The sequence below is a fragment of the Lepus europaeus genome, chromosome 10 (genome assembly GCF_033115175.1).
Source record: "Lepus europaeus isolate LE1 chromosome 10, mLepTim1.pri, whole genome shotgun sequence".
NCBI lineage: Eukaryota > Metazoa > Chordata > Mammalia > Lagomorpha > Leporidae > Lepus > Lepus europaeus.
Window position 1 is genome coordinate 65,648,021 of NC_084836.1, and position 72,089 is coordinate 65,720,109.

The 72,089-nt window shown below is 41.4% G+C and overlaps 3 protein-coding genes and 1 pseudogene across 3 annotated transcripts; 3 read left to right on the top strand and 1 right to left on the bottom strand.

The window, feature by feature from the left end:
• The first annotated feature begins 8,395 nt into the window (after positions 1-8,395).
• LOC133768062 (olfactory receptor 10C1-like) lies at positions 8,396-9,376 on the top strand. Its single transcript, XM_062202475.1, has one exon. It carries the CDS (start codon positions 8,396-8,398, stop codon positions 9,374-9,376), a length of 981 nt encoding a protein of 326 aa, XP_062058459.1.
• A 25,499-nt stretch (positions 9,377-34,875) lies between these two features.
• On the bottom strand, positions 34,876-35,802 carry LOC133768063 (olfactory receptor 9S13-like). Its single transcript, XM_062202476.1, has one exon. It carries the CDS (start codon positions 35,800-35,802, stop codon positions 34,876-34,878), a length of 927 nt encoding a protein of 308 aa, XP_062058460.1.
• Positions 35,803-52,964: 17,162 nt separating this feature from the next.
• Positions 52,965-53,906, top strand: LOC133767710 (olfactory receptor 9K2-like). Its single transcript, XM_062202146.1, has one exon. It carries the CDS (start codon positions 52,965-52,967, stop codon positions 53,904-53,906), a length of 942 nt encoding a protein of 313 aa, XP_062058130.1.
• Positions 53,907-65,444: 11,538 nt separating this feature from the next.
• Positions 65,445-66,920, top strand: LOC133768064 (cytoplasmic dynein 1 light intermediate chain 2-like; annotated as a pseudogene).
• The last annotated feature ends 5,169 nt before the right edge of the window (positions 66,921-72,089 follow it).

A 72,089-nucleotide genomic window follows, 5' to 3' on the forward strand; every position in this document is an offset into this window, starting at 1 on the left:
CATGTTTCATGTGCTAACAGAACTGTGGAAGTGACTTCCTTTATGGCCACTATATTTGTTGCAGAACCATGCAGTGGGTATCATTGTAATCATCCTGGTTGACCATGTTTCATGTTGTAATGTTAGACTTGCCCAGAAAAATAGGCAACTGCTCTTTTCCTCTCGATATTTTGAGTAGACACAATGGCAGGGAGTAAATTTGAAGAGTAAAACAGACATGGACCTCCATCTCAAAAAGATTACATTTTTAATCATTCTTATTTGATGAAAGTTTTCTTGAGAAAATAAAGAATGAAGAAATATCAGCAGGAAAAAATACAATCCTATAGCTCATGAAAGAAAAATCACAGTATGATTTGTTGATCTAGGATTTGGTCTGTAACCAAATTTTTTTTAATTAAACTTTTATTTAATGAATATAAATTTCCAAAGTACAGCTTATGGGTTACAATGGCTTCCCCCTCCCAAAACTTCCCTCCCACCCGCAACCCTCCAAATTTCAGTTTGAGAACTTAAGTGTGGGAATTCATCCAGACCATATTAGCTGCCGAGGTTTGGTCATCAGTTTGGAGGCTGAATGTCCCTCAATGCCTGGTGTATTAAAGGTTTGTTTGCCAAAGTCGTACATCAATGATACTTAGAGGGTGAATATTTGATGTAAAGATGGTGTTTGAAGTTGGGGTCTTTGGGAGGTGATTGGATTGTGTTTGACATTAGTGTGGAGCCCCCACATTGAAGAGACCCCTGTGACCCTCCTCCCCACATGACACTCTGCTCCCCTTCGGGCTCTGCAAGCCAACACCATCTCCAGAAGTCAAATCAACTTCTCTACTAACCTGGAAGTTACTTTATAGAAGTCACAGAGCTTGGTAATTTAAATAGCACTGGAAATGTTTCCTTAAAAACAAAATAAAGATCTGAATGTATCTTTCTTTTTTCAAAAAAAATATTTATTTATTTATTTGAGAGGTAGAGTTAACAGACAGTGAGAGGGAGAGACAGAGAGAAAGGTCTTCCATCTACTGGTTCACTCCCCAAATGGTCGCAACAGCTGAAGCTGGGCCAATCCAAAGCCAGGATCCAGGTGCTTCTTCCGGGTCTCCCACATGGGTGCAGGGGTCCAAGCACTTGGGCCATCTTCCACAGCTTTCCCAGGCCACAGCAGAGAGCTTGATGGGAAGTAGAGCAACCAAGACTCAAACCAGCGCCCATATGGGATGCTGGCACTGTAGGCAAAAGCTTTACCCACTACACCACAGTGCCGGCCCCTCCAGTAAACTTTTGCAGCCGTCTAACAATGATCCCCTTCCTCACGCTCCAGCAACACTCCTTTCATTTCCACCGTACCAGCTGGGCCTTTAACATCTATATTTCTACTACCAATCTGTTCATGGCATTTCAGCACTCTCTCAAGCAAAAACACAATTGTTATCCATTGTACTGAAATTTATTTAGAAGCAGGAATAGAGGAAAATACAAAGGAAAAAAAAAAAAAACCATGATACATGTGAGACAGCATAATGTAGACCACAGCCTTATTCCTTTGTACCTATAATACACTGAAAATTACTTAGCTTTATATCTGAGTTTTGGTCTCTCTATGAGGATAACCATAATAACTCTTCTAGGGAGTTGTCAGAAAAATTAAATAAGGTAATAGTCTTCTATATATGAATTGTCAAACATTCTAAAAAAAAGTAAAAATATTAGCTGTTAATCATATTATCACTATTATAAAATGATCTTAATACTATACTACACACTACTATTACAAATTTACATATTTATTTAATTTTTATTTATTTGGGAGACTGAGAGAGGAAAAGACACAGACAGAGTGACAGACAGGGATCTCCTATCTGCTGGTTCACTCCCCGAATGTCCACCACAGCTGACAATGAACCAAGCTGAAGCTGGGAGCCAGGAACTCAGTATAAGTCATTTTTTAAATTTATTTTTATTTTTTGACAGGCAGAGTGGACAGTGAGAGAGAGAGACAGAGAGAAAGGTGTTCCTTTACTGTTGGTTCACCATCTAATGGCCGCTGTGGCCAGTGCACCACGCTGATCCAAAGCCAGGAGCCAGGTACTTCCTCCTGGTCTCCCATGTGGGTGCAGGGCCCAAGGACTTGGGCCGTTCTCCACTGCCTTCCCGGGTCACAGCTGAGAGCTAGACTGGAAGAGGAGCAACTGGGACAGAATCCGGCACCCTGACTGGGGCTAGAACCCGGTGTGCTGGCACTGCAGGCAGAGGATTAGCCTATTGAGCCATGGTGCCGGCCCAGTATAAGTCTTACACTTGTATTGGATGTCAGACACCCAGCACTCGAGCGCATGGATAGCTGAAACTGAAGTATCATAAGAAAAGTGTTTTGAATGACGTTACACTGGGCCCTTATCTCTAATCAAATACCGTAAGCAAGAGGACTCGATATGATACCTGCGTTTATTTATAATTGCTCTATAATACAACATGATAATTTTGAATTAATATTTTAAATCAAGAATTGAAATTCAACATAGACTCTTCTATATCCAAGATGTGGGAAAGAAACACAGGAGTGGAGACCCTCACATCAAGTGTTAAAGCGCACGGTGCTGTGGCCTGAACATCACAGTGAATAGTAACAATACAAAATCTGGTCCTGGCCTTGCCTTTTCTCTACTTAGCACCCGTTCTCTTGCCAGTTAGGAACAAATGTCTCCAACCTTCTGCCCCTACTGGTTTTTGTTATTTTGATAATTCTAATTTGCTTTCAAAAGAACTTCAATGTGCTTTATCTTCTTACCTCTTTTTCACCAAGTTATTGATTTCTAAAGTTACCAATGGCCAAGGTGGAGCTAAAAATGAACAGATATTGAAAGTGACTTGTTCACAACTTCTCAGAAAAGTTTGGCACAGTTAGGCATTCTCTCTTTGAACACTCTTCTCATCCCTTCAAAAATGCCATATCGCTGGGTCAGGGTTGTGGTGCAGCAGGGTAAGCCACAGGCTGTCTCCTGCAATATTACCAGCCCCTATGGGCTATTGGCAGGATCCCAACTGCTCCGTTCCAATCCAGCTCCCTGCTAATACACCTGGGAAAGTGGCAGAAGATGATCCAAGTACCTGAGTCCCTGCACCCATGTGGGAGACCCAGACGCAGCTTCTGCCTTCAGTGTGGCCCAGATGTGGCTGTTGCAGCCATTTGGGAAGTGGATAGAAGCATGGAAGAGCTCTCTCTCTCTTTCTCTCTCTCTCTCTTCCTCTCTCTCTCTCTCTGTCTGTCTTTTCCTCTCCATTCCTCCCCCCTTACCATTCAAAGAAATAAAAATAATTTTTTAAAATTTGTTTATCAAATGGGATTACCTCAAATTGAGAAGTTTCTTTACAGCAAAAGAAACAGTCAGGAAAGTGAAGAGGCAACCAACAGAATGGGAGACATTATTTGCAAACTACACAACTGATAAAGGATTAACAACTAGAATCTATAAAATGATCAAGAAACTCCACAGCAACAAAACAAACAACCCAATAAAAAGATGGGCCAAGGACCTTAACAGACATTTTTCAAAAGGGGAAATCCAAATGGCCAACAGACACATGAAAAAATGCTCAGGATCCCTAGCCATCAGGGAAATGTAAATCAAAACCACAATGAGGTTTCACCTCACCCCGGTTAGAATGGCTTAAATACAGAAATCTACCAACAACAGATGCTGGCGAGGATGTGGGGAAAAAGGGACACTAATTAACTGTTGGTGGGAATGCAAACTGGTAAAGCCACTAGGGAAGACAGTTTGGAGATTGCTCAGAAACCTGAATATAGCCCTACCACATGACCCAGCCATCCCACTCCTTGGAATCTACCCAAAGGGAAATAAACTGGGAAAAAAAAGAGCTGTCTGCACCTTAATGTTTATTGCAGCTCAATTCACAATAGCTAAGACATGGATCAACCTAAATGTCTATTAACAGATGACTGGATAAAAATGAAATCCATTCATTTGCAACAAAATGAGGGAATCTGGAAAACATCATGCTGAGTGAAATAAGCCAGTCCCAAAGGGACAAATATCATATGTTCTCCCTGAATGATGACAACTGAGCACCTAAAAGGAAACCCATTGAAGTGAAATGGACACTATGAGAAACAATGACCAGATCAGCCCTGTCTTGATGGTTGAGGAACAACTTACTATTTATTCCTTTTAGTATTTTTTTGTTCTACTTAATACCATTGGTTGAACTCTGTAATTAATACACAATTATTCTTAGGCATTTAAAATTAACTGAAAAGTGATCTTTGGTAAATATAAGAGTGGGAATAAGAGAGGGAGGAGATGTACAGTTCAGCACATGCTCACTCGGACTTACCTCCTGTGGTAGAGCTAGAAATGTGCCAGGGGATTCCAATTCAATCTTATCAAGGAGGCAATTACCAGTGCCATCTCACTTGTTAAAGTGATCAGTTTAAGTACATAATTGTTCAAAAAGCTAGGTTAAGTGTCAGAGATTTCACAAATAAGACCAGTTTCTGCAAATAATGAAGGATAGAATTAAAAGGAAGAGACTGATCCTGAGGGGAAGCAGGACACACAGCAGACTCATAGAACGGCAAATGCCCTAAACAGCACTCCTGCCTCAGAATCCACCCTTGGGGCATTCGGATCTGGCTAAAAGGCCCATGAGAGTCTCACAGGCATGGAAAACCAAGACACTGTGACAAAAACGACCTGAATGAAAGATCTCGGTGAATGAGATCCCAGCAGAAAGAACGGGCCATCAAAGAAGGAGGCACCTTTCTCTGAAGGGAGGAGGGAACCTCCACTGTGATATGGCCTTGACTAAATAAGATCAGAGTTGGTGAACCCAGAAGGCTTCCATAGCCTTGACAGCTCATGGCAAGAGCCTCGGGTGATTACTGAAGTCATAAATAAGAGTGCCAATTGTTAAATCAACAACAGGAGTCATTGTGCACTTATTCCACATGTAGGATCTCTGTTCTTAATGTGTTGTTCTATGGGAATTAACGGTCAAACTACTAGTCGAATGGTACCCTATATCTTGTGTGGTTGTGTGGGTGCAGTCTGTCGAAATCTTTACTTAGTATATACTAAGTTGATCATCTGTCTATAAAGATAATTGAAAATGAATCTTGATGAAGAGTGGGATGGGAGGAGTGGGAGATGGGATGGTTGTGGGTGGGAGGGAGTTTATGGGGGAAAAAGCCACAACAATGCAAAAGTTGTACTTTGTAAATATATATTTATTAAATTAAAAAAATTAAATAAAATTTGTTTGTTTATTTGAAAGGCAGAGACAGAGAGAGAGAGGGAGAGAGAGAGAGAGATTGAGAGAGATCTTCCATCCGCTGGTTCACTCCTTAAATGGCCGAAAAGGCTGGAGCTGTGCCAATCTGAAGCCAGGAGCCTCCTCCAGGTCTCTCACCTGAGTGCAGAGACCCAAGGACGTGCACCATCTTCTGAAGCTTTCCCAGACGCAACAACAGGGATGTGAATTGGAAGTGGAGCAGCCAGGACCTGAACCACACCCACATGGGATGCCAGCACTGCATGCATTGGCTTCACCCACTATGCCACAGCGCCAATCCCATAAAAACAATTTTTAAAGAAATACCCAAAACACACAAGGCTTCACTTCTTCTCGGAGGCTACAGGAGAAGCACCAAGAACGTATACACTGTCTAGGGTGAGACACTACCTAAAACTCCACTCTGGGAAACTTCCTCTCAGCTTGACTGGGCCAAGGAACAGCAGGCAGCCTGGTAAGCTGGGATGCGTCTGTAGGTGTCTTCAGAGATCAGTGTGTGAAGCCGAGGGGACTCTGGGGAAGACCTACCCTCCCTGGGAGTGGGCACCATCGCATCTGCAGCAGCCTGGGGACAACGAGATCCAGGAAGGGGACCGCGTCTGCCACCCTCCCGCTCTTCCTCTCCTGGGAACTCCAGGCTCCATGAACTCGGGATGCTAGGGGCCCCTGGGTGCACAGGAGTTTGGCCTCAGATGGAGGCTTACATTATCAGCTTCCCTCCTTCTGAGGCCTGCGGATTTGGACATGAGCTAGGTTGCCTGCATCCCAGCATCTCCAGCTGGAAGATGGCCCATCCTGAGACTGAGCCTCCACATCAAATGAGCCCATATTCCAAGTGGTCTCTCTCTCTCTCTCTCTCTCTCTCTCTATATATATATATATATATATATATATATAGTCTGTCTATCTATCTATCTATCTATCTATCTATCTATCTATCTATCATGTGTCTATCTATCTTACCCTATCCTATTGCCTCTTTCAGAGAACCCTAACACAAATTGTCATCCTTTGGTTAAGATGGGACTTGTGAGAGGAAACTCACATCTATGTTACACAATAGCTTCACATGTGACTTCTCAGGGGCCGTATTTGCTCCTCTTCTCTTGAACTCCGTCAGTTTATTATTTTATCTGGCAGAGAAAAGAAACTGTTCTGGTGGAAGACATGAGTGTCACTGAGAATGAGAAAGTTTTTCACTTGTTGAAGAGAGTACTCTTATTTAATGCTATAACTAGTACTCCAACAGTGTTTTTTTTTTTTTCACTATGTGTTGCTATATGGCGGCAAACTGTTGAAATCGTTACCTAATATATACTAAACTGATCTTCTGTATATAAAGAGAATTGAAAATGAATCATGATGTGATTGGAAGGGGAGAGGGAGCGGGAAACGGGAGGGTTGCGGGTGGGAGGGAAGTTTTGGGAGGGGGAAGACATTGTAACCCATAAGCTGTACTTTGGAAATTTATATTCATTAAATAAAAGTTTAATTAAAAAAAAACTTCTGATAAATTGTTTGCCTTAGTTCCAGCAGAAATTTTGAATATTCCTCACCATGCTCATTTGTGTGCTGCTGACAACTGAATCACCAATAAGGAATAAAATGAATATCACACGTGGCTGTTAGGGAGGAATTGTGTGCCCTTTGCTGTACCTGCTCGCATTACAAATACCTGGGTCGTCATGTTCATTGGAGGAGCAGCGCGGTGCGCTGGCCGCAGTGCGCCAGCCGCGGCGGCCATTGGAGGGTGAACCAATGGCAAAAAGGAAGACCTTTCTCTCTGTCTCTCTCTCACTGTCCACTCTGCCTGTCAAGAAAATAAAAAATATAAAAAAGAAAAAAAGAAAAAAAGAAAAAAAGAAGAAGATAACTATGACAAACATCCATAAAATTCTGTATTTATTTCACAGGCATGAAAGGTGCATTTTAAAAAACTTATATTTTATGCATTGAAGCTTAATAATGTAATTGGCACAATAGGTTATCTCTGGAAATACATTAAAATACTGAAAACCAAATAGCACATGTAACATCCATCCTTGTTGTTTCCAAACATAATCCTCTAGAGGCACATATAATTATGCCACACAGTGGGTGCAATCCCTGTGGTAGCTATTAAGAATAAAAATACTGCCAATCCCTTAAAACCATGTTCTCTTTCAAAATTGTAGGAAGCTCTACAAAAGGAAAACAACATTTACCTTCTGGTTCTAGTTATGTTCTCCTACTCATGATTTCCTTGAAAATTCTATTATTATGAAAAGAAGATTCTATTAGTTTTTATTTCCTTGGATCTCACTGTCTACATTGGTGTAGCCTGTTTAAGCTGAACTGCAAAAATGTGTATATAAATGTAAGTGTAACTTGAAGAAAAGTTGGAGAAATTTAAAGACAGGAACATGTTATCTTTGCCTTATACCCAAGTTTTATATGACCCTTTGCAAATTTACCTAAAAGCATTCTATTTGAAAGGCAGAGAGATAGACAGAGGTCTTCTATCTGATGGTTCATCTCCCAAATGCCTGAGAGCCGGAGCCCAGAACTCCATGCAGGCCTCAATGTAAGTGTGGGAAACCAAGAACTTGAGCCATCTCCTTTTGTCTTCCAGGGTGTGCAGTAGCAGGAAGCTGGAATCAGAAGACTTGCTGGGACTTGAAATCCGGCACTCTGGAACAGGACACGGACATCGCAAGTGGCCATCTTCATTGCTGTGCCAAATACCAGGCCCGTAGGTGATGCATTCACAATTCTTATGTCTTCATATACTACTTACAAAACACTGTTTATATACAAAGACAGCATTGATAAGGTAAAATCAAACCGTCAGATGATATCACTTAAAAGAACTGTTTCTTTAAATTCTTTGTAAAATAACAAAGGATCCACCCACTGCTCAAAATCAGGAGGAATGCAAGCATTCTAACTGAGTAGTAATCTAGAAAGGTGGGACAAAAGGAGTCTGGGTGTCGGGCGTCCACCTCCGATCACGGACTCTGGGGGAGTCTCTTGCTGTAGCTGGACAGAGAGCTGTGTTAGACGGTTGGTTCCTTGGTATTGTCTGCCTCCTATTGTCTCACGGATGTCTGGCTCCGAGTCCACGATGATTGGAAACCAGACCCTCTGTACCCATTTCACGTTTGTGGCTTTTTCCTCTCTAGCAGAGTTACAGCTGGTCCTCTTTGGTGTGTTCTTAGTCATCTACTTATTTACGCTGGGAGGCAACTCCATCATTATCTACCTGATCAGCGTCACCCCCTCCCTGCACACCCCCATGTATTTCTTCCTGGTGAACCTCTCTTTCCTGGAGATGTGCTACATCACCAGTGTGGTGCCTCAGATGCTGGTGCACCTGCTGGTGCAGAACAAGACCATCAGTGTGGCAGGCTGTGCAGCCCAGATGTACACATTTACCATCCTGGGACTGACAGAATGCTGCCTGCTGGCGGCCATGGCTTATGACCGCTTTGTGGCTATTTGCTACCCACTGCATTACTCCCTCCTGATGGGTCCTGGTGTGTGCCTGAAGCTGGCTGCAGCATCTTGGCTCACCGGGGTGGTGGTGGAGTCAGCCCAGACCACGTGGATCTTCAGTCTGCCCTTCTGTGGAGCAGGGAGGATTCAGCACTTCTTCTGTGATATCATGCCCGTGGTGAAGCTGGCCTGCGTCGATACCTCCCACAATGAGCTGGTGCTGTTCTGTGTCTCTGTCCTCTTCATCATGAGCCACTGCCTCCTCATTCTCTGCTCCTACGTGCGCATACTTGGGGCCATCGTAGGAATGCCCTCAGCAGCCGGCCGCCGCAAAGCTTTCTCCACCTGTTCCTCTCACATCCTGGTCGTTTCGCTCTTCTACGGCACTGCTTTGTTCACGTACCTCCAACCCAAGACGGCACACACCCCGCGAACAGACAAAGCGACAGCACTCATGTACACGGTGGTCACACCTGCTCTGAATCCTGTTATCTATACCTTGAGGAACAAAGAAGTGAAGGAAGCCTTTCAAAGGGTAACGCAAAAGAACGCTCTTAGGCAAATGGCCCAAACTAGCCGTGGTAGCTGAAACTTAAACTCCAGAGAGCGTACCCCGATGTGGTGATTCCTCTATCAGTATGTACTATGATTTAATGGCTAATAGCTTAGCATCCAGGAAACCATTTGATTTATTCTACCTTTTCCAGTGAGTATAAGCAAAAGGGACCTACGAAGCAGAATCAGTCAATGTTTCAGTCATTTGTTCACCAATAGGAAAGACCCTAAAAAGTTCACGGAGAATGCATATGATGAAAAGTTTTCGAGAATTTCAATTTTGCACCAAAGGAAACATCTATCACTATCATTTTTTCCACAAATATTTATATCATTTTCCTATTTCTCTAGGAGTTATGGGCTGATGGTCAGGGTGTTTCCCTTCATTGTACTGAAGAAAAAGAAATAGTGTTCTTCTTGAGAAAAATGCTAAAGAAAATAAGATGTAATAATTTTGGTAGCATATATAGGATAATAGAATTTGACTTACTTAGAGTCTGCTCCCTGAATTGCAACCTACACATGTTAATAATCACACACGTTAAATAATCAATTGTTAATAAACACTAGTGAATGACATGCACTGTGACACCATTTCAAATATTTACCCTTCAGGTCGGGCGAGGGGCTTTGATTCTTTGGTCAAAAGTAAATTCTTGCTTTGCTCTTATCTATGTGTTGTTCATCTTTCGTGTGAATAAAGTGTTAGGAAGCTTCTCCCTATGTGACTTTCTCTTCTCTTGCAATTACGGTGATTCCATCTAAATGTCATTTTCCTTTAGCACTGCCCATGCAGTCCATCTAATTAACCCTATTAGCTTAGAAACCTTGAATAGAGAACAAGGCTTCTGTTAGTCTAAAATAACTTTTAAAGAAACATTGACTTCTTATGGCAACCTGTTCATTAGCATTTCATGAACATGAATGTTACCTATGGTGTTATCTTGGTTTTGATACATTAGAGTAAAATCCAAATACAAACGCAATTAATTTATTTGGAAGAACTCAGAATGAAAGTTACTCATGCAAGGGGAGCCTGCCCATATGTGATCCATTACTATGTTGGGTACCATCAATGAGCACTAAATTAGAATCTTGTGGGGGAAAAAATCCGCTATCAAGCAAGGTTCAGCCAAGGCTGCTGAACTGGCTGGCCAGGCCTTCTGCCCAGGATAGCTGAAGCTTTCTCCGGTGCGTTGGCCCTGGCTGCAGCAGGCAGTGCTTACAAACCTCAGCTCCTTGGTGCTCACTGCCTACTGGTCCACGTCAGCATGTCCATCAACAAATGCGTCAGGTTGAAGTCTCCAACTACCAGTGTATCGGAGAGTACATCTCCCTTTACACAAAACAATGCTTGCTTATCTTAATGAATTCATTGTTGTTTGCAACTATGTCTTCATTTACTTTTTTTAAGATTTATTTTTTATTTATTTGAAAGACAGAGTTACAGAGAGAGGTAGAGACAGAGAGGTCTTCCACCCACTGGTTCACACCCCAGAAGGCCACAATGGCCGGAGCTGTGCCGATCTGAAGCCAGGAGCCAGGAGCTTCTTCCAGGTCTCCCACATGCGTGCAGGGGCCCAAGGACTTGGGCCATTTTCTGCTGCTTTCCCAGGCCATAGCAGAGAGCTGGATCAGAAGAGGAACAGCCGGGACTCAAACTGGCACCCATATGGGATGCCGGTGCTTCAGGTCAGGGCTTTAACCCACTGCGCCACAACGCTGGCCCCTATGTCTTCATTTATTAAAATGTATTTTTTAGGCCAGTGTTATGGCTCAACAGGCTAATCCTCTGCCTAGCGGCGCCGGCACACCGGGTTCTAGTCCCGGTCGGGGCACCGGATTCTGTCCTGGTTGCCCCTCTTCCAGGCCAGCTCTCTGCTATGGCCCGGGAGTGCAGTGGAGGATGGCCCAAGTGCTTAGGCCCTGCACCCCATGGGAGACCAGGATAAGCACCTGGCTCCTGGCTTTGGATCAGCGCAGTGCGCTGGCCGCAGCACTGCGGCCATGGCGGCCATTGGAGGGTGAACCAACGGCAAAGGAAGACCTTTCTCTATGTCTCTCTCTCTCTCACTGTCCACTCTGCCTGTCAAAAATAAAAAAAATAAATAAATAAAAATAAAATGTATCTTCTATTTATTTGAAAGGCAGATTGATATATATGTGTACATATATATCAATCTGCCTTTCAAATAAATAAAAATAAATATATATTTATATTTATATATAAATACATATATATATAAATACATATATATATATATAGAGAGAGAGAGAGAGAGAGAGAGAGAATCTTCCGTGTCCTGGCATTCCATGTAGTTTCCGACAAGCACTCCAATGTGGGATGCCAGTATCAGAATCAGCAGCCTAACCGGCTGCTGACAATGCCGGCCCCTTTCTGATGTTCTGATCATCAGGGTCCAGTACAAGCAAGAATAAAATACTCCAAGTGAGCAGAAACTGAAACAACTACATTCGATAAGCAAGAATGGAGCCCACAATCATAACGTGTTGAATTCATACTCATATAATTATTCATCGGATTTCTCTCTTACCTTATACTTAGCATTTTCAGGAAAAATTTGCATATCATCCTAAACAAATAGATGAACACACACACATATCTATTTGCTAGTTCTATGATAAAACACAGCACTTTTTGTACAGTCTTTTCCTGCTTATCTGATTTTAAAGTGTGATTTTTTTCTTTTCTTCTTTTTTAAAGATTTTTTTTTTATTTGAAAAGCAGAGCTACTGAGAGAGAAGGAGAGACAGAGAAACATCTTCCATGTGCTGGTAAAGAAATCTCTTATTTCTTTTCCTGGGAAGCCAGCACCTTGACCCAATCACAACAGGGAGGAGTTTGAGAATATCCGGAAGGATTGCTTCCGGTCCTAACAAGAACTTCTCAATCGTTTAGCGAGCAAATAACAACAAAAAACTTTAAGTGATTTTGCAGAACAACAAAAATTTTCTTAGGTGTTTAAGAATGAGAACAAAATAATATAAGATCAAATCCTCTGAGGCAACTGGCGGCCATTGAAATGGAGTGTGTGTGTGTGTATGTGTATGTGGGGAGGGTCTGTGTGGGTGTATATGTGAGTATGTGGGGGTGTGGAGAGGTTTGGGTGTGTGGGGGAGTGTTGATCTGAGGGGTGTATGTGTATGTGTGTGTGTGTGTGTATGTGTATGTGGGGGGCTCTGTGTGGGTGTATATGTGAGTATGTGGGGGTGTGGAGAGGTTTGGGTGTGTGGGGGAGTGTTGATGTGAGGGGTGTATGTGTGTGTGTGTAGATGTGTGTATGTGGGGGGGTCTGTGTGGGTGTATATGTGAGTATGTGGGGGGTGTGGAGAGGTTTGGGTGTGTGGGGGAGTGTTGATGTGAGGGGTGTATGTGTGTGTGTGTGTGTAGATGTGTGTATGTGGGGGGGGTCTGTGTGGGTGTATATGTGAGTATGTGGGGGGTGTGGAGAGGTTTGGGTGTGTGGGGGAGTGTTGATGTGAGGGGTGTATGTGTGTGTGTGTGTGTAGATGTGTGTATGTGGGGGGGTCTGTGTGGGTGTATATGTGAGTATGTGGGGGGTGTGGAGAGGTTTGAGTGTGTGGGGGAGTGTTGATCTGAGGGGTGTATGTATGCGTGTGTGTGTAGATGTGTGTATGTGGGGGGGTCTGTGTGGGTGTATATGTGAGTATGTGGGGGGTGTGGAGAGGTTTGGGTGTGTGGGGGAGTGTTGATGTGAGGGGTGTGTGTGTGTGTAGATGTGTGTATGTGGGGGGGTCTGTGTGGGTGTATATGTGAGTATGTGGGGGATGTGGAGAGGTTTGAGTGTGTGGGGGAGTGTTGATGTGAGGGGTGTATGTGTGTGTGTGTGTAGATGTGTGTATGTGGGGGGGTCTGTGTGGGTGTTTATGTGGGTATGTGAGGGTGTGGGGAGGTGTGGGTGTGTGGGGGAGTGTTGATGTGGGGGGTTTATTTGTGTGTATGTGTAGATGTGTGTGTGTGGTATGTGTGGGTATGGGTCTGTGTGGGTATGTATGGGGGTATGTGGGGGGGTGGATGTCTGTGTGGGTGTGGGGGTGTGTATGTGTGGGGGGAGGGTGTGGGTGTGTTTGGGGAGGGGTGTGAGGGTGTGTGTGGGTGTTTGTGGGTGAGAGATATTTATTAAGAGTACCAAGGACAAATGAGGGTGCTTTTGGCAGAGGTGAGATTGGACTCCTATACAGGAAGTCCCCAGGGAGCTTTCAGTCTTTCCAGGCTTTTGAAGTTTTCCTCCATCAAGCACAGCACGATCCCAAGACTCTGAACTTAAAATCTCCAGATAAATCCTTTCTAATAATAATTTTACCCATAAACACCAAAGAAGCTGATTAAGAAAAATATAAGACAGAATTTTAATTCCGTCACATGATATCATTGTACCTAACCTCACCTCAACTCCAAAGTCCACCAATCAGTATTTTGAGTTTAAGAAATTTAATAGGAAATTATAAATACATAAAATACCCAAGTTGTACATTTACTTGATACTCCACCTACTGTAGGGAAGAATATTCTATTTATATATCACTACACTTTTTAAAAGATCTATTTATTTATTTGAAAGGCAAAAGCTATGCTAAATTATTCTGAAGCTCTAGAGATTTAGGCAGTTATTTTTTTTACTCCATCTTTCTACACTTGTAGCAAAGATTGGTTACTATACATTCTCTCTCTAGTCTGCTGTATCTTTATATGATTATACCATTCAATGATTTTCCCTACAAATCTCAAGAATTAAATTTCACAATTGAACTATCTAATCAAACAAACCTAATCAGAATGCATCCTTTGAGACTAATAAGGATATAAATTTATTTCACAAAGAAATTTCTTATAGTATAAACAATGCAGAGTTATAAATTTATTTGGTAGACTTCCTAAGAATTTTAACTTTATTTTAGATTTTTGTATTTTCCTCGGAGAAAAGGACTGAACAAATTATATAATGCAAGAATAATCTTTGTGACAGATTTCATGAATTTAGGAAAATCTCCCTCAGGTACAAACCCAAGTGTATGATGAGTGTCTGGACTGTTTTTCGGGTGGAGATGTCATTTTTTAAATTGTTGAAATGATGCTTAAATAGCATTAAATAATGTCTCTTCAGTTTCCACACATGGTTACCGCGCCGTAAAAGTAGGTGGCCCGTGTGCTAGTAATTATTGGTTGCTCTGACAACATTGCTTACTCCAATAGTAACGCTAATAACCCAGAATAGGATTTGGACACTTAGCAAATTGCATATGTTTTCAGTTTAAACAATGCAATCATTTCAAGTTCCTAACTGCCAAGTGAATGCCATATGAGGAAGGAAATGACCGTATGACTACATTCCTATTTTACTAGTTAAAGAAATGCCGCGTGGGTTTATTTCACCGCAGAGGAGCCAAGGCGTTTACATGGCCATGAAGAGCGCGCTGCTAGCGCCATCTGGCGGACAGGATTTAAAGTGATTGTCTCTCCATAGATGTCAGGTCTGAATCTTTCTACAATTACAAAAGAAATGACATTTTAGCTCTCGAGATAATGAGATAAATGTACGTTAATCAAAATAATTACATAGTTTAAATGGTTTAGATTGCACAGAGACACAGGATCGTCCTCTCCTTTGTTGCTTCGCTGTTTTATGTGTCTACTGAATGAAAACATGTCATAAATGACTCATTTTTTCCATCTATTTTTGTCTATAGAACTTACGATTCCACGGCATCTTTCTCTTCCATATCTTATAAGCTGCTTAGGAGGAGGAGCTGCTTCTGCTGTGGCCATCAACGACTCCACAATACTCAATGTAAGAAGACCATGGGTGGTGTCCCCGTCTACGGAGGAGTAGCCAAATATATACTAAATATATACTTCCTAAATATATACTTCTAACATGGATAACTGAATTAGCTAATTCTGGTGTCAGCGCATTTGAAAGGCCCAAAAAATAGAATAAATAAGTTGCCAGTATTGTTGAGCTTGTCCCTGACAAGTAAGATTTCACTGAAGTTGAAGTCTATACAAGAAAGCTGAAGCCATTTCCATCATCCATTTAAGGGGCTTAAGAGCTTTGATTTACTCTCAAAAACACAAAGGGGAGAGCTTTAAAAAGTGAGAGGAAGTCACAGGAAAGCGATTTTCTGCTCAGCACAAAGAAGGAAAAGCTTTTTAAGGAGAACATTTTGAAAATGAAATGAACTGGCTTCAAAAAAATGGGCTTCTATGTCAAGAAGTTTCTCCAGTGTAAGCTGACTGCTTACGGATTTACGAAGTATGGAGATAGGATTAATTCTGAATTATTTGTCAGCTTAAATTTTTAAACAAACATTTGTGCCAACACAAAAACACAAGGTCTTTCCTACCTGAACACATTAGACACTGAGAGAGAGCACCTAAAATTTAAACCTCAATTGTCTTTCTCCTTCCTGGTCCCCACCTTCTGTCTTTAGGTAAAGTGTGATTTCTGGCCTTCTGATGTATCATGCATATACTTGAATGCTATACAAGAGAATTATAATGAAACTCCTTTTTAAAATTTTTTTTATTTATGTAACGTGCACAAATGTCATGTATTTCATATACAGAGATATAGGAGCACAGTGGTACTTCCCATCCTACCCTCCTACCTGTTCACACCCCTTTCCTCTCTCCTCCTTCCCTTTCTTTTTTTTTTCCTTTAATTTTTTTTTTTTTTTTGACAGGCAGAATGGACAGTGAGAGAGAGAGACAGAGAGAAAGGTCTTCCTTTTGCCGTTGGTTCACCCTCCAATGGCCGCCGCAGTAGGCGCACTGCGGCCGGCGCACCACGCCGATCCGATGGCAGGAGCCAGGTGCTTCTCCTGGTCTCCCATGGGGTGCAGGGCCCAAGCACTTGGGCCATCCTCCACTGCACTCCCTGGCCACAGCAGAGAGCTGGCCTGGAAGAGGGGCAACCGGGACAGGATCGGTGCCCCGACCGGGACTAGAACCTGGTGTGCCGGCGCCGCAAGGAGGAGGATTAGCCTAGTGAGCCGCGGCGCCGGCCTTTTTCTTTAATTTTTACAATGAGGTATTTTCTGTCTATTTTATAATCACAAGCTTAACCCTCCACTAAATGAGGAATTCAACACGCAGTAAACAGAAAACTCACTATTTCTCAGGAGTATAGACAAGGGCTGTAGACAATAACCCAATCTCAAAATGCCAATTTCACTCACATACATGAACTTTTTGTATTCTGTATATTAGTTACCATAAATTAGGGGGAACATACGATATTTGTCTGTTGCAGACTGGTTTACTTCACTAAGCAGAATGGTTTCTAATTGCATTCATTTTGTTGCAAAAGACAGGATTTCATTTTTTAATGGCTGGGTAGTATTCCATAATGTATGTTTGCCACATTTCTTTATTAAGTTCTGCCCCACGATCATTTGATAATCTATTAACAAAACTGAAATTCTCTTTCCTAATGAAGAATTATAAAAATATCTGCTTGACACCAATATTATGATGCGATGGATAAAGCTGTAGCCTGCAGCACTGGCATCCTACATGGGCACCAGTTTGTGTCCCAGCTGCTCCACTTCAGACAAGGCTCCCCACTAATGGCCTGAGAAAAACAGCAGAAGATCCCCACATGATTGGGCCCCTGCTACCCATGTGGGAGACAGGATGAAGCTCCTGTCTCCTGGCTTTGGCCTGGTCTAGCCCTGGCCGTCTGGGAAGTAAACCAGGAGGTGGAAGATCGATCTCTCTCTCTCTCTCTCTCTCTGTAACTTTGACTTTCAAAAAAAAAGAGAAAAGAAAAGAAAAATCTGCTCACCTTAAGAAATGCTGTTACCCTTTAAAGCATCACCTCTCACAGCTAAGGCCCCTCCTCATTGCTATATGGTAGGAGATTCTGGGGAAAGTAAATGAAAGGATTTCTTTTTAAATGAAAGGATTTTAATTATAGCTTAATTATTTAATGTCTAGAATTAGCCTCAATCCAAAAATTTATCAAGTTTTATTGTTGGCCAATAGTTAACGTAAGGAAAGCACCTTGTTTTCCTTTGCAATGATTCTGAAGATGTAAGCAAACATTGTGCTGCACTGTCTCAGTCGATGGCAGGGGCTGGCCATTCTTGCTCTTTGGCTGTCTGCTTTTATTTTTCCACTTGTGGTGATAACAGTCGAGGGATACCTCCCAGTAATTATTTCCCCAGAGTTAACGCTAACATGACCGGAAGAAAACTTTTTTTTTTAAGATACATGAGTATATAATAGATGTCTGTGGTAAGACTTGGACAAAAATATTTTTTGTAGCCACTCCTCAAATCCTGTGTACACTCCACTGATAGTACAGATGTGATATTGATATTTAATGGATGTCAAGTCCAAGGAGCACTAATGGCAAAATTAATCCATATTGTTGCTCTGATTAAAATCACTGGCTGAGAATACTGACTTGTACCCCACAGAACCTCAGTAATTCAAAACATATCTATTAAGTCAAAGCAACCAGACCATAGCTGACAGGTACCATGTATGTCTGATAACCATGCACCTAATGTGATCTGAATGGAAAACAAATCATAGAAGTATTTTAACTGAGTGAAGGAAAGCAGCAAGAAAAATTGAAGTTCAGATTTGTCAGTAGAGCGGGGATAGAGTTCCAGGAAAGGAGATTTTACTTTCCCCCACTTATTCTAGGCTGTCCATTAAGCTTCATGAATAATACAACATTCCCCTGGAGGAGCACTAAACATAGATCAATTCTAAATCAACTTCCAGGGATTGAGAATTGTAAAATGGTGTGAACCAGGAGCTAAAATTTACTCTTGCAAACTTTTTTTTTTTTTTTTTCAGAAAGAGAGATGTGATTAAGGGAAGATGTAATTCTCTGTGGAAAGAATCAGAAATTGTGTTTGTAGGTAAATTAAAGTTACTTTTATCATGTGCGCTGTTGGGGAATTCATCTAATGATGTTGACATCTACCCAAGAGATTCTTATGAGTGATGTAGTTGTGTGTGTGTTAAGACAAGCATGAAAGCTGAAAAGGAAATCATACTTGTCTCTGGCTCTATTTTTGTGAATATTTACTGTGCCACTTGAAACTATTTCAAGCTTGAGCTGCGCTGTGCTAATCTACCCAGGGGTTTCTTAAGATTCTTTCTAATTTTGTTCGTAACTAAATTCACTTTATAATAGGGCCCAAGGAGACTGATTAAAATTACCAGTTGTTTTCCCCAGGCTTTTCTTAAGGTAATTCATAGCAGGCTACAAAAGTTTTATTCCACCAGTGGGAATCACCTAGTTGCCCGGAACCAACCAAAGTTCATCATGGGAAAAACAGACCCACGGGTAAGACTGAGACATTGGTCCCCTTGTTCTTCATTGTACCTTGAGACTGGTGGGATCCCATGGCCCATCAGCCTTCCCAAAGGTGCAAATCCCTCAATCTCAGTGCTCTTTCTAACCCATGCACTTACCCATGACAATGGGGCGTTAATTAAAGCATCCGCTGGGAAACCCACTGTTTGGAAACCATCAGAGCAGGGCTGGCTTCCAACAAGCTACCTTGAGAATGACTTTCTCTTTAATTTAAAATGTTTGAGTTAATATTCTCCAAGGGCAAAGATGATTAATAACAATAATAGAGGAGCGTTATGTAGCTTCCTGAGTGGTACCCAGGGCTTGTTGGATTAAAGGATGTAAATGTCTATTGACTGTAAACACTGGGCTACTCAGAGGAAAGAGATGTCAGAAATTTGGATCAAAAGCGGAGATGGAACAGGTCCCAGGCATCCCCAGACATGGCTTACACTGCCCTACAATGCCCATTCCTCAAAGATAATTTTGCAACAAAACTGATTTATCTTTTAATTCCTTTTTCCCACAAATCTTCTGACACACCCTTAGAGCAGTTGTAAACATGCACAAACCTAACAACTGACCATCAAAATATATGAAGGAAAAACTGATAAAATTGAAGCAAAATCTAAAAATTATTGATTAATAGCTAAGACTTCAATACTGCACTCAAAAATGGTTAGAACAATCAGATGGGAGATAAGTAAGAAATCAGAGGACTTGAGCAGCAAAATGAACCATGTAGATCTAAAAGATATATACAGGACACATTACCCCACACCATAGAACACACTCTTCTCAAGTACACTTGGGACAAGTATTAACATGGATCACATCTTAGGTCACACACAGAAGTCTAAATAGTTTTCAAAACATGGGTACCATAGAAAGTGTCTTCTATCATGTAGGATGAAGTGAAAGATGAGCACAGAAGACAAACTGAAAAATTCACAACACATTCTTAACCAATGAATAACTAAAGAAATCAAAATGAAAATTATAAACTATTTAGAGAGTAAGGTACACAAAAACACAACATAACAAGATTTATGGAACATGGTGATAGCATTGTTAAGGGGGCAGTTTATAGCTATAGATTTTTACATTAAAAAATAAGGAAGATCATTAAGTTACATAACAAAATAAGGTAATAAGAAACAAAGGACGCAAGTAAGTGTTGTGGCACATTTGGTTAAACCGCTAGTTGAACATTAACATCTCACTATCAGAGTGTTTGGTTCGAGTCCCACTTACTTCAGGCTTCTGATCTAGCTTCCTGCTAATGTGGCTGGGAGGCAGAGGATAATGATCTCAGATACCTGGGTTTCTGTCACCCATGTGGGAAACCAGGACAGAGTTCCTGGCTCCTGGCTTTGGCCTGGCTGAGCCCAGCTGTTGTGATCATTTGGAGAGTCAACTGGCAGATAGAAGATCTCCTCCCTGTCTCTTCCTTTCTTTCTGTCAGTCTCTCTTTCAAGTAAATAAATAAATATTTTTTAAAAAATAAAAGAACAAACTAAACCCACACCAGCAGAAAGAAAAAAAGCTATAAATATCATAGCAGAGTTAAATAAAATAAAGAACAGAAAAATAACACAAAATCCATGAATCCAAAACTCTGCCCGATGAAGCTAGATGGACTAAAAGAGAGAACACCCAAATAAATAAAATCAACGCTGAAATAAAAAATGGATTTTACTATTAATTCTACTGAAATAAGAACAGGATCATAAAACATTACTAGGAGCAACTTTGAGCTATCTTAGAGGAGCTGCACAAAATTTTGGAAATACAAAACTTACCAAGAATGAAATAGACAACGTGAATGGACCTATAGTTAATAAATAGATTGTTTCAGTAATTAAAAAAAGAAGAAGAAAATCTGACACAGAAAACTCCTGGATATTATATAGCCTCATCAACGAATTCTACCAACCATGTAAGAACCAGTAACAGCGTTTGTGATACATGAGAGAAGCAGTGAACACGATCTCATTTTATAAGGATTGCATTACCCTGGTACTGAAGCTAGCCAAGAACATAAGAGGAAAGGAAATTACAAACATTATACACACTGATGCAAAATCCTCAGCAAAATGCTAACCAACCAACAATGTATTAAGAAGGATGATACTCCTTAACCAAGTGAGATTTATTCCTGAAAGACAAGGATTGTTCACATATGAAAATCAACCAGTAATAAACCATCCTAATGAAATACAGTGGGAAACACATGATCATTTCAATTGATGCAGAGAAAGAATTTTACAAAATTCAGTACTTCAGAACAGAAAATTTCAAAAAACTAAAAATAAAAGGAAACTACCTCAACAACATAATAAAATTCATATCTGAAAAACAACACAAACATACTCGTTTTCCTCTAAGATCAGAGACAAGAATGTCTACTTTTGCCACTTCTATTCAAAGTATTATTGGAAATGCTAGCCAGAGTAATAAGCAAAGAAGAATAAAGTACATCTGAATCAGAGGGGAAAAAGATTATTGTTTGCAGGTGAAATAGTGATAAGAAAATCATAAAAATAGGAGAGGATGCTTTAAGAAATTTCAGGGGCTAACTCTTCATTAATACAGGTACAGGTTTCTCAAGAATATTATTAGCAACTGAATTCATCAGAGATAAGGAATCCAAAGATGTCATTAGTGTTGAACATTAGGAAGTCTAAACATTTAACTGTCACATTCGCAGATTACAAGTCAAAATTTATATATCCAAAAATTACCTAAATGATGCAGAGAAAAGCACTCATACAATAATATGCAACTTCTTTAAAATTTTTTTTTGCAAAACAGGAATAGAAATTGCATGATTTGAACATGAGTAAATTTTTAAAAAATTTACAATCACAGATTCTTAGTGGGAAAATATTAGCAGCAATGTTTAAAATTAAAAAAATAAAAGGAAGTCTTCTGGTCCTGGTCAATTAGTATGACCAGAATTTAGTAAAAATTTAAAAGATAAAGCAAAATAATTAAGCCAGGTAGGGAATCTCAATAAATTATCTTGCAGTGTGAGAAGACAGTGGAAAATTACTGCAGCTGGAGGAGGAGAATGAAGAAAAACAGTATAAACAAATTCAGTCTCTGACAAGTTCTAGGGAAATGCAATTAAATGTTAAGTTTGCTTTTAGGGCAAAAAAAAATAAATAAATAAAATCCCACACATTTCCCATGAAGTTTTTGAAGACCCCTCATACTTGCCAGTTGGAATGACACCTGGAGGCGGGCCAGCAATTCTTGCGAGGGTCACACTCCCGAGAGCACAGTTCACTTCCTTCCAATTTCACAGTGACCCTGACTACCATCAAGTAGCAGCGGAACTGACAGGAGAGCTGTGGAACCCCAAACTTCTCTGGGAAGGAGAAGGAGTAAGGAGTCAGGAGTCAGGTCTCTGCCCATGTGGGAGACCAGGATGGAGTTCCTAGCCCCTGGCTCCTACACGGGCCAGGGCCAGTCAGTACAGATATCTGAGGAGTGAAGAAGTGAATGGAGCAATATCTTTCTGTCTCTGCCTCACAAGGAAATACGTTTTGAAAAATCTAGAGAAGTGAATTTAAAAAATAATTTGAGTTGGTTAAATCTTTAACCAGTGAAAATATCCTTCAAACAAATAAACAAAAAGAAAGACAAAGGCTTGAAAAGATTTACTGCCCACTACAAGAAATATTAAGAAAATATTTCAGGTCAAAGGAGTGTGGTGTAGGTCAGAAACTGAAATCTACAAAAAAATGGATGATTCAGAAATTAATTGAATAAATTTAAAATAAAATTTTATTTTTCTTATTTTCAATTACTCTAAAAGATAACTAATTGCTGCTCGTCACGGGGCAGCAGGTTTGATAGAGCTCATCAGGGCCAGCCTGGGGAGCTCAGGGGCCAAGCGGGATGATGAGTGTCGGCGGCAAAGGAACCACACCAGAGCCGGAGATCAGTCAATGCCCAGGGCGCAGCCAAGTTCTCAACTTTATTGGGAGGGGAAGAGCTTTTATAGACACAGAAAAGGGGCTGTCCAGGGCACAAGGTAACCGGCCAATCAGCTGAAAGGTAAGGCAGGACACAAGTCGGGCAGGCCCTCAAGGGCCAATCACAGCCGAGGACACATACTGTTCACGAGTACGGAAGTCTCCTGTCAGACTAGGTACCTCCCCTGGGGGCCATCTTAGATTGCTGGAAACGCTGAGTCACTGGGATGCGGAAGTGCAGCAAACTCCAGCAAAGGCTTAGCGGCCTTGTCAACTGAAGGCTTAGCAACTTTGTTTCCTTTTCGATTGGAGGCCCCCCCCCCCCAACTAATTATTTAGTACAGGAGCCAGAGATCTACAGCCTACCAGCCAAATCTGACAAGCCGCAAGTTTAGGCATGTCTATAAGGAAAAAAATTTTTTTTCTTATATCTTCTTCTCAATTTGCAGTGAACCTAAAACTCCTCTTAAAAAATGAAGTTCAAAAACTCCAACAAAATCCTAAAAAGCATTTCTGAGGAAATTACAAAAGGCCTAATTGCATAGAGGATTAATAGGAAGACTTAATATAAGAGTTCAGTTATGCCCCAAATGATCTATACATTCAACTCCATCAAATCAAAACCCCAGGAAGGTTTGTTCTTGTATTAACTGAAAAGCATATCCTAAAATTTTACATACAACTACAAAGAACCTGGAATAACTTGAGCAACTTTGACAAGAACAAAGCTGAAAACAGCCTCAAATTCCCTGCTGTCAGGTAACTTACAAACTGAGGGCATTAAGATGGTGTGGAATTGACATCAGCATACCCACACAGTCCAAGGGAAGCAGAACTCATAAACAGATCACACTCATAGAATAAACCGATTCTCTGCAGGGGCACAGAAGTGTTCAGTAGAAAAAAAGATAATCTCTCCAACAAACAGTACTAGAACAATTGGATATCCATTTGTAAAAATTGGAATTTATTCATACCTCGAACCACACATAAAAATGAATTAAAAGTGTATCAAAGAGATAAATGCAAAACCTAGTTATGAAACTATTTGGAAACGTAGAAAAACATGTTTGTGACCTGGAGTTAGGCAGATTTCTTACAGTTAGTACCAGAGGACAATCCAAAAGTGAAATAATGAGAGATTGTATTTATTAAAATTAAGAACATCTTACCTTTGAAAGACATGTTTAATATGATCAAATAATGAACTCAAATAAATATTTGCAAATCACATCTTTTTTAAAATTATTTATTTATTTTTTTATTTATTTTTTGACAGGTAGTGTGTACAGTGAGAGAGACAGAAAGATCTTCCTTTTGCCGTTGGTTCACCTTCCAATGGTCGCCGCGGCCAGTGCACCGCGCTAATCCGAAGCCAGGAACCAGGTGCTTCTCCTGGTCTCCCATGCGGGTGCAGGGCCCAAGCACTTGGGCCATCCTCCACTGCACTCCAGGGCCACAGCAGAGAGCTGGCCTGGAAGAGGGGCAACCGGGACAGAATCTGGTGCCTCGACCGGGACTAGAACCCGGTGTGCCGGCACCGCAGGCGGAGGATTAGCCTATTGAGCTGTGGCGCCGGCCGAGATTTATTTATTTTTAAAAGTCAGATTTACACACAGAGAGAGAAGGAGAGGCAGAGAGAGAGATCTTCCATCCGCTGGTCCATTCCCCAGTTGGCCGCAATGGCTGGAGCTGTGCTGATCCAAAGCCAGGAGTCAGGAGCTTCTTCCAGGCCTCCCATGCGGGTGCAGGGGCCCAAGGACTTGGACCATATTCTACTGCTTTCCCAGAGAGTTGGATCTGAAGTGGAGCAGCCGGGACTTGCACCAACGCCCATATGGGATGCTGGCACTGCAGGCGGCAGCTTTACCTGCCACTCCACAGCACCGGCCCCAAATCACATATCTTTATTAAGGGTATTTTCTAGGATTTTTAAAATTCCGATCAGTAAAAAATGAGTAATACAATGAAATTTGACAAATCTGGATATCATCAAAGTAAACGATACATTTTCAGAAAACATATGTTCAACACCATGAAGAGCATAAGGAAGTTCCACCACATATGAGAACCAGCGGTCCCCTCTCAGACAGAATTACCCCCATCGGGAAGGCAGGCAGCAGGCTGTGTGGTCTCCAGGACTGGCGTGGTCAGATTCCATCACTTCTTTCCACCTGAACGAGTGTAAAATCGGCTCTTATTGTCAATTTGAGTCCCATTTCTCTGATTACTATCAGTACAAAATATCACAGGCAATTTTATTTTTGTTCTTCTATGAAATGTGTGTGAGTATATTTGGTCCATTTCCCAGTGGTTGGCTGAGCCTCTATTACAGATTTGTAGGCACTCAGTATATAATCTTGTTGGTTGTGTACTCTGGACATGTATTTTGTATTTACCTTCTATAAAGTGTCCTTCAATGTGGAAAAAAATTATGTTATATTTATAGGGAAGTTTCCTCTCACATGGTTGATGCTCTTTGTAATTTTTGAGCAATATTTTTTTTTTTTTTTTTTTTTTTTTTTTTTAATTTTTGACAGGCAGAGTGGACAGTGAGAGAGAGACAGAGAGAAAGGTCTTCCTTTTGCCGTTGGTTCACCCTCCAATGGCCGCCGCGATAGCGCGCTGCGGCCGGCGCACCGCGCTGTTCCGATGGCAGGAGCCAGGTGCTTCTCCTGGTCTCCCATGGGGTGCAGAGCCCAAACACTTGGGCCATCCTCCACTGCACTCCCTGGCCACAGCAGAGAGCTGGCCTGGAAGAGGGGCAACCGGGACAGGATCGGTGCCCCGACCGGGACTAGAACCCGGTGTGCCGGCGCCGCAAGGCGGAGGATTAGCCTGTTGAGCCACGGCGCCGGCCTTGAGCAATATTTTCTATTGTGTGCCCTAAATAATTTTATAATTTCTCAAGAGAGGTCTTATACATCTCTTGCTAAATTACTCCTAAAACCTTTATTTTATCTGATATTGTACTTGCTTGCTGCTTTTGTATGGACAAGTACTCTTCTTCGTACATTAACCCAGGCAGTTTTGTAAACTTGTAAAGATTATGCAACAGAAATGTAATCCCACATTTGATCATCAGACTTTTAACCTTTTTTTTTTTTTTGACAGATAGGGATAGACAGTGTGAGAGAGAGGTCTTCCTTCCGTTGGTTCACTCCCCAAATGGCCGCTACAGCCGGAGATACGCTGATCTGAAGCCAGGAGCCAGCTGCTTCTTCCCGGTCTCCCACACGGGTGCAGGCACCCAAGCACTTGGGCCATCCTCCACTGCCCTCCCGGGCCTCAGCAGAGAGCTGGACTGGAAGAGGAGCAACCGGGACTAGAACCCGGCACCCATACCGGATATTGACACCACAGGCGGAGGATTAGCTAAGTGAGCCACGGGGTTGGCCCCCTTTTAATCTCTTTTTGTTATTGCATTGCACTGGTTAGATTTCTGACATAATGTTGAATTGCATTAGATATAAAGAGCATGTTAATATTTTTCCTAATTTTTAAGAAATGCATATAGTATTTTCCCATTTAGAATATGTGTACACTCAGTTGTAGACATCTTTAATAGTGAAGTTTAGTTATTTTATAAGTTGACTAATTTTTTTTTAATCATAACATGGTGTTAAAATTTATCAAATGTTCTTTCTATAGGTTCTATGATATTTTTTCAGGATTTTAAGATTTTTTAGAAATTTTTATTAATATAAATAGAACAGATTTCATGTATTTCACAGGGTAATTTCTTTTTTTAAGATTTTATTTATTTATTTTAGAGGTAGAGTTACAGATAGAGAGAGGGAGAGACAGAGAGAAAGGTATTCCATCCACTGGTTCATTCTCCAAATGGCCCCAACTGCCGGCGCTGGGCTGATCCAGAGTCAGGAGTTTCTTCTGGGTCTCCCACACAGGTGCAGGGGCCCAAGCACTTGGTCCATCTTCCATTGCTTTGCCAGGCCGTAACAGAGAGCTGGATTGGAAGTGGAGCAGCGGGACTTGAACTGGTGTCCACATAGGATGTCTTTGATGCAGGCAGCCCAGCCTACCATTCCACAGCACCGGTCCCTACGGGATAATTTCTTATTCTTTTACTCAGTTAATATGGTGAGTATGGTATTAAACAATTAAGGCCTTCCCAATCTAACAATTTGCTCATAATGAGCAACTTTTATTATATTTAATTCAAGAGAAATCTCAATTTTATAATATAGAACAGGCATTCTGTGCTTAAGTTAATAGAATATTTAGAAAATAAATATTGTGGGGCTGGCACTGTGGCACAACAGGTTAAGGCCTCAGCCTGCAGCACTGGCATCCCATATAAGCACCGGTTTGAGTTCCCACTGCTCCTCTTCCAATCCAGCTAATGCACCTGGGAAAGCAGCAGACGATGGCCCAGGTACTTGGGCCCTTGCACCCATGTGGGAGACCCAGAAAAAGCTCCCGGCTCCTGGCTTCAGATTGGCTCAGCTCTGGCCATTGAAACCATTTGGGGAGTGAGCCAGTGAATGGAAGACCTCTCCCCTCCCCATGCCCCATAACTCTGTCTTTCAAATAAATTAAATTAAAAAAAAAAGAAATTTTGTACAATAAACACTATACAGACATTAAAACAAGATCTGAGCTTAAATTCTCTGAACTTAAGGTAATAAAAACTAGACGTCAACAACAAAAATCTATCATCTAAGTAAATAAATCATATTGAAATAAGAAACCTCCTCTAAATAACTCAGTGTGAAAGAGAAAAGAGAAAGAAAAATATTTATAAAACAATGAAAATAAAAACAAATTATATTGAAAGCTATGCAAAGTTTTAAACATAACTCATTTAAATAGAAACTGAAGGTAATGTAAGCATTCAACATATACATTAAGAAAAATAAGGCTAATAAAACAGAATAACTTAGGAAAATAAATTGAGCTAATTATGTTGGTGTGTGGATGTACATGCAATTTATTGCTAAATTTAATGTGTATCCAGTATTTGTAATGTTTTACATGTTGCTATTTTGAATACAAAATTTTGCATAAGAAAAACAAAACAAAAACACTAGTGAGTAGACATCATAAAATAAATAGTTTAAAAATAGCAATATGAAACAAAATCCTAAAGGTATGAAGTCAAACCTTTGGTAAGTTTAACTGAGGGGAAAAATAGGATAAAACGTCTAGGATGAGAACCAGACATTTAAAGGAGCACACTATCACGAGAAGCTGGGGCTGCCGTGGTGATGCAGCAGGGTAAACCGCTGTTTGCATCCCCAGCATTCCCTGTCAGAGTTGCTGGTTCAAGTCCAGCTGCTCCACTTCCAATCAAAATTCCAGCAGATGCACCTGGGAAAGTAGCAGAAGATGGCCCAAGTAATTGGGCCCTGCCACCCATGTGAGAAAGCAGGTGGTTTCTCTACAGCTGTTACTGCCCTTTGACTAGTGAATCAACAGATAGAAGATCTCTTTCTCACTCTGCCTTTCATATATGTAAATCTTTAAATTTTTATAGGAATCCATTTCCTAACATTGATAATATATTAATTTGTTGTATTGTTTTTATCATATTTTAATGTTAGGATTCAAGAAAATATCTTTGAAAAATTATTCAAATCCGGTAGATAATACAGATTTTCAAATCAATCTATAAACTGTGAAAATAATAGGACATAAATAGAAACTAATTAAACCAATAAGCACCATACTGAGTATTTGCCAGACATTTACTTGAAGAGTCCCATGACAAGACAGTTTTGCAACAATGATATCACCTCCATTTTATTTTTTATTTTGCTTTGCTTCTTGATGGAATTATTAGTATTTAGATGATTTATCAATATTGTGGTATAATATTTGGTACCACTCCTCTGTACAACTATTTGACAAAGTCAATAATTTACATTACATTAGCACTGTAAATCCTTTTGCAAAGATTGAGCAATGGCAAACCTGATTATGATCTAAGGAAAACAAAGCTTGTAGAATATTCGATTGTGTGCATCTCTCTTTCTACCTCCCCAATAGATAGATGAATATGTAGATATTCATATTTATAGAAATATCAATAAATTTATTACCAGTATTAATATATTAGTACTATAATTTAATTGAAATTTCGAATACAACTAACCCAACTAAAACAAGAATCACAAGTTTGTGTAATACCTAGAAATCATATTACCTAGAAATATTTTTTAAAGTATCAGTTTTTATTGAGATTAGATTTTAATTTGTTTTCTCAGAAATGATTTGATTTAATTCATTTTAAAAGAATCTATTGATGATTTTTTTAAAGATTTTATTCATTTATTTGAGAGGTAGAGTTACAGAGAGAGAGAGAGAGACAGAGAGAAAGGTCTTCCATCCTGTGGTTCACTCCCCAAATGGCTGCGATGGCTAGAGCTGGGCTGATCTGAAGCCAGGAGCTTCTTCCGGGTCTTCCACATGGGTGCAGGGACCCAAGCACTTGGGCCATCTTTCACTGCTTTCCCAGGCCACAGAAGAGAGCTGGATCCAAAGTGCAGCGGCCGGGACTCGAACCGGTGCCCATGTGGGATGCCGGCACCACAGGCGGATTAATCTAGTGTGCCACAGCGTCAGCCCCATGATGACTTTAAAAATGAAAATAAATCTTAACCTCTGAAACTTTTCTTGGAAATGCTTCCACAGGGAGTTATTGATAATATTGATCTTGGTTGAGTCTTAGTTTATACATGGCTGGAGGTCAATGAAAAGATAACTCTTCAACAACAGCCTTTCTGGAGCACTCTGTCCCTAGACTATAAATCAGAGGATTCAGCATAGGAATGATCAGAGTGTGGAACACAGCTAGCAGCCTGCTTTGCTCTGGTGCGGAGATGGCCCTGGGCTGGGCGTACATGAAGACGGTTCCATAGAATGAATTCAGCTCGGCTACCTGGGAGCCACAGGTGGAGGAGGTCTTGCTCCTGCCACGGGTGGAGGGGATCTTGGCACAGAGCAGAGGCTGTGAGCGCAGGAAGCCAGGAAGACAGCCCAGCCGTGGTGCTGATGGTGCCCAGCGCAGAGGACAAAAGGCAGGAGCTCATTCACAAAGGGGTCGACGCGTGCGATCTCCATCAGGGCTGGGACATCGCAGCAAAAATGCCCCGGTCCGTCTCCTGCCAGAAACGCAGGCTGAAGGCGAAGCCTGTTTGCATCGTGGAGTGGGTGCGGCGGCAGCTGTAGGAGCCCATCAGCAAACGCAGGCCAGCCGGCTGAGACAGGCGCGAAGCCCGCGGGAGAGCAAAAGCTGCCGCAGCCATGGCGGTCCTCTGAGAGCAGACCAGCAGGTGGACGATGCCTCTCTCTTTCTGTCACTCTGCTTTTCAAATAAATTTTCAAAAGTCTTTAAAAAACAAATATATTAGCGTAGCAAATTTCTTCTTATGGGTACATTCTTTTGGTTCTGTTTCTACTAATACACTTCTTTTGTAGAAGGAGGACATATTTCAATTTCTACAAGTAATTAATAAAAATACCAACATAAAGTAAGTAAAATTATAATCAATAATTTGAAGCTACGCTAATAAAAAATTAAAATTGGGAGAAAAGGTTTAGAAAGAAGTTTAAAAAATTAATTTTTTCATACAGAAACTCAATGCAAAAAAACATGTTTACTTTTTTGAATTGAAAGTAAACATTAATAAATGTAAACAGCCTAAATAAATATATCATTTCAAACATAATTTCCTGACTTCTTAACCTCAGAGTCATTGTGCATCTACACATATCAAGGAGAATTTAGTGGAAACCTGGAGGGGATTCCGCACTATGAATTATTTTACTGAAAAGTTTTTTCTTCAAGCGCCACGTCATGTAATGACTTTCAAATGTACAGAACTCTTTTTGGTCTCCATGTTTCAGATGTGAAACTGTGACTCAGCATTCGGTGGCAGCAAATCAATCCCAATCAATTTCCCCAACAATTTGTAAAAAACCGTAGAGGACTTGGAAACCTGCAGAAGGGATTGGTTAAATGATGTGTGTTGAAGAATTTTATCACTGGGCCGGCACTGTGGCTCAATAGGCTAATCTTCCGCCTGTGGTGCCGGCACACCAGGTTCTAGTCCCGGTCGGGGCACCGGATTCTGTCCCGGTTGCCCCTCTTCCAGGCCAGCTCTCTGCTGTGGCCAGGGAGTGCAGTGGAGGATGGCCCAGGTGCTTGGGCCCTGCACCCCATGGGAGACCAGGAGAAGCACCTGGCTCCTGCCATCGGATCAGCGCGGTGCACCGGCCACAGCGCACTGGCTACAGAGGCCACTGGAGGGTGAACCAACGGCAAAGGAAGACCTTTCTCTCTGTCTCTCTCTCTCACTGTCCACTCTGCCTGTCAAAAACAAAACAAAACAAAAAAGAATTTTATCACTCATTAAGCAGTTTTGTCAGAACCTCAGACTATTTTGTATTATTGATTTATTTATCTACGTAAGAAATTGCACATCTCAGTTACTGAATGAGTTGTTAAATATATCATCATCTCCCACTTTTTTAACCACTAAAGGAAAAAACTGATAGGTCAACTCTTAGTAAAATTTGGGCAGATAATGTCTCCTATTATTTCTTGAAAACCTTAAGAGTGGGTAATTTCAGTGTTATCCAATCTCCTCTTCAGAATTAAAAAAAAAAAAAAAAGGCAAAATTTCTCTATCATGAAATGATGTAACAAGTTTGAGCTCCAACATGCCATGGGTAATATGAAGAGAACAAATAATGTTTCTCCTTGATTTTAAATGTAAACGACTCTTAATGAAATTCATCAAAACTGTGCAAAGGATAAGACAAATTCAGGAATAACATAATTGCCAAATACCATCCATCCTGTTCACCCACTTTCTTCAGGCCAGGGAGCAGGGTGACAGGGCAGGCAGCGCCAGACGACGCAACAAGTTCGAGTGGCTTGCACAGTGCCAATTAGTTCCAACCAGTCTTCCTTGTTCAAAACAATTTGGTGAGGGATGGAAATTCCTAGAAATCTTGGGTTGTCCTGAAAGTTTCATTTTGTCCCATTTTCCACAATCACTGTAGGTTGAAATTACAGCGAAACAGCCACCAGATGGCAGCAAACTGCAACTGAGTCCAGGGTTGCCCTCTGAGCCGTAGATCCTGCAGACAGCTCGCTTCATGCTAGCAAAACCATTTCTTTTAGAATACCTTGGAAGCTTTCTGAAATCAAGCTAAAGTGTGACTTTAAAAAGCATTAGGAAATTGCATTTTTCAACTTATTAGAAGTAGAATACCTTACCGCAAGGTTGATCATATCCCAAGAATGTAAAGTTGTTTTATTATTAGAAAATCTATTAGTAATTGCCATAGTGTTAGAACAAGGGATCATGAAGGCATTGGGTCTGATAGCTCAAGAACCTGGGTTCCTGACACCTGTGTGGAAGACCCGGGCTGAGTTCCTTCAGACCTGGATGTTACAATGTTGCAGGCATTTGGAGAGTAAACCAGCAAATGAGAAATTCTCTCTCTCTCTCTCTCTCTCTCTCTCTCTCTCACACACATCAACATTCGAAGCAGTTTGTTCTCTGAATATACAACATCAGGTGTGCAGCAATTTTTATCTCAATCATATCCCTGTTTTCTGATCCACAAGTTGACTTTGAGAACTCAGCTGCTAGTCTAAACTTGGCGTATTTCCTCTAGTGACTTCTATGTGTCCTTGATATTTGCAGCCTCAGTATGATGACACTGCCCTGTATACTTCCCTGTTGGATATTCTGTTTGGAATCATCTTTACATCATTTCCATTAGACATATTGTGGATTCTCTCACACTATTATCGATATTCTGCACGTTGACCTCATGTCTATTGCTTGATCTCTTTTGCTATTTGTTTTCAAATAGCCTAATTCTTTATTCAGTTGTTCTCCACCAGTATTTAAGTTATTGATTTTAAGTTTTAATTTTAAGGCTTTTTTTTTTTTAAAAAAAAAGGTTTATTTCTTTATTTGAAAGGTAGATTTGGGGGGAAGAAGGGGGTGTCTTCCATCCACTGGTTCGCCCCCCAGATGGCCGCAGCAGCCAGTTCTGGGCCAAGCTAAAGCCAGGAACCAAGAATTCCATTCTCATCTCCTACATGAGTAAGAGGCTCAGGTACTTCGGCCATGTCCTACTGCTTTCCCCGGGTGCATTAGCAGGGAGCTGGATCAGGAATGGAGCAGCGGGACTCAAACCAGCACTGTGATACCGGATGCCAGCATCACAAGCAGCAGCTTAACCCATTGAGTCAAAGCACTGACTCCTTGTGTAGTCAATTATTAAAAAAACTGATACCCAAAATTACATGCAAATGTTCACTGCTCAGTACCAAAGATTGATTAAAATGTTAAAATAGGAGCACAAAAAGAGCTTTTACACAAATAATGACAAGAGAGGGGTCAACTTGGTTAAGTTCCAAAACTGACCCTATGGCCACATTGCTCCTAAGGAATGGTTGTTTCTAGGCTGTTGGAATGTGTATTGGAATACATTTTGGATTAAAAGATTGGGAAACTTTACAGGTATTAAGTTCTGCCTCTACCAGCTACTTCATCTCCTGATGCTTTATATTCCTTGTCTGAAAAACAGATAAAAAAACAATCTATGGTGTATCAACCCCACTCCATAAAAAAGCTTTTATTATGTTATGTAACACTTTGTATTAAAAAGAGAGTGGAGAAATAAAGGTAGCAGAATGTTATGGAAACATTTTTGAAGTGAAGAATTGCTGCTTCCAAGATGTATTAGGGACCCCTTTTAAAATGTGTTAACTAGGCCGGCGCCACCGCTCACTAGGCTAATCCTCCGCCTTGCAGCGCCGGCACACCGGGTTCTAGTCCCGGTCGGGGCGCCGGATCCTGTCCCGGTTGCCCCTCTTCCAGGCCAGCTCTCTGCTGTGGCCAGGGAGTGCAGTGGAGGATGGCCCAAGTGCTTGGGCCCTGCACCCCATGGGAGACCAGGAGAAGCACCTGGCTCCTGCCATCGGATCAGCGCGGTGCGCTGGCCGCAGCACGCCTACCACGGCGGACATTGGGGGGTGAACCAACGGCAAAGGAAGACCTTTCTCTCTGTCTCTCTCTCTCTCACTGTCCACTCTGCCTGTCAAAAAAAAAAAAATGTGTTAACTATAGAACAATGCTCCCCAGGAAGCAAATCCAGGTACACAGGGAACAATCACCTTTCACTCAAGTGCGCTTTGTAAATTTTGCCACTAACACGATGGGTTTTACCTTGTGAAAAATGTAAGCAATAATACACACAAATATAGTATGATTTTCATTATTATGTAACAATAATTCTTAATATCGAATCAAAGCATAATTAAATGAAAATAGTATTGTTACCTCATAAATTGAAAATACATATGCTTTCATATATTTTAATAAAATTAAATTATTTTATACCTATATTATTAGTTATATTAATTTATAAAACTTAAAAACTGAAACTTGTTCCTATAAATAAATATCTTTGACATAATAATTTTATAAAAACAAGAGTAACTAGGATCCTTAGAAAATCAACTTTGTCTAAGATATAGCAATGTATATAGTATGTGACAGTACCATCTCCCACATACTATTCCTTTCTCTTTTTTTAAAGATTTATTTATTGATTTGAAAGGCAGAGTTACAGAAAGAGGGAGAGACAGAGGGAGGTCTTCCATCCGCCAGTTCACTCCCCAAATGGCTGCAACGGCCAGAGCTGGGCCGATCCAAAGCCAGGAGCCAGGAGCTTCTTCTGGGTCTCCCATGTGGGTGCAGCGGCCCAAGCACTTGTGCCATCTTCCACTGCTTTCTTAAGCTCATTAGCAGGGAGCTGGATCTGAAGTGGAACAGCCAGGACTCGAACCGTCGCCAATATGAGATTCCAGCACCGCAGGTGGCTTTTCCCACAATGCCACAGTGCAGGCTCTATTTTTTTATTTTTCATAGATCTATTTACTAGAGTGATGGAGAGAGAGAGAGAGAGAGAGAGAGACAAGTTCTCACTTGCTGATTCACTCTCCAAATGCTTGCAATGGCCAGGAGTGGGCCAGGCTGAATCCAGGAACCAGGAACTCAATCCTGATACCTGACACCAACTGTTTGAGCCATATTCTGCTGTCTCCCAGGTTCTGTAATAGTAAGAAGCTGGACTCAGGAGCTAGAGCCAGAACTCCAACTAGCGCATTTGATGCGGGGTATAGTTTATTAACTGCTGAGCTAAACACCTGCTCCTCTACGTATTATCCTTTTCACAGCCTCTTTCACATCTTTGTTTCTCAGACTATATATGAGCGGGTTTAGCATTGGTATGATAAGTGTGTAGAACACAGCTACGATCTTGCTTTGCTCTGGTGCAGAGATGGCCCCAGGCTGGGCGTACATGAAGAAGACGGTTCCATAGAATAAACTCACCCCGGCTACGTGGGAGCCACAGGTGGAGAAGGTCTTGCTCCTGCCGCGGGCGGAGGGGATCTTGAGCACAGTGCAGAGGATGTAAGCGTAGGAAACCAGGATGATAGCCGTGGTGCTGATGATGATGAGCGCAGAGAGGACAAACAGCACGATCTTATTCACAAAGGGGTCGACGCACGCAATCTTGATCAGGGCTGGGACGTCACAGAAAAAATGGTCCAGTCTGTTTTCTCCACAGAAACGCAGGCTGAAGGTGAAGCCTGTTTGCACAACAGAGTTGATACAGCCGCAGAGATAGGATCCAGTGACCAACTGAACGCAGACTTTCTGGGACATGTGCACTGGGTAGAGCAGAGGGGAGCAAATGGCCGAGAATCGATCAAATGCCATTACGGCCAGGAGGAAGCCTTCTGTTGTGACAAACAGGGCGAAGAAGAAAAACTGGGCTGCACAGCCATTGTATGAGATCTTCTTTTCCTTGGTCAAGAAGTTGGCTAACGTCTTGGGAGCAATGACTGTGGAGTAGCAGAGATCTAAGTAAGACAAATTGCTAAGGAAGAAATACATTGGTGTGTGGAGCTTGATGTCTCCCCTGATGACAATTATCATGCTCACGTTTCCCAACACAATGACCATGTAGACCATCAAGAACATCAAGAATAAGAGAAGCTGCAGTTCCGGGGGAGCTCTAAATCCCAGCAGAATGAAGTCGGTCACCTCCGAATCATTCATTTTAGCTCCCTCTTCATGGCTGAGATGTAGGTAGAAATGGAGGAGTGACGAAAATGAGAGAAATGAAATGATCAGAACCCTTGCATTACTGTGAGTAACTGGTGAACCCACATGGAAGAAAGTTTGTCACAGGAGTCCCAAAATTTTATAAAAGCATCTTTGTAGATTACTATTTTTTTTTTTTTAATTTTTGACAGGCAGAGTGGACAGAGAGAGAGAGAGACAGAGAGAAAGGTCTTCCTTTGCCGCTGGTTCACCCTCCAATGGCCGCCGCGGTAGCGCGCTGCGGCCGGCGCACCGCGCTGTTCCGATGGCAGGAGCCAGGTGCTTATCCTGGTCTCCCATGGGGTGCAGAGCCCAAACACCTGGGCCATCCTCCACTGCACTCCCTGGCCACAGCAGAGAGCTGGCCTGGAAGAGGGGCAACCGGGACAGGATTGGCATCTTTGTAGATTACTATTTTTAAAAAGCCTTCCTAGTGAACAATTCTATTCAATGGAAGCCTTTTCAGACATACTTATTTGTAAATAGTGCAAATTGATCTTTTAAGTGTACTTTTGGGAAATGAAGATTCTGAGAAACTATCTGGAAATAAGAGGAATTTTGGTTTTGGTTGTTTTTCTTGGTTTCATTATCAGTTTACTCCCATTGAAAGTTCTTTTCCTCAGTGAAAGATATTTCTTACAAATGTTTGGCCGGCGCCGCGGCTCAATAGGCTAATCCTCCGCCTAGCGGCGCCGGCACACCGGGTTCTAGTCCCGGTCGGGGCACCGATCCTGTCCCGGTTGCCCCTCTTCCAGGCCAGCTCTCTGCTGTGGCCAGGGAGTGCAGTGGAGGATGGCCCAAGCCCTTGGGCCCTGCACCCCATGGGAGACCAGGATAAACACCTGGCTCCTGCCATCGGATCAGCGCCGTGCGCCGGCCGCAGCGCGCTACCGCGGCGGCCATTGGAGGGTGAACCAACGGCAAAAGGAAGACCTTTCTCTCTGTCTCTCTCTCTCACTGTCCACTCTGCCTGTCAAAAAAAAAAAAAAACAAATGTTATAATCTCTTTCATATGTTTGTGGAGTATGAAAATCAAGTTCAATTGATAGTCATAGATTATGTTTAATGGCTAGTTTGTTTACTTACTATAGAAAAGCAACAAGTAGCATTGTATCTGACTGTCTTATAGCAAAAAGAAGGCTTCGGATTCTGACAAAAGCTTCATCTTTTACACATCAACCTCATATTATTTCTTCCCTTATTTTTGTCCCTATGGTGATGAAATTCCTAGTGACATAATTCATCTACTAAAAACAGTTGGTTGGGGTTGGGGTTGCAATGCACCAGATTAAGCCACCACTTGCACCTCCAGTATCCCATATTGGAGCTTTCCAACTCCCTGCTGATGCCCCTGGGAAAGCAGACAAGGATGGTCCGGGTGCTTTAGCCCCTGCCACCCAAGTGGAAGATCCAATTGGCATTACAGGCTCCAGGCTTCAGCCTGGACCAACCCTAGAGGTTGCTGCCTTTTGGAAAGTGAACCAGCAGATAGAAGATTAATCTTTCCTTCAGCCGTCTCTGTCACTCTGCTTGTCAAATAAATAAATAAATAAATCTTTTTTTCAAAAGTGGACTTTTTGGTTTATTTTTCCTAAAAATGAAGAAATCAAATTTTTATTTGTTTTTCTCCTTCCTTCCTTCTTCCATCCCTTCCTGCCTTCCTTCCTTCCTTCTTTCCTACACTCTTTTGTTTGCTTTGGATTTTTAACATAGGAATTCAAGTGGAGAACTTTAAGACCCTTGGGAAAGCCATCTTTTCTTTCTAGAAAGAGACCTCATTAAAAATGCAAGGCCATCTTTAGTTGGAGTATAGAAAGCACAAAGGACAATTAAAGATAGCTACAAATGAAGAAGTAAAAAGAAGATATATGTATTTAAACAAATACCAATTATATTTATTTATGTTCATGTTATGACTATAAAATGCTGTGATGACCTAGGGAAAGAAATAACCTTTTCTTCTAGTTTTATGAATGGGAAAACCAACAAACACAGACTTATGTTTATTCTGAGTCATGAGACTGGTTGACTGAATAACTATTCAATAATCTATCTAAAATGGAAAAGAAAACAGAAAAACAACAAATCAATAACTTGTGTAGTATGGAAATGTTTTTTAGAAATGTATAATTATCTAAATTTACACTAATATAGAAATCACGTAACTGTATTGAATAAGTTATAAATTATGTGTTAATTATTATAATTACCAAAGGTCTCAAATTCTTATTGCTAAGTTTACCCTAATTTGACATTCCTTTCATGGACATTGAATTTATAGAAGCATAGCAAAATCAATTTGATCTCATCATAATATTCTACATTACTGAAAAATTTTAAAGGAGACAGAAAAGTCATTGATTTTAGAAGACAACCTCATATTTTCCTTAAATTCATATTTTATGTGAAAAAAAAACCTGGTTTCAACAAAGTTATTGAAAAAATGCAACTAAAGCTATCTGAAAGAAGGGTATGTAGAGAATAAACAAATTAAATATGAGCCATGCTCAGGAATGAATACTAGTTCTTACCTTAGTTACCATTGTACTATCTATGACAGCGAGTACATTCATGAAGAAATAAAAGCATGAAAAGAAAGACAAAACCTTTGTTCTAAGGGAAGATTTTCCTACAACACAGGTTGCATTTCCTCATGACTCCAATTTGCTGATGTGAGCAAATACTAGCACAAATTGTGGCTTGTCCCTCTTATTACTTTTTAGCTTACTGTACTGTTTCATTGGTTAAACTAATAAACCTTGGTTGGGTCCTGAGAGAAATTATCTCCAGAGGCACAAAAACAAAGTGGTGGGCAATCCCTCCGCAAGGGACTCACTGGAGATTAAAGGTCTCTCTTGCCAATGAGATATCTTGTGTTGTAACATGAAGAGAAAAAGTGACAGAAGAAATTATTAACTTGCACGCTTCCCAGGCCTCTGGAAAAGTCAGAAGAGATCCCTAGAGGACCCAGGACTCTACTTACTCAGCAATGATTATAATAAGGCCAACATGGCTGGGTGAAAAGTATTTGGTTCTTCCTTTTTAAGATTTGTATTTAGGGGTTGGTGTTGTAGTGGGTTAAGCTACCGCCTACAATGCCAACATTCCATTTAGGCACTGGTTCATGGGCCAGCTGCTTCACTTCCAATCTAGCTTCCTCCTATTCTCCTGGGAGAAGTGGTAGAAGATGGCCCAAGCATTTGGGCCCCTGCCACCCATGTGGGAGACCCAGATGAAGCTCCTGGCTCCCGACTTCTGCCTGGCCAGCATTGGCTGTGCATCCATCTGGCAAGTAAATCAGTGGATGGACGACACCTCTCTCTCTCTCTCTCTCTCTCTCTCTCTCTCTCTCTCTCTCTTTCTCTCTCTCTCTCTCTCTCTCTTACTCTGACTTTCAAAATAAATCTTTAGGGGCCCTCGCTGTGGCACAGTGGGTTAATGCCCTGGTCTCAAGTGTGGCATCTCATATGGGCTCCGGTTCAGGTCCCAGCTGCTCCTCTTCCAATCCAGTTCTCTGCTGTGGCCTGGGAAAGCAGTAGAATATGGCCCAAGTCCTTGGGTCCCTGCACCCGCGTGGGAGGCCTGGAGGAAGCTCCTGGCTCCTGGCTCCAGATCTGCTATTGCAGCCAACTGGTGAGTGAACCAGCAGATGGAAGACCTGGCCCTCTTTCTCTCTCTGCCTCTCCACTCTGTGTAACTGTGACTTTCAACTAAGTAAATAAATCTTTAAAAAAAAATAAATCTTCAAAAAATAAAATAAAATTTGTATTTATTTATTGTCAATTTATTTGAAAGGCAGAGACCTTCCATCTGCTGGCTCACTTCCCAAATGCCCTCAACAGGCAGGGCTGGGCCAGGCTGAAGCCAGGACTGTGGATTCTGATTCTGCCACAGGGGTCACAGTGACCCCACTACTTGAGCCTTCACTGTTGCCTCCAGGGTGCATATCAGCAGGAAGTTGGGTCAAAAATGGTGCTGGAACTCAAGCCAGGTACTCCAACAGGGATGCGTGCATTCCAAGTGATATCTTAACCACCATGCCAAACACCTACCCCTTGATTCTTCTTTTTATTTCTGTGATGTTAACAGAGAATGAGCTGACAGCCAACGGAAGCACAGGATTCAAAAGTGCAGGATGCTGGAGTAACAGAGAGACTGGTCCTACTGCCACCTGTGATACCAAAGAAAAAGTGGTCATAGAGGATTCCAGAAACCTGGGAATTCCTTCAGGAGTGAGAACTATACAGAGGTTTTCCTGCCAAGTTCTAGAGCCAAAAAGTGAAAACACCCCCAAGGAGTGTATTGAAAAGGAAAGAAATACTGTGTATTCCTACCTCTGCCATTGTGCACAAAAGCAGCAATAGCCAGGAAAAGGTGAATGAAAGCAACTGAATTTGACCCATAGTACATATTCATTGACCACTACTCTAGAACACACAAAGATTCTAGAGGAAAAAAAGAATCATCCAGAAAAAAATGTTCAAGGCTTTTCACAATCGTATTCTGAGATTTGATATATTTTCTCATCTTTGTTGTATCAATTTTAACGGATTGTGTGTAAATGACATGTTTGCAGAGATGAATCAAAGCAACAAAGCACCGCTTTTCAAGTAACAGCTGGAAGGAGAACATTGAACTCACTGGGGGGAAATAGTGGGGACCTGGTAGGACAGGGAGACCTGGAATGATAGCATAGAGATAGAGATGGGGGGAAAAGCCAACCAGCACAGAGACCCCACCTCTGTGACCAGGGAGAATCCTCACTTCAGGAGAAAGGGGTCCCGGGAGAGCCTCGGGAGACCCCATCTGCGTGATTTTGCCTTAGGGGTAAACCTAGCTACAGGAGGAGTCCATGGGTAGCACAGAATCCGTGGTAGCTAAGTAAGGAGACTGACAGTCCATCACTTTCGGTTCAGAGTAAAAGACGGTATTATGACCTCCACAGCCCCGAGAGCTGAGCTGTGGCCATGTGACTCTATCCTAAGGCAGGAGTCACTGTTGGAATCCATACTTCTCTAGAGGACAGAATCCTCTGTGAATTCTCATCCCTGGTTCTCCACAGATATTCTGACACCCTAGGGGAAAAAAAAACGCAACCTCAAAAATCCAACAAGACTTAGCAGAGCAATGGGAACAGGAGCTCTGCACAAGGGGCAGAGAACATGGACTGTCAGGGGATCCAGCCCCTAGAACACTCCAGGTAGGCTCATCTACTTCATCTGAGTTAGACCCTTCACTCCTCCCTCTCCCTCCACTCCACCTGCTACACAGGGCACGATTCACTGCTGTTGCAATCCATGCACACCGGGACTCCCAGTAAGGTCTCCTGTGACCCTAGCCAGGTCTGCCCAGCCTTGCTCAGAACTGTGTACCTATTCAGGACTGTGCTCCGGACTATAAAAGTGCTGTGCTTACTGACAGCACAAATGCCGCTTCTGCAACTTTGCACCCTCACAAGCATAGTAGCTGAGAGTTCCTTTATGCCCTGCCTGCCCTGATAGTGGTGTTGGTCTCATAGTTTCAGGTCTTCACACCCAGGCGAAGCCCAGAAGAACGGGTGTCTGTGTGAGTCACCCAGCCCAGCACCAGTGTCTTTGGGCCTTTGAAAGGACAATGCGCAGCAACGCAGATTCTGTATGCCCTGCCTGAATCAGCACCAGTACCGCTGCCACCACTTTGGACCCCCACACAGACAGCAATGGGGGGGCTGCAGACTGAGCGAAACTCTTGGGCTCCAGGAGTGCCCTAGGCCCCTGTTTCTGCTGGCCTCCACTTGCAGAGAAAGAAGTTAGACAGGATTACCCTATAGTCTCACCTATTTGTGACTATAGCCACAGTAGACTATGAAGCCAACACTCAAAGATACAGGCTCAGAAAAACCCTTCATTTCATGAGAGTCATCTATAAAAGTGACAGAAAGAACTGCGCCACAAAATGTGCAAATATCAATGTAAGAACATAAGAAGTAGGGAAAACCAAAGCAATATCATGCCCCAGAAGGAATGTAGCTACACTTTAGGATCATACTACCGTGAAAGAGAGATTGAAAACAAGCTGACAAGGATTTTAGGGATCCTAACAGGCCCACAACTACAGGTAGATAATTAAAAAGAGACTGTGGAGGGGCCGGCACTGTGGCACAGTGGGTTAAAGCCCCAGCCTGCAGTGCCAGCATCCCATATCGGTGCCAGTTTGAGTCCTGGCAGCTCCTATTCTGATCCAGCTCTCTGCTATTGCCTGAGGGAAGCAGTAGAAGATGGCTCAAGTTCTTTGGCCCCTGCACCCACGTGGGAGACCTGGAAGATGCTCCAGGTTCCCGGCTTCAGATCAGCTCAGCTCTGGCCATTGCAGTCATTTGAGGAGTGAACCAGCAGATGCAAGACCTCGCTCTCTCTCTCTGGCTCTACCTCTCTCTGTAACTCTGTCTTTCAAATAAATAAAATAAATCTTTAAAAGAGAGAGAGAGAGAGAGAGAGAGAGGAACTAATTATGAGAAAATCAGGGAGAGATCTTGAAAAAAAAACAAAAAAGAAAACTTAAATAACTCAGTGAGTCAAATGAACAATACAGTGCAATTGAAGGCCCCAAGAACAGATTAGATCCAGCAGAAGAAAGGATATCTGAACATGAAGGCCTTTCCAGACACGATAGACCAATCAACCAAACAGTGAAGGTGGACTCCAAGCTCTCTGATGCATGGCTAAGTGAAGTACTAGAGCATGAGAGATTGTAAGGGAGAGGAGAAAAGGCTCAGAAAACAACAGAACACCATGAAGTCACGCTGACAGTGTCTCCAATCTGGAGAGTGATGTGGGCGTACGAGTACAGAAGGCCCATAGGACCCAAAATACACATGACCAGAAAAGACCCTCACCACAACACTTACAGTCAGATGCTCAAAGACACTCACAAAGACAGAATCCTAAAATTTGCAAGAAGTGCAAGGTTACCTTTAATGGAACTCCCATTAGTATAATGGCATATCTGTCAGCAGAAACACTACAGGCCAGGAGGGTTGGAATGACTTATTCCAAAGAAGTGCTAGCAAGAATACGTTAACCAGTGAGGCTAACTCATGAGTGAAGGCAGGGAAACTGAAGGAGGTCATCACCACCAAACCAGCCTTAGAACAGATACCATGGGACTCCTACATACAGAAACAAAGAAAGAGAACAACTGTTGTTAAAATATGGAGAGCATAAAACCCTTAAGAAAAGAAGAGAGGATATTCAAACTAAACAGAACAAATGCTAAGCATGAGTAAGTCATTCTTTATCACTATTTTGAGTTGAAATGGACTAAAGTTCCCAATTAAAAGATACAGACTTGGACACGTGCTGTGGCGTAGCAGGTAAAGCCTCCACATGCAGTTACTGGCAACCAATATGGGTGCTGGTATGAGTCCCGCCTGCTTCACTTCCAATCCAGCTCTCTGCTATGGCCTGGGGAAAGCAGTGGAAGACGGCCCAAGACCTTGGACCCCTGCACCCACATGTGAGATCTGGAAGAAGCTACTGGCTCCTGGCTTCCAGTCGGCCCAACTCTGACTATTGCGGCCATTTGGAGAGTGTTCCACTTCAAATTTAGCTCCCTGCTAATGCACCTGGGAGAGTAGCTGAAGTCAGCCAGTCCAAGCCATCTTGGCCATTTGGTAAGTGAACCATTGGATGGAAAACATCTCTCTCTCTCTCTCTGTATCTCTGCCTTTCAAATAAATATTTAAAAAATCCTGATAAATTCTAGAAATAGTTTTTAACTAAAAGGGATATTTTAAAAAACGATTGCAATTAACTTATGGAGATACTTAGGGAAGAATAACAACCTTAAAGTTTCAGACACATTAAGAAGTACTACAGCAGGGGGCGGAGCCAAGATGGCGGATAGTGAGGACCTGCGCCGTAGTTTGGGAAAATAAAGTTTCATAAAAGTGGAATTACTGTAGCCTCAGGAAAAGATAGAAGAAAAAAACTGCAGAGGAAATGCTTCCAGATCTAGTGGATGTGACACAGAGGACCTACAGGGAGCCCACCACATGGAAACTCAACCACGGGAGACCAGCCGCAGAATCTTGCCAGCGCGGGAACGAACGGAAGGTAAGACAAAGGCGTCAGAAACCTGAGACACTGTGGGGGGAAAAGCAGAGGCCTCTCTATTTACTCACCAAGCAAAACAAAGAGCAGGCACCATTTTACATATGTAAAGCGCCACCAAGGAGTTCACAAACTCAGTAACCTTGGAACTTTGGTGAAACTTGAGAACACATTGAGGGCTGCATAAACTCTTTGTGTGGTCCCAGGGGTAGATCAAACGAATACTCACAGAGGCCAGATTTCAACTACACTCAATTCCACTCATCTGTACCGAATAACTTCCCAAATGAGTAAAAAAATAAATAAATAAAAAGAGAGAGAGAGAGAGCAATCCAGCAAGGAGCAAGGGAGATAACAACCTGGGTGAGTCGCTTTTTGCACAGCCTTAAACCCGAAGAATCAAGCGGAGCTCTCTGGCCAGACCCATCACAGCCTCTAAGGATCCATCAAAGCAGACAGCCCACTTAGAGGCATAGTATAACGAGAAAAAAAACACAACAGCCAAAAAAAAAAAAACACATAAATTATCTCCAACATGCCAAACAACAAACATAGAAACCGAGGTAACAAGAGCAAGGAAGACACTATGATGCCCCCAAATGAACAAGACACCCCAATCCAAGATTATGAAGATGAAGAGATAGAGGAAATGCACGAAGCAGATCTCAAAAAATTGATAAGAACATTAAGAAGTTCTCAAAAACAAATTCTTGAACTACAGAAATCCTTAATGGACAAGATAGAAAATCTCTCTCGTGAAAATGAAATATTAAGGAGGAATCAAAATGAAATGAAACAACTAGTAGAACATGAAACTGTGATAATGACAAAAAACCACAATGAAATGAAGAACTCAATAGATCAAATGACAAATACATTAGAGAGCCTTAAAAACAGAATGGGTGAAGCAGAAGAGAGAATATCGGAATTAGAAGACAGAGAACAGGAAAGAAAACAGGCAAATCAAAGAAAAGAAGAAGAAATCAGAAATCTAAAAAATACTGTCAGGAATTTACAGGATACTATTAAAAAACCCAACATTCGGGTTCTAGGAGTTCCTGAAGGCATGGAGAGGGAGAAGGGATTAGAAGGCCTTTTCAGTGAGATACTAGCAGAAAATTTCCCAGGTTTGGAGAAGGACAGAGACATCCTAGTACAGGAAGCTCAAAGAACCCCTAATAAACATGATCAAAAGAGATCCTCACCACGACACGTCGTAATCAAACTCACCACAGTGAAACACAAAGAAAAGATCCTAAAATGTGCAAGAGAGAAACACCAGATTACTCTCAGAGGATCTCCAATTAGACTCACAGCTGACTTCTCATCAGAAACCCTACAAGCTAGGAGAGAATGGCGAGATATAGCCCAGGTACTAAGAGAGAAAAACTGCCAGCCCAGAATATTATATCCTGCAAAGCTCTCATTTGTGAATGAAGGTGAAATAAAGACCTTTCACAGCAAACAGAAATTCAAAGAATTTGTCGCCACTCCTCCAGCCCTGCAAAAGATGCTTAAAGATGTGTTACATACAGAAACACAGATACACGGTAACCAATATGAAAGAAGATAAAGGAAGGAAACCTCACAGCAAAAGATCACAGGAGTCTCAAACCATATATTAGAAAAAATCTTTGGCAAATGACAGGGCAAAGTTACTCCTTCTCAATAGTCACATTGAATGTTAATGGCCTGAACTGTCCAGTTAAAAGATACCGATTGGCTGATTGGGTTAAGGAACAAAACCCATCTATTTGCTGCTTACAAGAAACTCATCTTTCCAACAATGATGCATACAGACTGAAAGTGAAAGGCTGGAAAAAGATATACCATGCCAACAGAAATGAAAAAAGAGCAGGCGTAGCCATCTTAATATCGGACAACATAAACTTTACCACAAAAACTGTTAGGAGAGACAAAGAGGGGCACTATATAATGATTAATGGATCCATTCAACAGGAAGCTATAACGATTATCAATGTATATGCACCTAATTACAGGGCACCAGCTTATTTAAAAGACTTGTTAAGGGACTTAAAGGGAGACTTAGACCCCAATACAATAGTACTGGGGGACTTCAATACTCCACTCTCAGAGATAGACAGATCAACAGAACAGAAGATCAACAAGGAGACAGTAGATTTAAATGACACTATAGCCCAAATGAATCTAACAGATATCTACAGAACATTTCATCCTACATCTAAGGACTTTACATTCTTCTCAGCAGTACATGGAACCTTCTCTAGGATTGACCACATACTAGGCCATAAAGCAAGTCTCAAAAAATTCAAAAGAATTAGAATCATACCATGCAGCTTCTCAGACCACAAAGGAATGAAGTTGGAAATTAGGAACTCGGGAATCCCTAGAGCACGTGCAAACACATGGAGATTGAACAACATGCTCCTGAATGAACAATGGGTCATAGAAGAAATTAAAAGAGAAATCAAAAATTTTCTGGAAGCAAATGAGGGTAAAAGCACAACATACCAAAACCTATGGGATACAACAAAAGCAGTGTTAAGAGGAAAGTTTATATCAATAGGTGCCTACATCAAGAAATTGGAAAGGCACCAAATAGATGAGCTTTCAAGTCATCTCAAGGATCTAGAAAATCTGCAGCAAACCAAACCTAAACCCAGTAGGAGAAGAGAAATAATTAAAATCAAAGAAGAAATCAACAGGATTGAATCCAAAAAAAAAATTACAAAAAATCAGCCAAACGAGGAGCTGGTTTTTTGAAAAAATAAACAAAATTGACACCCCATTGGCCCAACTAACTAAAAAAAGAAGAGAAAAGACCCAAATCAATAGGATCAGAGATGAAAAGGGAAACGTAACAACACACACCACAGAAATAAAAAGAATCATCAGAAATTACTACAAGGACTTGTATGCCAGCAAACAGGGAAATCTATCAGAAATGGACAGATTCTTGGACACATACAACCTCCCTAAATTGAGCCAGGAAGACATAGAAAACCTAAACAGACCAATAACTGACACAGAAATTGAAAAAGTAATAAAGGCCCTCCCAACAAAGAAAAGCCCAGGGCCAGATGGATTCACTGCTGAATTCTACCAGACATTTAGAGAAGAACTAACTCCAATTCTTCTCAAACTATTCAAAACAATCAAAAAAGAGGGAATCCTCCCAAATTCTTTCTATGAAGCCAGCATCACCTTAATTCCTAAGCCAGAAAAAGATGCAACATTGAAAGAGAATTACAGACCAATATCCCTGATGAACATAGATGCAAAAATACTCAATAAAATTCTGGCCAATAGAATGCAACAACACATCAGAAAGATCATCCACCCAGACCAAGTGGGATTTATCCCTGGTATGCAGGGATGGTTCAACATTCGCAAAACAATCAACGTAATATACTACATTAACAGACTGCAGAAGAAAAACCATATGATTCTCTCAATAGACACAGAGAAAGCATTTGATAAAATACAACACCCTTTCATGATGAAAACTCTAAGCAAACTGGGTATGGAAGGAACATTCCTCAATACAATCAAAGCAATTTGTGAAAAGCCCACGGCCAACATCCGATTGAATGGGGAAAAGTTGGAAGCATTTCCGCTGAGATCTGGTACCAGACAGGGATGCCCACTCTCACCACTGCTATTCAATATAGTTCTGGAAGTTTTGGCCAGAGCTATTAGGCAAGAAAAAGAAATTAAAGGGATACAAATTGGGAAGGAAGAACTCAAACTATCCCTCTTTGCAGATGATATGATTCTTTATTTAGGGGACCCAAAGAACTCTACTAAGAGACTACTGGAACTCATCAAAGAGTTTGGCAAAGTAGCAGGATATAAAATCAATGCACAAAAATCAACAGCCTTTGTATACACAGGCAATGCCACGGCTGAGGAAGAACTTCTAAGATCAATCCCATTCACAATAGCTACAAAAACAATCAAATACCTTGGAATAAACTTAACCAAGGACGTTAAAGATCTCTATGATGAAAACTACAAAACCTTAAAGAAAGAAATAGAAGAGGATACCAAAAAATGGAGAAATCTTCCATGCTCATGGATTGGAAGAATCAATATCATCAAAATGTCTACTCTCCCAAAAGCAATTTATACACTCAATGCAATACCAATCAAGATACCGAAGACCTTCTTCTCAGATCTGGAAAAAAAGATGCTGAAATTCATATGGAGACACAGAAGACCTCGAATAGCCAAAGCAATCTTGTACAACAAAAACAAAGCCGGAGGCATCACAATACCAGATTTCAGGACATACTACAGGGCGGTTGTTACCAAAACAGCATGGTACTGGTACAGAAACAGATGGATAGACCAATGGAACAGAATATAAACACCAGAAATCAATCCAAACATCTACAGCCAACTTATATTTGATCAAAGATCCAAAACTAATCCCTGGAATAAGGAGAGTCTATTCAATAAATGGTGCTGGGAAAATTGGATTTCCACGTGCAGAAGCCTGAAGCAAGACCCCTACCTTTCACCTTACACAAAAATCCACTCAACATGGATTAAAGACTTAAATCTACGACCCCAAACCATCACATTATTAGAGAGCATTGGAGAAACCCTGCCAGATATAGGTACAGGCAAAGACTTCTTGGAAAAGACCCCAGGAGCACAGGCAGTCAAAACCAAAATTAACATTTGGGATTGCATCAAATTGAGAAGTTTCTGTACTTCAAAAGAAACAGTCAGGAAAGTGAAGAGGCAACCGACAGAATGGGAAAAAATATTTGCAAACTATGCTACAGATAAAGGGTTGATAACCAGAATCTACAAAGAAATCAAGAAAATGCACAACATCAGAACAAACAACCCACTTAAGAGATGGGCCAAGGCCCTTAATAGACATTTTTCGAAAGAAGAAATCCAAATGGCCAACAGACATGAAAAAATGTTCAAGATCACTAGCAATCAGAGAAATGCAAATCAAAACCACAATGAGGTTTCACCTCACCCCGGTGAGAATGGCTCACATTCAGAAATCTACCAACAATAGATGCTGGAGAGGATGTGGGGAAAAAGGGACACTAACCCACTGTTGGTGGGAATGCAAACTGGTTAAGCCACTATGGAAGTCAGTTTGGAGATTCCTCAGAAACCTGAACATAACCCTACCATACAACCCAGCCATCCCACTCCTTGGAATTTACCCAAAGGAAATTAAATTGGCAAACAAAAAAGCCATCTTCACATTAATGTTTATTGCAGCTCAATTCACAATAGCTAAGACCTGGAACCAACCCAAATGCCCATCAACAGTAGACTGGATAAAGAAATTATGGGACATGTACTCCATAGAATACTATACAGCACTAAGGAACAATGAAACCCAGTCATTTGCAACAAGATGGAGGAATCTGGAAAACATCATGCTGAGTGAATTAAGCCAGTCCCAAAGAGACAAATATCATTTGTTTTCCCTGATCGGCGACAACTGAGCACCAAAGGGAAAACCTGTTGAAGTGAAATGGACACTATAAGAAACAATGAACTGATCAGCTCTTGTCCTGACTCAAGATGTGCAATGTAATACTTTATCCTTTTTAGTATTTGTTGTTGTTGTTGTTCTAGTACTAGTGGTTGAACTCTGTAATTAACACAGAATTATTCTTAGGTGTTTAAATCTTAACTGAAAAGTGATCCCTGTTAAATTTAAGAGTGGAAAAAGAGAGGGAGGAGATGTACAATTTGGGTCATGCACAATCAGACTTGCCCCAAATGATGGAGTTAGAAATGTGCCAGGGGATTCCAATACAATCCCATCAAGGTGGCATGTACCAATGCCATCTCACTAGTCCAAGTGATCAATTTCAGTTCACAATTGATGGCTCTGATAGGTCTAAGAGTCAAAGTTATCACACAAACAAGACAAGTGTCTGCTAATACTAACTGATAGAATCAAAAAGGGAGAGAAAAATCCAACATGGGACGTGGGATACACAGCAGACTCATAGAATGGCAGACGTCCTAAACAACACTCTGGCCTCAGAATCAGCCCTTAAGGCATTTGGATCTGGCTGAAGAGCCCATGAGAGTATTGTAGGCATGGAAAGCCAAGATACCATGGAAAAGAAAAAAAGAAGACCTAAATGAAAGATCTCTGTGAGTGAGATCCCAGTGGAAAGAATGGGGCCATCAAAGATGGAGGTACCTTTCTCTGAAGGGAGGAGAGAACTTCCACTTTGACTATCACCCTATCGGAATAAGATCGAAGTTGGTGAACTCTAAAGGCTTCCATAGCCCTGGCAACTCATGACTAGAGCCTAGGGAGATTACTGACGCCATGAACAGGAGTGTCAAATTGTTAAATCAACAACAGAAGTCACTGTGTACTTACATCCCATGTGGGATCTGTCCTTAATGTGTTGTCTAATGTGCAGTGATGCTATAACTAGTACTGAAACAGTATTTTTACACTTTGTTTCTGCGTGGGTACAAACTGATGAGATCTTTACTAATTATATACTGAATCAATCTTCTGTATATAAAGATAATTGGAAATGAAAAAAAAAAACCTGGTGTTAAATTGGAAGTGGCATAGAAAATTAATTAATTTTTTAAAAAAATATTATGTAGGATATCTGTCTTTAATGTGCTGTACACTCTTATTTAATGCTATAACTAGTACTCCAACAGTATTTTTTTTTCACTTTGTGTTGCTATATGGGGGCAAACTGTTGAAATCGTTACCTAATATATACTAAACTGATCTTCTGTATATAAAGAGAATTGAAAATGAATCCTGATGTGATTGGAAGGGGAGAGGGAGTTGGAAAGGGGAAGATTGTGGGTGGGAGGGAAGTTTTGGGAGGGGGAAGCCATTGTAACCCATAAGCTGTACTTTGGAAATTTATATTCATTAAATAAAAGTTTAATTAAAAAAAAGAAGTACTACAGCATTAATTTTAATCTAGTCTTTCAGTTGCAGTGCTATTAGGAAGTTTTAAATATAGGTTCCACTCTCTTGTCAATATGTTTATTGGAGAATTTTTTATAATTATAATTATATTGAGTGCTATTATATCTTGCATTGCATTCTCTTTTAGTATCCAAATATAGGAACAAATAGAATTAATGAATCATTATCTGACTTTGAGGTAGTGATTTAGAGGGCATTAGCAATAAGAGGAAATATGTCTGACATCAAGAAATAGGAGCAGGGGCCGGTGCCTTCGAGCAGTAGGTTAATCCTCTGCCTACAGCACCAGCATCCCATATGGGCCCCTATTCTAGTCCCTGCTGCCCCTCTTCCAATCCAGCTCTCTGCTATGTTCTGGGAAAGCAGTAGAAGGTTGCCCAAGCCCTTGGGCCCCTGCACCTGCGTGGGAGAATGGGAAGAAGCTCCTGGCTCCTGGCTTCAGATCAGTGCAGCTCCAGCCATTGTAGCCATCTGGGGAGTGAACCAATGGAAGGAAGGCCTTTCTCTCTGTCTCTCCCTCTCACTGTCTGTAAATCTACCTCTCAAATGAATAAATAAAATCTTTTTAAAAAAAAGAAATATAAGCAAACAATAATTTGGAGAAATGTTTGGTTTTTTAAATTCATAGAAAATATAGCTTACCATAAAACGTTAAATGTTCAGCTACTTAAAGCTTTTCTGATAGGATGCAAACTTTATAACCTATTTCTCTGTGCTTGATGACATATCTGCTGTGATAATTACCTGAAAACTTTTCACATTCAGTTCAGTCCAAAGAGGCTCCCCAAGGGATACACAGTTGGACAAGAAAAGATTTCTTGCATTTTGATTGTTATTAGATTCTCTGTTTATAGCCGCATTTCCACAGTCCTCCTGGGCAACAGCCCTAGAGCCCGCGCTGCTGTCTCCATAATTGACTTTATGATTACTTCTCTCTCAGTGGAATCCACCAAGAAGATGAAAAAAAAAAAAACCTGATGTTGGAATATCCTGAAAAAATAAATTCACAAGAGTAAACTAGCCAAAGCTTCATAAACAACCACTGTGGATACCGTGGCAAGTCATCACAGAGCCTGGATGACCCACGCTGCTATGGTACTGAGACACCCATGTTCCTGCTGTGAGATGCAGCTTAAGATACATAAAGCGTGCCAGAATCCAGGGAAAGAACTTTGCTGTAGATGTATGCCCTAAGTTTGCTTGTACTCACTGATGAGTAAGATCCCTTTAACTGATTCAGCTCTAGTACAAAGGAATTCATTTGGAAGTTCTTCCAGGTTCTCTCTCTACTTTAGAAGCAGGGTAAATTATTAAGGCATCTTTTAATTAATGAACTATTAATGTAAATTAAGTGTAATAAGGAGGCAACAGGATGCATTTATTTAGGGAATGGCCTTAATCTGGATAGTGAATACCTGGAAATAGCTTAAGCTACTTTTATCTTTCGGAACTTAATGATGGTTGTATGCTATTAATTTAATTTCTTTGTTTACTCTGCTTCAAAGATTGCTTCAGCAGCAGTGGAAAGTAAATACATCAAAGTAAAACAAGGTAAGCATACTTTTGAAATGTTTCTTAATGAAATGTTACTTGATGATTAAAGCCCTGACTTAGCTATCAACTACAATGGCCACAAACATCCTGCTAGCAAATGCATAATACTGCTATTTTAGAATATATATATATAATACTGCTGATGCATAATACTGCTATTTTAGAATATATATAATACTACTGCCTTAAGTACAGACAATCCTCTTACTATAAATATATTAAGAAGAGAAATTCAGACAATGTGTAAAATTAAGCAATAAAATTATGCTACTTTATTGCTAAAATGCCCGAAAAAGCATGACTTCAACACAAAAACCAAAGGATTTGTTTCACCACTTGATAGAAATGCAACTTCAGGGGCTTGGTAATATCTAAGCTTTATTTTTGCTTCTTCATGATAAGAAAATCATTCAGCATGCATTACCTAACTAGCTTGTACTTATTTTATTGCTACATTCAAGACAACAATCACATCACTGGAATCAAAGTGTGTTTATTTTCCCTGTGCGTCTCAGCAGGTGTCCGCCATGGGTGACAGGGGAGCAAACAACCACTCCGAAACCAGCGACTTCATCCTTGTGGGCTTCAGGGTCCGCCCGGAGCTCCACGTGCTCCTCTTCCTGCTCTTCCTGCTCGTCTACACCGCCGTCCTCCTGGGGAACCTGGGCATGCTGGCTGTCATCGCCACCGACCCCCGGCTCAACACGCCCATGTACTTCTTCCTGGGCAACCTCTCCTTCGTCGACCTCTTCTATTCCTCGGTCATCGCCCCCAAGGCCATGGCCAACTTCTGGTCGGAGAGCAAGTCCATCTCCTTCGCGGGCTGCGTGGCGCAGCTCTTCCTCTTCGCCCTCTTCATCGTCACGGAAGGCTTCCTCCTGGCGGCCATGGCCTACGACCGCTTCGCCGCCATCTGCAGCCCCCTGCTCTACTCCGCCCAGATGTCCCCGCGGCTCTGCGCTCAGCTGGTGGCCGCGTCCTACCTCTGTGGCTGCGTGGCCTCGGTTCTCCTGACCAGCATGACGTTCAGCGTACCCTTCTGTGCCTCGCGGGCTGTTGACCACTTCTACTGTGACACTCGCCCGCTTCAGCGGCTGTCCTGCTCGGGCCTCTTTGTTCAGAAAATGGTGTCCTTTTCCTTATCCGGCGTCATCATCTTGCCCACCATCATAGTCATTCTCGTCTCCTACGTGTACATCGTGTCCACGGTGCTCAGGATTCCCTCGGCGGAGGGGCGCAGGAAAGCCTTCTCCACCTGCAGCTCCCACCTGGGCGTCGTGGGGGTGCTCTACGGCGCTGTCTTCTTCATGTATCTCACGCCGGACAGGTTCCCCGAGCTCAGTAAATTTGCCTCCTTGTGCTACTCCCTTGTCACGCCGATGCTGAATCCCTTGATTTACTCTCTGAGGAACAAGGATGTCAAAGAGGCTCTGAGAAGACTTGTAGAGAAGAAAAGTGCTCTTCTCTGATTATTATTTCTCTCCTACCAAATGTTCTGTGGCTGTTTGCTTCATATCTCTCGTGGCCATTAATTGAAGTTATTCTCCTGAATATCATAAAAATACAACTAGCAGATTTTCCCATGTGCTGCATCTTTTCCATTAATCCTGAAATTTCTGGTTATTGGAGATGACTTTGATGTGAGGAATCAGTTTTAATGATGAAACTTTTCACTTTTCTCCAATAAATTATATTTACAGAACTGATTTGTATGGTAACTTGTTGAACAATATTTTTATATTTTATTACACTACTTTAACAATCTTTTGTGTGTTATTAGTCTTTGAAATTGCTGCTTGTTTTTTTTTTTAGATTTTATTTATTTTATTTGAGAGGTAGAGTTACAGACAGCGAGAGGGAGAGACAGAAAGAAAGGCCTTCCTTCCATTGGTTCACTCTCCAAGTGGCTGCAATGGCTGGAGCCTCACCAATTCAAAGCCAGGGACCAGGAACCAGGAGCCAGGAGCTTCTTCTGGGTCCCCCACGTGGGTGCAGGGGTCCAAGGACTTGGACCATCTTCTGCTGCTTTCCCAGGCCATAGCAGAGAGCTGGATCAGAAGTGGAGCAGCCAGGACTAGAACCGGCACCCATATGGGATGCCGGCACTGCAGGCAGAGGATTAACCTACTGCGCCGTGGCGCCGGCCCCCATTCCTTGATGTTATATACAATTACTGATAATCGACAAAGAAACCTAGATTATTTTTGTCTTGTTTTTATTTTAGAATATCTTGAAAAATACAGAAAAGCATAAAGAAGAGTTCAATGAATATATACAGATTTCACAGTTTTTAACATCATGCCATTTTTGTTTTATGTATAGATATGAAATATATCCCCTTACATACTACTTTTTTTGAAAGCAGGAGTAGATATACTATCACATAATATGAGTTTCTTGGCAAAGATTAAAAAGCAAGGAAAGAGGAGTATATTGTTATTCAACTTGTATAATTCAGTGAAGACAACTCATATGTATCTATACAACAAATAATATGACATCCATCCATTTTTATACAGCATATATTAACTTCCGCAAAGTTGTTTTATACAATTATCTATTCATAAGCATCTGGGTTGCTTCCAGATCTTTGATATTGTGATCAGGGCTATGATAAATCTAAAGATGAAGCTATCTCTGTCACATGGTGACAGCATTTTGTTCGGATATAGTCCCAGAAACAAGGTACCTGGGTCATATGGTAGATCTATTTTTAGTTTTTTGAGGAATTTCCATACTGTTTTTCCATAGTTGGTGTTATGATTTGCATCCATAAAGAATCTATCAGGGTTCCTTTTTCTCCATGTGCACCTGTTATTTACTGTCTTTGTATTATAGCTGTTCTAACTGGAGTGAGATAATACCTCTTGGTGGTTTTCATTTGCATTTCCTTATTGGCTAATGATCTTGAGCATTCTCCCATGTGTTTGCTGACATTTCTTCTTTTGAAAATATGTCTACTTATAACCCTTATCCTTCTCTTAACTGGATTGCTTTTTATGTTGAATTTCTTGAGCTCTTGATATATTCTGGATGTTAATCCTTTATCAGTTGTATAGCTTGCAAATATTTCCTTCCATCCCATCAGTTGTCTCTTAACACTATTGCTTGTTTCCTTTGCTGTACAGAGGCTTCTTAGCTTTATGTAATTTCATTTGTCTATTTTTGTTTTTATTGCCTGTGCTTTTGGGCTCTTACCCAAAAATCATTGCCTCTGCCCATGTCTTAGAATCTTTTCCCTTTTCCCATTTTTCTATAGTGATTTTGTAGTTTCAGGTCTTATATTCAGATCTTTAATATATTTTGAGTTGATTTTTGTATAGGGTATAAGGTAAGGGGTATAGTATCAAAATTCTCCAGTGAGTGTTTTTATTTGTAGATGTAGAGATTTATTTTCAATGGATGTTTTTATTTATAAATATGTAGACTTATTTCTCGGGTTTCTATTCTGTGACATTGGTCTATGTTTCTATTTTTATGCCAGTACTATGTTGTTTTGGTTAAAATAGCCCTGTGGTATGTATTAAAATTTGGCATTGTGATGTTTCTGGCTTTGTTTTATTGCTCAAGATTTCTTTGGCTGTTTGGAGCTTTTGTGTTTCATATGAATTGTAAGATTGGTTTTTCTAATTAAGTGAAGGATGTTATGGGTATTTTGGTAGAAATTACATTGAATCTGTATATCTCTTTATGTAGAATGGCCACTTTGATAGTATTAATTCTTCCAACCCATAAGCAAGGGAATTCTTTTCGTTTTTGGAAAAAAGCCTTGTGGAGTGCTCTAAAGCACTGCTAGTTGCTGAATCCCCACTCAAAAGTAAAAGTGGGAGACAGAGAACAGTAAACATTTTTAAGCACCCATTCCATCAGTTTGGATCTTCAGAATGTTTCCTCGTGTTTGTTACTGCTGTGGAAAACTTTAAAAGGTATTGAAATAAAAAAATCCTCAAAATGGAGTCTGACCTCCATATGCTACAGCTTAGTCACTCCCAAGTTAAATGGCATGATTCACTCTCTGAGAGTTAAGAGAGACATCAAAAAAGCCCCAACAGAGATTCAGGAGGAAAACAAATGTTTTGATTTAATTCTCTTTTAACAGTGATATAAACGAAAGGCCTGGACATTATGATAATTTAAGGAAGCATTGATACAATGAATGTTCCCATTTATCTTACAAATAAGTAACATTAGAAGGTTTATTTATCTTGATTTCATGTACTTATAACTATAATGGACTATAATGGTCTGTAACAGAAAATATTGACCATGCTTTGCCTCATTTTAAATCTGGAGTGACTTGCTCCTGAGTTCAATCCTCATTTTTGGTGCAGGTCGTGACTGTCATATAATTTATTTTTAGGAAAATTGTGTTTTCAAGTTTGGAGCTGGTTCTCTGCTGTTGTTATTTGAAGTGTACTATTTATGTTGAGTCAGTAATATATGTTATGAGGATAGGGATGCAATTGGCAGAGGTACCAATGTCATATATAGTAAGCAGAAAGAAGAAATACCAGGTATGCCTGGGGAATCTTTATGTGTAGTAAGTGAATCAGACACTTGACAAGGCACAGGTTCATAAGGGTAGGATGTGAGTCATTCTTGTTTGTCCACAGGCTGGAAGAAAGACACATTTATTCATATTTTTTGTATTTATTTCATTTTTTTCTGTGTTGGAAAAGCAGTATTTTGTCTTTCATCTAAATACCTACTAAATATCCACTAAATTTTTCATAAAAATTCTGCTTTTCATAAGAATGCTGTAATGAAGTTTCTTAAATTACTTATATATTTATTTGAGCAGCAGAGAGAGACAGAGAAAGTTTCAGAATGCCGGCATCTCCCCCAGCTGGTCTGGGCTAAAGATGGGAACCAAGAAGTAAATCCAGGTCTTACATATGAGAGACAGGAATGCAATTACTTGAGTCATCACTGCTGCCTCCCAGGGCCTGCAAGAACAGGTAGCTGGAGTTAGGAGCAAGAGCTCCACTTCGGAGTGGGATGCAGACATCTTTTTTTATTATTATTATTTTTTGACAGGCAGAGTGGACAGTAGGAGAGAGAGGCACCCCTCAATGGCCGCCGCAGCCAGTGCGCTGTGGCTGGCGCACCATGCTGATCCGAAGCCAGGAGCCAGGTGCCTCTCCCAGTCTCCCATGTGGGTGCAGGGCCCAAGCACTTGGGCCATCCTCCACTGCACTCCCGGGCCACAGCAGAGAGCCGGACTGGAAGAGGAGCAACCGGGACAGAATCCGGCCTCCCGACCAGGACTAGAACCCAGGGTACCGGCGCCGCAGGCGGAGGATTAGCCTAGTGAGCTGTGGCACCGGCCATAGGGATGCAGACATCTTAACTGCCAGGCCAAGTGTTCAGACCTGTAAAGAAATCTTTTAAGAAATTGGATAATCCCATTTTTGTAATCTATGTCTTTGTGATTATTTATTCATCAAATTCATACTTACTGAATTTTGATGGCTTCTTCATCCAAAGACAATTTCTAGGTTTAAATGAATTTCTGTACTTACGAAGGCTCACAACCAAATAAGGGAGACAAATAAGCTGAGAGAGAACTAAAACGTCGTGGAGTTAACACAGTGAATTGAGACATACAGAAAATACAAGAAGCCAGCAATGGAGCCTCTAAAGGCAAATGATCTTAATTATCCGGGAATATTTTCTGGAAATATTTTTAAAAAATCGAATTCAACAAGATAAAGCAGAGAGGCTTCCCTGAAGAACATAAATAGCTATGTGGTGAACAGCAATGTGCAGTAGCATTTCATAACTGATCTCTCATGCACTAAAGCATGCTCAGATGAGACTTACAAGGGCATCCATGGAAATCTTGCAAAATTGTGTGAGAAACAAAGGAAAACAGCCTTTATTCTGTAGAAGCGGGGGCACTGGAGATTTTTAGGAAGGGTAATATTGGGTTCAGGTTGTCATTTGACAAAAATCACATTGGTAACTGTGCAGATGGTAAATACTCATGAGATAATACGGCAATCACAAAAAAGGGTGGTGGTCCGAGGAAGAGGTTAATGTGGCTTCAACAAACATGGTAATTTCTGGAATCTAGTGGGGAGAGTGAATTTTTTAAATAGCAGGTAAACTGAGATGAATATGGATTGATTCATTGATAAAATGAGAATAAAGTCAAGGTGCTCAATGACGTCTCATGTTTGAGTGTCTGTGCCTGCAGAAACAGGTGTTCATAAAATGTGAAGAAAATGCAAGGTGATGACAATTAATAGTTAACTGAAGAAAATAGCTCAGGGCTCAGACTGCTTTCAAATGTGGTTTCCCTATGTAGATTTATTAAAATTACATAATAATGCTGCATTTTAACTGTGTCATGTAAATTGGTAGGTATATATAGTAGGTATGGTACCTGTATCTTAGAGTTACTTGAAGGATTCGATTACATACATTTCATATAAACTTGTTAAATCCATACGTTTAACAGACAACGGATTTGTTCTTTTCTCAGACCCCTAATACTATATCAAGTCAATTATTTGCCTTTCTGCTGAGAACTAACAGAAAAAGTTGGAAAATGGCCAAAAAAAAAAAAAAAATGAAATCAGCTTTCCTCAGTTTCTCTTTTGTCCTGCTGAGAACTAATAAAAAATAAATGACAAATGACCCCCAAAAGGGCACAGTGTCCCTAATTAGAAGCAGAATAGATTTGTTTTTTAAAAAAATTATTTATTTATTTTAAAATCAGAGTTACAGAGCAGGGCTGGGAGAGAGAGAGAGAGAGAGAGAGAGAGAGAGATCTTGCATCTGCTGGTTCACCCTCAAAATGGCTGCAAGAGCTGGGGCTTGTCCAGGCCGAAGCCAAGAGCCAGAAACTTCTTCCAGGTTTTCCATGTGGATGCAGGAGCCCAAGCACTTGGGCTGTCTTCTGCTGATTTCCCAAGCACTTTAGCAGGGAGCTGGATCAGAAGTGGAGCAGCTGGGACATGAACCAGGACACATATGGGATGCCAGCATTGCAGGTGGTGGCCTTACCTGCTATATCACAAGACAAGCCCCCAGAATAGATCTTATAGCCAGCACATATTCATGGCACAGGGACTTGGTCTGTTGGTTAAGCCACCAGTTATGAGTCCTATGTCCCATGTTGAAGAGCTTGGCTGAGTCTGAGTTCTGGCTCTGCTCCTGGTTTCACCTTCCTGCTAACGCAGACCCTAGGAAGCAGCATATGGTGGCTTAAGAAATTGAGTCCCTTCTACCCATGTGGGAGACCAGGATTGGGTCCCTGGCTGCTGGCCTTGGCCAAGCCCAGTCTTAGCCACGTGGGCATCTGGGGAATGAACTAGTGAATAGGTGTGCTTTTGCTCTCTCTCTCTCTCTCTCTCTCCCCACCTCTCTTTCTACCTCCCTCCCATCACCTCAAATAATAAATAAGCAAATAAATAAATAAATGTGTATTTCTTAAAAAAATGAAATATATCCATGCATCCCTGTATTCATGTCTCTCTTAAATAATCCTTCCTTTCACTTCAACAAATTTCTTCTTTTTCACCTACATTATTTAATAAAGAATACTGGTGAAAATAGAAGGTCCAGTCAACAGAAAATCTGCATAATGATTTTCAGCAAAGTCGTCACCCTCAAGGTGATGTCTTCAGGAGACTTTGGGATTGGAAGAGGCGTAGTTGACCAGTTCTTCCTGGGTGTCAACTGCAGAATCCTTCACAAAACACTCTGAGTCTTTGAATGGAACAATCCCTCAATAAAAGAGTCTCCCATTTTTTCCTACCTGCACAAATCTCTGATGCAGAGGGACTTAATTCCTATATAATTCACTGGATATTCATAATCTTATGTCAAACCAAAGGAAAAGACCCCAAGGATGAGTTTTATTATCAAAGGAAAAGAATATTCTCTTATATTCTTCATCAGTCATGTACTTCACACTCCCACAGTTGGACACCACTACACACACAGATAAACATAAACACAGTTGTTGTCTCTGGACCCTCATGCACACACACTCACTGGCACAGCCCTGACCATTGCGGCATTTGGAGGGTGAACCAGCAGACGGAAGATCTCTCTCTGTCTCTCTGTCTCTTTCTCAGTTTAACCACCCCTGTATAAAACAATTCGCACATGGGGAGCTTCTTTACCCTCATCCAATAACTTCCATTTAAATGTATAGCTTTGGTTGACCATAGAGTTGATAACTAGTCTAATTTTCTTAATTTTAAAGATAGTATCTATGACGCTGAATCTTCACTCAACTGCTGCTACACTAACAATAATTATGTTGAAATAGTCTACTTCACTTTGCATTTCAATGTAATTTTTACAAACTTTAACATGACATCCTTTACTAGGAAATACTTGTCAGAGTGTGTAAGACTCTATAGTGTAGAAGTAAACACTAATGAGAGAAAGAAAATAAAACTTAGATAAATTGAAACATACAGTGTCTATAACATTGATATTTTACTATAAAAATGTCTTCTATTGCCTTTGATCGTTTCCTATTTTTAGGTCAAAAATTAAACCTTCAAAGTAAACAAACCAAAAAAAAAAAAAAAGTATGTCTGGGCCGGCACCATGGCTCAATAGGATAATCTTCCACCTGTGGTGCCGGCACACCGGGTTCTAGTCCCGGTCAGGGTGCCAGATTCTGTCCCGGTTGCTCCTCTTCCAGTCCAGCTCTCTGCTGTGGCCCAGGAGTGTAGTGGAGGATGGCCCAGGCCCTTGGGCCCTGCACCTGCATGGGAGACCAGGAGAAGCACCTGGCTCCTGGCTTCAGATTGGCGCAGTGCACCGGCCGCAGCGGCCATTGAGGGGTGAATCAACAGAAAAGGAAGACCTTTCTCTCTTTCTCTCTCACTGTCCACTCTGCCTGTCCAAAAAAAAAAAAAAAAAAAAAAAAAAAAAGTATGTCTGACTTATTACTCTAAAATGCAAGTCCTTGCATCTCAAAAAACAGCTCTGCCCGGTTTTTCCTCAAGATCTTTATAGAGGAATAATAATTAGAAAATAACAATATCGGGGCCGGTGCCGTGGCTCCGCCTATGGAGCCGGCATCACATATGGGCGCCAGGTTCTAGTCCCGGTTGCTCCTCTTCCAGTCCAGCTCTCTGCTGTGGCCTGGGAGGTCAGTGGAGGATGGCCCAACTGCTTGGGCCCCTGCATCCACATGGGAGACCAGGAAGAAACACCTGGCTCCTGGCTTCAGATCGGCGTAGCTCCAGCCGTAGTGGCCATTTGGGGAGTGAACCAACAGAAGGAAGACCTTTCTCTCTGTCTCTTTCTCTCTCTCACTGTCTACAAATCTACCTGTCAAATAAATAAGTTTAAAAAAAAGAAAATAACATTATCTATTGAACATGTAAAATTCTCAAGATTTGACTGTTTTATACACCAATGAAACAATCAATATAATCAAGATGTGGAACACGTCCCTCAGTCCCAAAGACTTCTCATGTCCATCTGCAGTCTGGGCCTCCCTGCAACCCATCCTAGCTAGTGACCCAATTTTTGTGTATATGCACTCAGACACACAGTAAGCACCCTTTTGTGTCAAGCATCTCTCACTCAGTACAATCATTTTGAGATTCATTCATATTGTCAAGGTAAATTGGACATTGCTTTTACCGCTAAATAAGATTACACTTTCTTTTGTACAGATACAATACATGTGTTTGTTCACTCAAAAATGGAAGGACAGTGGAGGTATTTACAATTTTTAGACATTGTGAATAAAGCTGATACGAGTATTCATGCATATCTATTTGTCTGGATGTATGTTTTCCTTTCTGTCTGATGGATTCCTTGAGCTTATAATAAGTGTACGTCTAAATTTTTAAAGACTCTACCAGGGAGACAACATTTAGAAGAGCAACTTAAATAAATTAAACTTAAATAAAGAACGAAGAACCACTTTTTGGCAAAACGATCATAGCAGCAAAAACTAGTTTAAAGTCTCTTGAAATTATCTTATAAGCATCCAGTAAATAAAGAAATATTTATTCAAGAAAATCTACTGAATATCAGGAAAGTTCACAAGAATCTGTATCATTTTTTTAAAGATTTATTTATTATTTTAAAGGCAGAGTTACACAGAGAAAGAGAGGTAGAGAGAGAGAAAAAGAGGTCTTCCATCCACTAGTTTACTCCCCAGTTGGCTGCAATGGTCAGAGCTGTGCTGATCTGAAGCCCAGAGCCAGGAGTTTCTTCCAGGTCTCCCACGGGGGTGCAGGGACTCAAGGACTTGGGCCATCTTCTACTGCTTTCCCAGGACATAGCAGAGAGTTGGATTGGAAGTGGAGCAGCCGGAATTTGAATCAGTGCCCATATGGGATGCTGACATTTCAGGCAGTGGCTTTACTCGCTACACCACTGCACCAGACCCCTCAAATAAATTTAAAAACAAAAAGTATTGTCTTCAAAGGGTGTTTATGCAAAATCAAGGTTGTGCCTCTGAGAAGTTATATCAGAGATTACTCAATGAAAGTAGAATTCAGTAAAATAATCCCAGTCATTAAAAGATAAGTAAGCAAACAGCAATAAAAGCCCTCAACAAAATACTAGTAAACTAAGCCTAATAGCAGATAAAAAAGATTAATTCTCTGATCAAGTAAGATTCACTCAAGGAGGCAAGGATGGTTCAACATAAGGAAATCTATAAACATAATATATCATGTCAATATAATGAAGAGTAGAAGTCATTAGGATCACCTTAATAAATGCAGAAAAGGTATTTAATAAAAAATTAACATCCTTTCATTACAAAAATCTCTCAACATATTGATATAGAAAGAACATACCTCAATATAAAATACTATATATCCCCAAATCCCCTTAAGCTGGGTGGTAAAAGTATCATCTTAAGTGTTAAAGTGATCATATGGATAGGATTAAGTGCTAACAATAATACATAGAATTAAAAAGGAGAGAATGTTCTAACAAGGGAAGCAGTCCACACCACAGACTCATAGAATGACAATCATTTTAAGTAGCACTCTGACCTCAGAATCAACCCTTAAGGCATTCTGGGCTGGCTGAAATGTCCATGAGAGCATTTCAGGCATGGAAAGCCAAGACACTATGGCAAAAATGTCCTACATGAAGGATCTCTTTGGGTAAGACCCCAGCGGAAAGAAGTGGCCACCAAAGAAGGATGTATTTTTCTCTGAAGGGAGGAGAGAACTTCCACTTTGGTATGGCCTTGTCTAAATACTGAAAGAGTTTGTGGATTCAAAAGGCTTCCATAGCCTGGGCAGATCATGTCAAGAGCCTTCAGTGATCACTCACATCAAACATAAGAGTGTTAATTGTTAAATTAACAACAGGATTCACTGTGCATTAAACTGTAAAACTTGTTCTCAAAGGTTTATTTCATTTTAGTGTAAATTAAGTGGAAGATATGAACAGCCCTTGTCTCAATGGTTGAGGAATAGTTTTTTGTGTGTGCATATTGTTGAAATCTTTTAGTGTAGAGTTGGTCTTCTGTGTATAAAATTAATTTAAAATGATTATTAGTGGAGAATGGGACTGGGAATGGAAGAGGGAGGTGGAAGAGTGGGTGTGTGGGTGGGAGGGTGGGTATGGTGAGAAGAATCACCATAAAGTTGTACTTATGAAATGCACAAAGTTTGTATTTCTCAAATAAAAGGTTTCTTTGGGGAAAAAAATATATACTACATATGACAACCTGCTGATAACATCATCCCGAAGGAGAAAAAGTTGAAAGCTTTTCTTCTAAGATGCTTCAAGACAGGAATGTTGAGTTTCACCAGACATATTGAACATAGCACTGGAAGTTCCAGCCAGGACAATTAGGCAAGTGAAAGAAACAACTGGTGGAAAGGAGGAAGTCAAATCCCGTTCCTGTTTGAGATGACATGACCTTATATAGATAAACATTTAAATACTCCACCAAGAAATCCTTAAAACTGATAAATTAATTTTGTAAAGTTGCAGGATACAAAACTAACACACAAAAATCATTAGTATCCCTATACAATGATAATGAACTAGCTGAAAAAAATCAAAAAAGCAATCCCAAGATATAAAAAGCCCAAGACTATATTTAACAAAATAGATGAAAGTTCTCTACAATAAAAATTATAAAACACTGATGTAATTGATAAAGACACATAAAAAGTGAAAGATATTCCATGTTTGTGGATTGAAAGAATTAATATTATTAAAATGTCCTTACTATGTGAAGCAATATAAGATTTGTTGCAATTCCTATCAAAATCCCCTGATTCTTTGGAGAACTAGAAAAATGTCTAGAGTTAGTATGGAACCACATAAGACCTTGAATAGCCAACTCTCCTGAACAACTAGAAAAAAGCTGGCAGCATTAGAGCATTTAAAACATGCTATGAAGCTATTCCAACTAAAAGACCATGACAATGACATTAAACCAGACATGTAGATCAAAGGAACAGAACTGAGAAGTCACAAGTAAATTCAGGCACTGCACTCAAAAAATTTTCATCAGAGGTGCCTAAAACATGCATCAAGGAAAGGACAGTTTCTTCAATAAATAGTGGTGGGAAAAATAATATCCAAAACAGGGGCCTCCATTGTGGCATAGCCAGTAAAGCTGCCACCTGCCATGCCAGCATCCCACATGAGCACCCATGTGAGTCCCGGCTGCTCCAGTTCTGATTCAGCTCCCTGCTCATGCCCTGGGAAAACAGCAGAAGATGGCCCAAGTACTTGGACCCCTGCCACCCATGTGGGAGACCAGGATTCAGGTCCTGGCTCCTGGCTTTGGCTTGGCCAAGCCCCAGGTATTGCAGCCATCAGGGGAGTGAACAAACAGATGGGAGATTTCTCTCTCTCTCTCTCTCTCTCTCTCTGCCTCTCCCTTTCTGTTATGCTTTTAAATAAACAATTTTCAAAAAAGACTCAAAACTGTAAAACTACTTTATGGAAACATAGGATAAATGTTTCATGATATTGATATGGGCAAAGATTTTTAAGGGTAAGACCTCAACAGCACTTTTGCATCTGCAGTTGACAAGATGGCGCCAATGGGGATGGAAAAGAAGCTGCTGTTGGGCCCTAACGGACCCACCGTGGTAGCCACCAGAGACCTGACTAACAAGGAGGAAGAGAGCAAGACTCCGTGATCTTGGATCTTGAGCAAAGTGTCCACCCGTGCCAGGTCCAAACTGCCATCTGGCAAGAACATCCCGGTCTTCAATGAAGACAGTCCTGGTACAACACCCCTATGCCTAAACCACATAAAAAAAAAAAAGAAGAAAAGAAAAAAAAAAAAAGAAGAGGTATCTCTACCTCCGTGTTCCCGATGAGGACAGAGATGATCACACACTGCAACGTGTGGATTCTGGCTGGAGACCTGGACCACAACGGCTCCTGAAATTTGCAGTCTGCGGAATCCTTGCCAGAGACCTTGCTCATTTTTGTTGCAGACATGTCCAGGCCTTGGACTGTAATGGAATCTTTACAGAAATGGGCTAGTGTTTTTCACATGAGCCCATGGATAAGACGAAAATTCCGCCAGAAGGAATGAGGGAGCCGGAACGGAAGTTTGGGAAATATTTCCAAGGCTATGTCAAGTTTGAGGAAGGTTGTCAAGATTCCCCACAGCCGAGAGCGCCTCAGCCACAGGCTTGGGTGAGGAGCATGCTGCCTTGCCCCTGTGAAAACGTGCGCACTCAAAACCTGGGGTCCCTGCGCTGGCAGTCTGTGCAAAGTGGGATGCAGTGAGCATCCCGGAGAAGGGGCAGGACTACAGCCAACAGCACCTGGACTTCATCCAGTCTCACCTGCTCAGGTTCTGCCTCCAGGATGGGGCTGCCTTGATGTACACAATCAGTGAAGGAAGAGGAAAACCTCAACTTGCTGCATAAGTACCTTGTGCATAAAACATGTGGCTTCCATTTTACCACACCTGCCTTAGCTGTGGAAAAGGGTGCAGTTTTTATACCTGCAGGCTGGAATGGTAAAAAGAACATAGCTATTATTACATGAAAACTTCACAACTGTGAAGCCCGAAGATGCATATGAAGACTTTGTCCTGAAACCCGCTGTGAGAAAGCTGGTCCACGACAAAGAGTTGGCAGTAGAGGGTACGCAGGTGTTCCTAATGAAGCAACAATCACCCCTTGCCTAGCAGCCAGCCATGCCCACGCCAGCCTCGCAGTCCTCTGCAGGAGGACCCTCTGGCTCTCCAAGGATCCAGGGCCGGCGCCAGCCAGCCAGTGTGCATGTCAGTGAAGAAGCCAGACCCAAACATCGAAAACAATGCAGCAAATGGAAGAATGCTGGCCAGCTTCTTCAACAGTCTCTTGAGTTCCAGTTCCCCGGGAGGTCTTGGTGCTGGTGGGACACAGAGCACAGCCACGAAGTCAGGACAAAGAACTGCGTTGTCCAGTGTTCTGGATAAAATGACTTGAAAACCAGACTCCATGGTAGCAAACTCTTCAACAGAAAACAAAGCCTGTTCTTCCTTAAAAAGCGTGTATGTCAAATGACCAAATAACTTCGTATATTAATCTGATAAGACCAGGATTTTTCTGAAATGGCACAGGCATGAATTTTTTTTGGGGGGGGGGCAGGGAGATGAACCCCAAACAAAGAAATGAAAACTTCATGAGCCTGTCCAGAAAAGAAATGCACATTGAGGAAGGTTGTACGTCAGCCACTTTTTTTTTTTTTTTTTGACAGGCAGAGTGGACAGTGAGAGAGAGACAGAGAGAAAGGTCTTCCTTTTGCCGTTGGTTCACCCTCCAATGGCCGCCGCGGTAGGTGTGCTGCGGCCGGCGCACCGCGCTGTTCCGATGGCAGGAGCCAGGTGCTTCTCCTGGTCTCCCATGGGGTGCAGGGCCCAAGGACTTTGAGCCATCCTCCACTGCACTCCCTGGCCACAGCAGAGAGCTGGCCTGGAAGAGGGGCAACCGGGACAGGATCGGTGCCCCGACCGGGACTAGAACCCGGTGTGCCGGCGCCGCAAGGCGGAGGATTAGCCTAGTGAGCCACGGCGCCGGCCGTCAGCCACTTTATTAAGGAAAACCCTTAGACTCCTGCGTGCGTGGCTCTCTTGTGGGCAGTGAGTGCCATTGGGTTTCTTGTGGAGGGTGGGTGGAGTGAGAGAGGGATGGCCCATTTCCTGTGGTGGTAGAGCAGATGAGCCCAGGCAATCATCTATGCGAGGGTGGGGAGTCTGACCTGTTGTGTCTTAGCAGATTCACTCGCTCTTGGGAGGCAGATCAAGGAGCAGAAAATGAGTAGTGTTAGCAAATACTGTGTGTTCAGTAGAAGTCAAATAATGATTGTTTAAGGCTCACAATGAGAAGCATTTCCAAACTACACACTAAGCAAATGGCAATTTGACTTACTCTGGAAGCATCTTTAACTTAAGAAAGATGTGTTGGCAATTGATCACACTGATAGATCTAAGAGTCAAAGGGATCACACAAACAAGACTAATGTCTGCTAATACTAACTGATAAAACCAAAAAGGGAGAGAAGGATCCAACATGGGAAGGGGGAGACACAGCAGACTCATAGAATGACAGATGTCCTAAATAGCACTCTGAATCAGCCCTTAAGGCATTTGGATCTGGCTGAAGAGCCTATGAGAGTATTTTAGGCATGGAAAGCCAAGACACTCTGGAAAAAAAAGAAGAAGACCTAAATGAAGGATCTCAGCGAGTGTGATCCCAGTGGAAAGAACGGGGCCATCAAGGTAGGAGGTACCTTTCTCTGAAGGGAGGAGAGAACTTCCACTTTGACTATGACCCTGTCAGAATAAGATCGAGGTCGGCGAACCCTAAAGGCTTCCATAGCCTCGGCAACTCAAGACTAGAGCCTAGGGAGATTACTGACGCCATAAACAAGAGTGTTAAATTGTTAAATCAACATCAAGAGTCACCGTGTACTTACGTCCCATGTGGGATCTGTCCTTAATGGGTTGTCCAATGTGAAGTAATGATATAGCTAGTACTGAAACAGTATTTTTACACTTTGTGTTTATGTGTGGGTGCAAACTGATGAAATCTTTACTTAGTATATACTGAATCGATCTTCAGTATATAAAGATAATTGAAAATGAAAAAAAAAAACCTTGGTGTTAAATTGGAAATTACATAGAAAATTAATCATTTTTTTAAAAAAAATATCATGTAGGATCTCTGTCATTAATGTGCTGTACACTGTTATTTAATGCTATAACTAGTACTCCAACAGTATTTTTTCACTTTGTGTTGCTATGTGAGGGCAAACTGTTGAAATGTTTATATATACTAAACTAATTTTCTGAATATAAAGAGAATTGAAAATTAAAAAAAAAAAAGAAAGAAAGATGTGTTGAGACCAGTGCTGTGGCATAGTAGGTAAAGCCATCTCCTGCAGCGTCAACATCCCATTTGGGCACCGATTCTAGTCCCGGCTGCTCCTCTTCCAATCCAGTCTCTGCTATGGCCTGGAAAGGCAGTAGAAGATATCCCAAGTCCTTGAGCCCCTGCACCCACGTGGGAGACCCAGAGGAGGCTCCTGGCTCCTGGCTTCGGAGGTGCAGCTCCAGCCGTTGCAGCCATCTGGGGAGTGAACCAGCAGATGGAATACCTCTCTCTCTCTCTCTCTCTCTCTCTCTCTCTGCCTTTGCCTTTCAAATACATAAATAAATCCTTAAGGAAAAGAAGAAGAAAGAAAGAAAGAAAGAAGAAGGAAAGAAAGAAAGAAAGAAAGAAAGAAAGAAAGAAAGAAAGAAAGAAAGAAAGAGAGAGAGAGAGAGAAAGAAAGAGAGAAAGAAAGAAAGAGAGAAAGAAAGAAAGAAAGAAAGAAAGAAAGAAAGAAAGAAAGAAAGAAAGAAAGAAAGAAAGAAAGAAAGAAAGAAAGAAAGAAAGAGATGTGTTAAGCATGGGGGTGCCTGAGTCAGGTGGAGGGGAAGAGGGCAGCAGGCCAGGACGCACATGCTTGGCCCTGGCCCTGTCCTCACAGGAGGTGCTGCCCTCTGCACATAGGCACTGTGAGGCAGACAGTCACCGCGGGGTGACAAAGTCAGCAAATTAAGAATTAATTTACTTTAACTTGTGTTTTCTAAATAGCGCTTGCATTTTTGCATTTTCTTTTCTTTTTTTTTTTTTTTTTTTTTTTTTGACTACCATAGGCTGGCCTGTAATAGGAAATGAGTGATCACCCTCTCCTGTCACTGCAGTTTCCTGCTGAGTTTCAGGGAAGGTTTTGCTTGTGACTGCACTCTGGTTAATCGCTTGCACCAGTCCCTGCCTTACAGTCCATAGGAACCTTCACAGAGTGACGTTTTTCCATAAGGGAAACAGAACTGAGACCTCCTATTCTTCCAACTTGCTCATGTCACCTCCAGTGTTGCACTTTTAATTCCAAAATCTCCTTATTCAATGCTGAGTTACAGAAAATAAATTGACTTTTGTGGATTAGCTTTGAATGCAGCTACATTTCTACAGCCAATTAATAGTCTCAGGGCTTTTTTTGTTGTTGATCCTGTCGGATGTTATACTTGGAAGATCAGGTTATCTGCCAATAAGGGGAGCTCCCTTTCTTTGTTCACAATTGGTGCTGCTATTTGCATGAGTTTTTCTAGGGTTTCCATAATACATTATTACTCACTGGGTATCTTAAACAATAGGGATTCTTTTCTTTTTTTTTTCTTCAAAAAGTTTATTTATTTATTTATTTATTTGCGAGGTAGCACTACAGATAGTGAGAGGAAGAGACAGTGAGAGAGAGAGAGAGGCCATGAGCTTCTTCCAGGTCTCCCACGAGGGTGCAGGGGCCCAAGGACTTGGGCCATCTTCTACTGCTTTCCCAGGCCATAGCAGAGAGCTGGATCAGAAGTGGAGCATCCAGGATTCGAACTGATGCCCATATAGGATGCTAGCACTGCAGGCAGCAGCTTTACCCGCTACGCCACAGCACTGGCCCCTCGCCCCTATCTTCATGTGTAGTCACATTCTGAGGCTGGACCTCAGGGCTTCAGTGTACAAATGTTAAGGGATACAGTTTTTTCTAGAACATTTTTACTTCCTTTTCTTCCTTTATTTCAATATCTAACTCTTCCAGTACAGTATTAAAAAAAAAAAAAGTGTGGTGAGAGATGGAAAGCTATGTTGTCTATAATATATATACATATATATATATATATTTGTGATTTATCAATTTAAGGAAATTCCTCTATATCTCACTTTTCTGAAAGCCTCATTACAATTTATCTGTTTGTGCCGTCTACAAACACAGACATTCAAGTTCAATACTGGGATAAAACATTTCCTTTTGTACACTTGTCTCTCACCAATCAGTTATTTTGTTCTTTGTATTTTTGCAAACCTGTCTTTGTTCATTAACATTAAGACACCAATAATAACATGAACCCCTGCAGCAATTTTCCTGACTCCAATCTCACCCTCTTTAAATTCATCTTCCCCAGAGCCAGTGACAGCATCCCATATGGGCCCCGGTTTGTGTCCTGGATACTGCTCTTCCAATCCAGCTCTCTGCTATGGCCTAGGAAAGCAGTGGAAAATGGCCAAAGTGTTTGGGCCCCATGAGAGACCTGGAAGAAGCTCCTGACTCCTGGCTTTAGATCAGCTCATCTCCAGCCATTGTGGCCATTTGGGGAATGAACCAACGGATGGAAGATCTTTCTGCCTCTCCCTCTCTCTGTCTGCAACTCCACCTCTCAAATAAATAGATATAATCTTTAAAAAAAAGTCATTTTCCATGTAGCCCAAAAAGAATTTCCCATATTACCAATCACCTACTCTCTGGCAATTCACATTCTGATCTCTATGAATATCTTTGGCACACTCTCTCTGGATTTTAATTGTCTTCCCAAGGATTCATCTCTCACTAAATTGAAAACTCCCTAAGAATGAGATTGTTTATGTCAGGCTACCACGAGACCAGAACAGATATCTATACTATCAAGTTAATCGAATAAATAAATGGATTCAGAGGTACAGATGGGTGAATTTTGTATCACACTCTATTTTGATGACAATCTTGCTACCATACATTTGTTAAATATTCTTCAACATTTACCACAAGAAAAAATTACCACGTTCTAATCTAAGGGATTAAGTACTCAAAAATGTTTATAGTTTTAGTTTTTAAATTAGGCTCCAATAAGTAGCAATGCCTAGAACACTCCACAATGCCTGGAATGACAAAATGGACATCGTTTCTTCATAAGATTTTTTTTTTGAAAGTCCGAGTTACAGAGAGAGGGGTGTGGTGGGGGAGATAACTTCTATCCTCTAGTTTAATCCCTAGATGGCTGCAATAGCCAGTGCTGAGCCAGGCTCTTTATCTGGATCTCCCACGTGGGTGACAGTAGCCCAAGCTCTTGAGCTATCCTCTGCTGCTTTTCCCAAGCCAGTAACAGAGAGCTGGATTGGAAGTGGAGCAGCCAGGACTTGAACCGGCACCCAGTGGGGTGCCAGCATTGCAGGCAGCAGCTTAACCCGCTATGCCACAATGCTGGCCCCTGTTTCTTCTTTTTATTAATTCATGAAATGATCAGGATGAGAACTTAGTAACCATTTAAGATGTTAATGAGACTAATGATAAAATTGGCAAACACTTTTTCCTTAAAATATCATCTGGGGACAGGCATTTGGTTCATTGATTAAATCAATACTTGGGAAGCCTGAATCCCATGTCTG

Bases quoted from the DNA above. Each gene is read 5' to 3' on its own strand.
- LOC133768062 (XM_062202475.1), top strand. From the start codon at position 8,396: ATGTCTGGCTCCGAGTCCACGATGATTGGAAACCAGACCCTCTGTACC.
- LOC133768063 (XM_062202476.1), bottom strand. From the start codon at position 35,802: ATGAATGATTCGGAGGTGACCGACTTCATTCTGCTGGGATTTAGAGCT.
- LOC133767710 (XM_062202146.1), top strand. From the start codon at position 52,965: ATGGGTGACAGGGGAGCAAACAACCACTCCGAAACCAGCGACTTCATC.